This window comes from Schistocerca americana, chromosome 4 (genome assembly GCF_021461395.2).
Source record: "Schistocerca americana isolate TAMUIC-IGC-003095 chromosome 4, iqSchAmer2.1, whole genome shotgun sequence".
In the NCBI taxonomy this organism is placed as follows: Eukaryota; Metazoa; Arthropoda; class Insecta; order Orthoptera; family Acrididae; genus Schistocerca; species Schistocerca americana.
The window spans coordinates 313,313,592-313,385,680 of NC_060122.1; the positions used below are offsets into that span (position 1 = coordinate 313,313,592).

At 41.6% G+C, this 72,089-nt stretch overlaps 1 protein-coding gene across 1 annotated transcript; it reads right to left on the reverse strand.

Annotated features, from left to right (window-relative positions):
- Positions 1-25,354: 25,354 nt before the first annotated feature.
- Positions 25,355-58,652, reverse strand: LOC124614050. The gene is made up of 5 exons (XM_047142883.1): positions 58,580-58,652; positions 55,598-55,717; positions 40,732-41,024; positions 33,662-33,844; positions 25,355-25,729 (listed from the first exon to the last, which is right to left on the reverse strand). Exons 1-5 carry the CDS (start codon positions 58,613-58,615, stop codon positions 25,693-25,695), a joined length of 669 nt encoding a protein of 222 aa, XP_046998839.1. The 5' UTR covers positions 58,616-58,652; the 3' UTR covers positions 25,355-25,692.
- Positions 58,653-72,089: the final 13,437 nt, after the last annotated feature.

Here is a 72,089-nt window from a genome sequence, read left to right on the forward strand (position 1 = left end):
ATACAAAGTTATTTGGTTTACAAATAAATTGAGTAAGGCAGAATCATGGCCAGTTAAAGAAAAGTTTCAGATTAGTTATCTAATGTCCCAGACAGCTATAAAAGTTAAACAGTTTAACAGCAATAGAAATTAAATGCATCATGGCAGTCTTCTAGGCCCATATAAGCAATTCAGTATTAATACAATTAATTAGCAAACACATGCAGGGCAACAAGAACTTAAATGAGCCAAACAGCTCCGATTAGTCAGGTAATCCATTGATGATAAATGAAAGGAGAGACCACACAGATCAATCAGTTGATTGAAGCTTCCCTCAAAACTTAGTTGACACAACTGTTACACACTGTGGCTTAATAAGTTACGGGCTAGAAATCCATTACGAAAGAAATGTATAACTTCATTATTCCTCGGGTTACCACCAATTCCATCGGGCTCAGACACCTCACAGACACTGATCCGATCACAGACCACCGGATCATACACGACCCCCGGAAGCCCATACTAGAACAAACTAATGTCTCGAATGAGAATCCGTGTGGCACTGGCGTAACAAAAGGATTTAGGGAGGTACAATAAAATTTTGCAATTGGAATACTGCAATTATGTAAATAATAAGATATCGGATAGCGAAGACTGGGAAATGTTTGGCGACTTGAGTGAGCTTTAAGATACAGGTGGGAGCCGTACTCGAGGCCAAGCTACTTAAAGGAGTTGCTTAGAATGGTAGGTTCTGTTGCCCATACGTGGTTAGAATACCCAATGCCGCCCCAGACGAGCGGGCTATACAGTCAGCAGGTGTAAGAGAACTACCTAGAGGAAATAACCAAGCTCAAACAGTTGGCCGTTAGAAGACAGCTGCTAGCAAACCAAAACAAATTTCAAGTGCACTTAGCGCACACCAATCCGTCTTCGAATAGTGTTAGATCTCACTCTACATAGCCCCAACATACAGCTGAATTTATTATCCAATTTTAAAATGGCAGTACTTACGACCGCCCAATTTTAAGCTGAATATGGCGATTCCTTTAAATAACATAAAGTACTTAACTTACACCACTGAATAAGTTAACAAATAGTCCAACAATTACCGCAGCAGAACCTTGAATTAGGCGCAAGTTTTTGACAATATTATCGCTTAAGGGCACGAACGCACAGATATTAATAGTAATACACCCAGCCTGCCAAACACTGAAGAATTCGCAAAACAGATCACTATTCATACATTATCCATTCTCAAAATAGAATGATAGGACCCGCTTATCAAGGCGGCAGTTAAAATGGAGTTAAATCAACTGACCTCCAGTAACGTCAAGGTCACTTTTGATAAACAGAAGGTACCTAGCACCTTGCACTGATTACTGAACAATAGATGAGTAGCAGACAGTACAGGAGTTACACTTCCAGTTTTTCTCACCAAACAGTAATTGCAGAATCAGGCCCTGATTTCAGGCCGATTTCTGTCCTCTCGCTGGTAGCTCTGATGCGGTGCTAGTAGTACGTTTCACTGACGAAACTCTCTTGTCAGCAACAAGAATGACAGTTGCAAATAGATAATGAACTATTTAGTTAATTACAAGTTAGTATTAACGTAATATAAGTCTTTATTTTTACTTCTTTATTTGCATACCCCAACTCTTGGACATAAGTATGGAACAAGGCACTCCGTCTTCAGGGCACAAGTGGCCCATCAGGACCATCCGACCGCCGTGTCATCCTCAGTTGAGGATGCGGACAGGAGGGGCGTGTGGTCAGCACACCGCTCTCCCGCTCGTTATGATGGTTTTCTTTGACCGGAGCCGCTACTGTTCGGACGAGTAGCTCCTCAATTGGTATCACGAGGCTGAGTGCACCCCAAAAAATGGCAACCGCGCATGGCCTGGATGGTCACCCATCCAAGTGCCGGCCACGCCCGACAGCGCTGAACTTCGGTGATCTCACGGGAACCGGTGTATCCACTGCGGCAAGGCCGTTGAAGTATGGAATAAACCAGTGTTTTATTTCAACAAACGTCGTGCTGGGTTAGACTTCCTCACCCTTTTCATGATCCTCCTGCTATGTGTCAAAGAGTAATGATGTGTGAAAGAAATAAGAACTAGAAGCGTGTATGTAGCTCCGAAGATAGGTAGTAAGGCAGTACTCAATGCAGACTAAACAGTCTGTTTAGTGCAGAGAAGGCACCGGTAAGCCCTCAGCCAATGAAAGCGAGAGATTCGAGCAAGGGACTGTGGGTCCGGCCAGGAGCCCTGTGGCGTGGCAGCGTGCTGGAGGGGGGACAAGCCGCGGAGGCGCTGCGGCTGCGGTGTGGTAAGATGTGATAACAATGCGATATTCTATTTGATACGTTTCTGGGCGTTGCAGTTACTTTCAGTCTAGGTGTAGCAGTACTGAAAGAGGCAACAATTGTTCTAATTTTGACAGACTAAGCTCTTTTCTAGGTCATAGTCATAACGGCTTTGTACCAGCATGAGCAAGTAGTTCTCGGGGCGTTAAGACGAACAGCAGATAGCAGTTCTGTCATTATAGTATAGATGATTTCAATTCGAGGTATAAATTTTGTGTGGAGAAATTAATATTTAATGGTATTTTCTTTGTGATGTGTATCGTATGTTGGTGCGCTTTTCCACGTGGCACCTTCAGTGTCCAGAGGAATGCATTCTGTGAGCAAATGAGGATAGAAAGTGGTGTAGATTAAAATAGGAATTATGTTTCCGTAAGTCTTATGTACTTATTTTGTGAATTTTTTTACGTGTTGTGTTCGCGCCATGTGTCGTGCAAACAGAGGATGAGCGCAACAGTAGTATCAGTTTTTCGCTTTTGTAGTGTTCTTTAGTGTTAAAACATTAAGATAAATTTTATGAAATGAGTGGGGCGCGTTTTCTGCAAGTTTTCATTGCACGAACACTGACGGTTATTGCTCTCACCACGTGTCATCTGAGCGTGACTCCTGGCTTAGTAGATACATGGGAACTATACTTAATCACTCCAAGAACCCATTAGTGGAATTCTTAGTGTAAACATTTTACGTCTCTCGTAATTTTTGGAAATTTTGTGATAGTTTTGTGTACGAGAGCACCACGTTTACGGTACTGGACGGTCGGGACTAGTGTAGCAGGGGATACAACCCGTCGGCTTTGGACAATGACGTCACAAGTCGCCAATCGAGAAGCGATTCTTCTTAGTGTTGTAGCTCCCTTCAGTGGCTGATAAGTGTTTTTTGGCTTTTAAAAAAAAATCTCACGAGATAAAATAAACAGATCCACTTTATTAAGCAATCAGTAAAAAAAAATAAAACTGAAACATAACAGCAAAAGCGAAAATGGTAAACTGCTCTCTGGCGACTTGTGACGTCGTTGTCCAAAGCCGACGGGTTGAATCCCCTGCTGCACTAGACCCGGACGGTCTGACTAGGTGTTGAATTTTTACTTTGTTTGGATAAACACTCAGTATTTAAGTCCGGTACCGCTTGGCTGCTGCGGTCGCAAGTTCGAATCCTGCCTCGGGCATGGATGTGTGTAATGTCCTTAGGTTAGTTAGGTTTAAGTAGTTCTAAGTCAAGGGGACTGATGACCTCAGCAGTTAAGTCCCATAGTGCTCAGAGCCAATTGAACCATTTAACTATTTAGAATAACGATGGCCTTCAGCCATCCCTGTCGCGTTGAAACCAAAGGTTTTTCTGATGAGAGAAGCATCATTGCTCGCTTCTGCCAACTTGCGCTAGCATCGGCTGAGTAGAGACAGCACAGATCGCAGCAGTTTCTGTAGAAACGCACTTTTAAAAATGGTTCAAATGGCTCTGAGCACTATGGGACCTAACATCTGAGGTCATCAGTCCCCTAGAACTTAGAACTACTTAGACCTAACTAACCTAAGGACATCACACACATCCATGCCCGAGGCAGGATTCGAACCTGCGACCGTAGCGGTCGCGCGGTTTGGACTTAAGCGCCTAGAACCGCTCGGCCACGCTGGCCGGCGAAACACACTTTAATTCGGTTTACGGACTAATAAGTTGGATAACGTGTAATTCTTTTCTTCCGGTCTTTAATTTTGCTTATGGAACTCTCAACTTGCAGCCCACTGCGTAGCCTGCTTGGTTTCTCGCATTTGCGCTTTGCGTATCCGATAGAATAGCGGCGCCTTGAGTAAATTTATGTGTGTGTGAGGGGGGGGGGGGGGGGGGAAGGGGCATGTTTTAAATAAAGTTATCTGTTGGGTTTGAGAGGGAGGGAGCAGAATGGTCATCCCACCAACTTCCGCATAGTGTGCCCCACAGTAAAATGAAATAAGAGACCATTTGACCATTTACCTAGTTCATTTAGATTTGCGTGTAGATTCAAATGTGAGTAGAATCAAATGAAGGAGACTTTTGTTTAAAGAATAAATGTCAAATCTACCAGTCAAAATTATTAAGTGGTAAGCGAAAATGATACCTCCATCTTAACCAAATCCACTCAACAACCAGCAATAAGCAATGAAAGATAGTTACAGCCCCCACAAAAATTTTTCATTGATAATAGTTGACATAGGCAGTATTCTTATCAGGTTCAGACAGTAAAAAAATGGCTCTGAGCACTATGGGACTCAACTACTGAGGTCATTAGTCCCCTAGAACTTAGAATTAGTTAAACCTAACTAACCTAAGGACATCACACACATCCATGCCCGAGGCAGGATTCGAACCTGCGACCGTAGCGGTCTCGCGGTTCCAGACTGCAGCGCCAGAACCGCGCGGCCACTTCGGCCGGCCTTCAGACAACAGTTTTATTCCCAGCTGATGTATGCCTATAGCATGCGGTTACCGCCTCCCTCCCGTATGTTTTGGTTCGATGTTAAAGGATCGTTATCCATTGTGCACATTATTTCCTTTAAAACTTACCAGATTCGTTTGGGGTTTAAATGAATTGCCTTGCAGTATATCATACGAGAGGAACTTGGTTGCACAGTCCCATAAATAAAGAGAATTAGAACCATCTAATGAAGGTACAAGCATTTGCTGCATGTCTAGCAAATTAAAATTTTAGAACCAGTGGCAAGGAGGGGACGATACAGGAGGCAAAAACAAATATATTTCGTGCGACAACCAGGTGTCGGAAACCCACATTGCGTGATCACTGAGCATACGTAGCTAATACACGAATGGAGCAGGTAAAAGTCGTTGTGTCTAACGTTGTTACACCAAATGTTAGTTTGAGATATTTAGTATATTGTGATTCCAAGCTCATAGACACTGAGTCAGTAAACAGCGGATAGTACCAGTGCTTACGTGATAGCTGCAGTATCGACATGGAGTAAGACACATGGGGAAAACTGCGAGATATGTACTCTATCTACAGTGTGGCGGAAAGCCCCTTCACGCTTCTTTCTCTGAGGCTACATGAAAGCCGAGATGTAGTCAGCCCCTACTGACTCGCGGGCGGAATTGGTTTCAAGAATTTTTGCTGCAGCCACACAAGCACAGACACGTAACTCCCTACGGTGCCGATGACGGCTCTGCGCTAAGGATAATAGTGCTCATTTAACATGTATTGTACTAATAGTGATCAGAACAATAAAGTAATGAAAAATATTTAACACCACTCTACTCTCGGTCACACACAGTGACCTCCTACGTACTCAATACCCCAAAAATATACGTTTCCAGCACGTGATTGCTTTACGAAATATATCTTCTTTCGGGCCCTTCATCATCCATATTAGTTTGGGTACTGGGTTTTTGAACAATTTGTATTTTCGCTTGAAAATACAAGTTGTTGCTCCACTCCTTGTACCTCGTTATGAGTGGAAAATCGACGAACTTGTAACGTATTCCGTATTTATAAATGACGACGTGTTGTCCGTAGACAAGGTGTTCGAACATCCCAAAACTCAGTTAGATAATGGTTACCGAATTTCTGATCGACAGCGTGTGTGTGTATATGTATATGTACATGTCTCTCTCTCTCTCTCTCTCTCTCTCTCTCTCTCTCTCTCTCTCTCTGTGTGTGTGTGTGTGTGTGTGTGTGTGTGTGTGTGTGTGTGTGTGTGTGTGTTAGTTGAACAGCTGTTCACAGCTGATCGCACTCTCATTCTTTTATGTAATATTCTCTGATAGATGGTTTTCAGTCCAGAAGACAGTCAGCATAATCCTTCCTAAGGAAGGATCTGAACTTTTTCTTGATTGACGAAGCCTGTAGCTTGAAAAAAACTGTTATTGATGCATTCATGCTTCATCTTCTGTCTCCTATGCTACCCACGTCGTATATACCCTTCTGAAACTGAGCTCATCACGGATGATCTGATAGCAGATAAATCGCTACGTAATTTATGGTTATTCGCTGGTCGGCCATAAGCACCAGTCTTCTAGTCAGTTCTAGAGTTTAGTGGGTTTCCTGTCCCCTCTTTGTCTATAGCTTTACACCCACAATTTTCAGCTATTCTCGAACCACATACACAGAATACTATACGGTAGAACATTCTTATCGAAAATGGAAACCGAATATTTTCAGCATCAATCGTATCCCAACCAGAGAAATTATGGTTAACTTTCTTCATTCTATCTTTTTTGTGATGGATCCATGTTTCCTTTGAAGACACAATCGCATAAACATTTCTCAATTCCGTAATCGGTTTTCACGGGACAGTAAACATCTTCAGGCTGCCAACAGATGAAAAGAAGAAAGAAAAAAATCATTAAAGAAGCTACAAAGCCTCCCGAGTAACTACCTACATAATGATTAAAACGAATAAAATCGTACTGCCGTGTATGTGCGTTCGCCCTCTGTACCGGCAACCGCTCTCACATCTGTGTAATGCGAGTGGCCTACCCGGTGAAGCCACAGGGGCCTCACCTGCAGACGACAGACAGAAGACGGCAAGGGCCACTGGGTCGACAGGAGGCAGCTTGAACCCCACCAGAGGTCACTGGCCCCGCCGACCTGATTAATTCTGTGGCGTCACGTGATACTAAATAGAGCCATGTGTAGATTTATACTATTTTCACTGTATGACGAATGGTTTCATACCCTGTAGGTATATCTTCAGGTCATATTTGAGTAGAGAGTAAAACTACATATATAAAAGCACTAGTAGTCCACATAATCTACTGAACAAAGTAGACAATAAGGCGATGTACTCACAAAACTAATACTTCATGTCCAAAAATTCCCATGTACAAGTGCGCGTCAAAACATGTCACTCCTACGTAAAAGCTCGAATGAAATAGCAGATGGGCATGCCGTCCGAACGACGCATAATCACTGATACATCTCCAAAACACAGACAAGAGACGGGCCCAGTCAGCACATGACACCTATAACGTTATTTGTAGTTCAACTCCAGACAGAACTCAAACTTTCGTCTGTTGTTACAAACTTGTGTAAAATCGGTTATTATCACTGCCTACCACCCACAGTTCTTGTAACAATTTATTGAAAGAAGGAGCTTTTGTTTTATGTGTTCATTGATAAACTTGTTCTACGTTGTTTACCGGGCTGTGTTCTCATTTCACCTCCATCCGTGAGGGATATATCACGTACACTAAAGGTTCATGCTGCAAGCGGCAGGTTGTTGTTGTTGTTGTTGTTGTGGTCTTCAGTCCAGAGACTGGTTTGATGCAGCCCTCCATGCTACTCTATCCTGTGCAAGCTTCTTCATCTCCCAGTACCTACTGCAACCTACATCCTTCTGAATCTGTTTAGTGTATTCATCTCTTGGTCTCCCTCTACGATTTTTACCCTTTACGCTGCCCTCCAATACTAAATTGGTGATCCCTTGATGCCTCAGAAAATGTCCTACCAACCGACACTTTCTTGTAATCAAGTTGTGTCACAAACTTCTCTTCCCCCCAATCCTATTCAATACCTCTTCATTAGTTATATGATCTACCCATCTAATCCTCAGAATTCTTCTGTAGCGCCACATTTCGAAAGCTTCTATTCTCTTTTTGTCCAAACTAGTAATCGTCCATGTTTCACTTCCATACATGGCCACACTCCATAGAAATACTTTCAGAAACGACTTCCCTACACTTACATCTGTACTCGATGTTAACAAATTTCTCTTCTTCAGAAACGCTTTCCTTGCCATTGCCAATCTACATTTTATATCCTCTCTACTTCGACCATCATCAGTTATTTTGCTCCCCAAATAGCAAAACTTCTTTACTACTTTAAGTGTCTCATTTCCTTATCTAATTCCCTCAGCATCACCCAACTTCATTCGACTACATTCCATTATCTTTGTTTTGCTTTTGTTGATGTTCATCTTATATCCTCCTTTCAAGACATTATCCATTCCCTTCAAGTGCTCTTCTAAGTCCTTTGCTGTGTCTGACAGTATTACAATGTCATCGGCGAACCTCAAATTTTTATTTCTTCTCCATGGATTTTAATACCTGCTCCGAATTTTTCTTTTGTTTCCTTCACTGCTTGCTCAATGTACGGATTGAATAACGTAGGGGAGAGGCTACAACCCTGTCTCACTCCCTTCCCAACCACTGCTTCCCTTTCGTATCCCTCGACTCTTATAACTGCCATCTGGCTTCTGTACAAATTGTAAATAGCCTTTCGCTTCCTGTATTTTCCCCTGCCACCTTCAGAATTTGAAAGAGGGTATTCCAGTCAACATTGTCAAAAGCTTTCTCTACGTCTACAAATGCTAGAAACGTAGGTTTGCCTTTCCTAGCTTCTAAGATAAGTCGTAGGGTCAGTATTGCCTTACGTGTTCCAATATTTCTACGGAATCCAAACTGATCTTCCCCGAGGTCGGCTTCTACCAGTTTTTCCATTCGTCGGTAAAGAATTCGCGGTAGTATTTTCATCCGTGACTTATTAAACTGATTGTTCGGTAATTTTCACATCTGTCAGCACCTCATTTCTTTGCGATTGGAATTATTATATTCTTCTTGAAGTCTGAGGGTATTTCGCCTGTCTCATACATCTTGTTCACCAGATAGTAGAGTTTTGTCACGACTGGCTCTTCCAAGGCCGTCAGTAGTTCTAATGGAATGTTGTCTACTCCCGGGGCCTTGTTTCGTATCAGGTCTTTCAGTGCTCTGTCAAACTCTTCACGCAGTATCGTATCTCCCATTTCATCATCATTTACATCCTCTTCCATTTCCATAACGTTGTCCTCAAGTACGTCGCCCTTGTATAGACCCTCTATATACTCCTTCCACCTTTCTGCTTTCCCTTCTTTGCTTAGAACTGGGTTTCCATCTGAGCTCTTGATAGTCATGCAAGTGATTCTCTTTTCTCCAAATGTCTCTTTAATTTTCCCGTAGGCAGTATCTATCTTACGTCCAGTGATTATGCCTCTACATCCTTACAGTTGTCCTGTATCCATTTCTTATGAGCCATTTTGCACTTCCTGTCGATCTCATTTTTGAGACGTTTGTATTCATTTTTGCCTGCTTCATTTACTACATTTTTATATTTTCTCCTTTCATCAATTAAATTCAATATTTCTTCTGTTACCCAAGGATTTCTACTAGTCCTCGTCTTTTTATCTACTTGACCCTCTGCTGCGTTCACTACTTCATCTCTCAAAGCTACCCATTCTTCTTCTATTGTATTTCTTTCTTCCATTCCTGTCAATTGTTCCCTTATGCTCTCCCTGAAACTCTGTACAACCTCTGGTTTAGTCAGTTTATCTAGGTCCCATCTCCTTAAATTCCCACCTTTTTGCAGTTTCTTCAGTTTTAATCTACAGTTCATAACCAATAGGTTGTGGTCAGAGTCCACATCTGCCCCTGGAAATGTCTTACAATTTAAAACCTGGTTCCTAAATCTCTGTATTACCATTATATAATCTATCTGATACCTTTTAGTATCTCCAGGCTTCTTCCATGTCTACAACCTTCTTTTATGATTCTTGAACCAAGTGTTAGCTATGATTAAGTTATGCTCTGTGGAAAATTCTACCAGGCGGCTTCCGCTTTCATTTCTTAGCTCCAATCCATATTCACCTACTACGTTTCCTTCTCTCCCTTTTCCTACTACCGAATTCCTATCACCCATGACTATTAAATTTTCGTCTCCCTTTACTATCTCAATAATTTCTTTTATTTTATCATACATTTCTTCAATTTCTTCGTCATCTGCAGAGCTAGTTGGTATATAAACTTGTACTACTGTCGTCGGCGTAGGTTTCGTGTCTATCTTGGCCACAATAATGCGTTCACTATGCTGTTTGCAGTAGCTTACCCGCACTCCTGTTTTTTTATTCATTATTAAACCGACTCCTGCGTTACCCCTATTTGATTTTGTATTTATAACCCTGTATTCACCTGACCAAAAGTCTTGTTCCTCCATCCAGCGAACTTCACTAATTCCTACTATATATAACTTTAACCTATCCATTTCCCTTTTTAAATTTTCTAACCTACCTCCTCGATTAAGGGATCTGACATTCCACTCTCCGATCCGTAGAACGCCAGTTTTCTTTCTCCTGATAATGGCGTCCTCCTGGTTAGTCCCCGTCCGGAGATCCGGAATATTTTACCCAAGAGGACGCCATCATCATTTAACCGTACGGTAAAGCTGCATGCCCTCGGGAAAAATTGCGGCCGTAGTTTCCCCTTGCTTTCAGCCGTTCGCAGTACCAGCACAGCAAGGCCGTTTTGGTTAGTGTTAGAATGCCAGATCAGTCAATCATCGAGACTGTTGCCCCTGCAACTACTGAAAAGGCTGCTGCCCCTCTTCAGGAACCACGCGTTTGTCTGGCCTCTCAACAGATACCCCTCCGTTGTGGTTGCACCTACCGTACAGCTATCTGTATCGCTTAGGCACGCAAGCCTCCCCACCAATGGCAAGGTCTATGGTTCTTGGGGGGGGGGGGGGGGCGTCAGGTAGAGATCGAAATTTCGTTGGTGTAGTGAAATCTCCTTGTCTATTCATATGTCTCTATATTCACGAAAGGAATATCTTCTTCAGCGGATTATTTAGTTACATTGCTTATTCCTCCCTCGTACGCACAGATAGTGACACAGTTATTAAACGAACAACCCTAGGGCGTCTCAAAACGCGGCGGCAAAACGTTAACAGTTAAATTGGACTTAAAATGCATACCTTAAGATCTATGAGCACTTATTCGATACTATGAAACGAATCTCTTTTACTGCAAGCTCTTTGCTTTCCATATTTTGGGAGGGAAAGGTGTGGACCAAAACAAATAATAAAGGCTGGCACACATCAGCTATAAAACACATACATCAAGACCTATGAGCACTTGTTCAATAGAAGTCTTTTACAGTAGCGAAGATCAACAAGTGGTCATAGCTCTTAAGGTATGCATTTTAGTGCCCATGTATACTGGACATTTGATATGTAAGACAGCAGGACACGTGCTGCTGGCGTAGAAGGACTAATCCCATGTGGAGGATACTCCAAAAGACTTGAAGAGTTTGCACTGGTAGCATTCGTAGAACAATCAAATAACTCGTGGTTTTACAGACAAGCTCAGCAAACAGAACGATCAGAATAAATACTTAAACAGACATTAACGAAAGCAAACAGTTAAGCACAATGTAATTTTACAGGCATGCTCAGCGCTCTGAATGCCAAAACAGACTCAAGTCCAAAGTTTAGACAGAGGGTCAGTTTAAGCAAAATTTTACTTGAGACGGTTAGAGAAACATTATCGTACAGACAGACTCAGAAATCTAAATACAAAAAGAAATTCAATCCAGTGTTTACTGAGAGATTAATTAAAACAGTATTTAATAAAAAATTCCAGTGCAATAATCGAAAATTACATGAACATAAATCCATAACTTCATTCAAAATTTAAAAGGGAGGCATCTTCCTCACCATGGCAAGAACAATATAGGACATGTTTGTCATGTGGCAGTCCCCTTAATTGATCTAGGTGCCAGGCTACTCATAGAATAACTTCAGCAATTTTACACAAATAGGTTGAGTCTGTGATCAAGAAGGGTAGTGGCCAGAAGAGCAGCTCGCGCGGAGGCGGCACACTTTGTCTCGTCGAGATCCAGCTCCGCCGTACAACTCGCAGCTCCCGTGAAGTGTTGCAACAGCCACTAGCTACTCTAAGGTCACCACTCTCGCCCAGTCGCACCCTCGCCTGCGATGCTCCGCCAAGGCTTACTGCTCCTTCACACACGCGGCCGTTCCGCCGGCAGCTTGCGCTGCCCTGTCTGTGTCTCTCGCTGGCTGTCCACCAGCTCTCCTCTGCAGGCAGGAAGGTAGGGCAGAGAGTGTGTTGCTGTGCAGTGATACGGTTGTTCTCATCAGAATCGACAACGATAGTTCAGGCTGAGGATGAAGAAATATAGTAACGATAATAAATTGTGAGAGGATATTGAACGAGTAATTCAGTACGCCAAGGGAGATGAAAATCTAATAGTCATGGGAGACTGGAATGCATTTGTAAGGGAAGGAATACAACAAAGTGTTACGAAAGAATATAGGCGTGGCACGAGGAATGAGAGACGAGAAGGATTAAATTTCAGCTACTAATAACGAATACTCTGTTCAAGAACCACAAGAGGAGGAGGTATATTTGGAAAAGGCTGGGAGATACGGGAAGATTCCAGTTAGAGTACATCACGATCAGGCAGAGATTCCGAAATCAGATACTGATAAGAGAACTGAAGCATTTGAGATGTGCATTTGAGATGGAACATACGGAAAACTCTGACAGGAAGAACGGACGGAATATTAGGACATCTGTTAAGACATCATGGAATCACTATCATGGTACTAGAGGGAGCTCTAGAGGCTAAAACTGTAGAGGAAGACAGAGATTGGAACATATACAGCAAATAATTGAGGACGTAGGTTGCAAACGCTACTCTGAGATGAAGAGGTTGGGACAGGATAGGAATTCTTGGTGGGCAGCATCAAACCAATCAGAAGACTGATGACTCAAAAAAAAAAAAAATTAGAGACGTATTGGGCCATCAGTTGTGCTACTACCTACGTACGCCTGTGTCGGTGAACGTAAACTACATAGACACATTACTGAATGCGCCATAACAGCCGAATCTTGTCTTCTGGTATTCTGTGCAGAATCTCTAGTGCATTTTCGATCGTATCAGCAGTGTGATTTTAATTTTTCAAGTGTAGAAAGAAGCTTGACCGATTATATTCGCTTTAATGTGTTCTTTATATCTCATGTAAAAATTTCTTCCTGTTTGGCCGACGTGAAAGCTATTACAGCTGCGCTTCAGTGTGGAACCGCGCGACCGCTACGGTCGCCGGTTCGAATCCTGCCTCGGGCATGTCTGTGTGTGATGTCCTTAGGTTAGTTAGGTTTAAGTAGTTCTAATTTCTAGGGGACTGATGACCTCAGATGATAAGTCCCATAGTGCTCAGAGCCAATTTTTTTTATTGCAGCTGCCACATGTGATTCTATATATGCCTGGTTTATCACATTTCGAAGTTCTAGTAAAGGCGGAACATAACTTTATGAAAACTGATATTGGTTCGAAAGGCTAGCTGAAGATCTGTGGCTTTAAAAAGTGCATTAATTCTGTTGGAGATTTAACCAAGGTAGACTGCTGGTATGTATTTTATTTTCTATGTCGATGATGTTTCTGGAGTTAGGCATATCTCGCTGTGTATTGTGTTCTGCTTTGGTGTTTTACGTTTGTAGTATAATTATGTGACTTTGTTGGGGTCAAAATCATTTCCATTGGCTATATAACGAAGTGTGTTAAGTTATTTTTGAATTGCTGGCTTGTCTAATGGCAGATTACTTAATCTATTAATCACTGCATGGAAAAATGCTAGTTTATGAGCCATTGGATGACAGGAATAGCCACTTCTATAGGTATCTAATGAGTGGCGATTATAATTTTTGCCAATTGTGAGGTCTAGACACTTAATGATATTTTCTTTCTCAATTTCCATAGTGAATTTTATTTTAGGGTGCATTTGGTTGAGTTTTTGGTGGACATTTTCGATATCTACTTGACTGCATTCTACCAACATGAGGGTAGCATCTACATACCTAAAATATTTTACAGTGAACACATAGTGTGTTGTGGGGCGATCACTCTGTTGTAGAAATAATTCAAAAGCCAAGATCGCTTAAATACTGTTCACTGGATGACCGGATTCAACACACTAAAGGTACCATCATAGGATCTGAATGTAGCTTAACATTTATAAACGTTATATCCAAATGGTTTATAAATGTTAAGCTACATTCAGATCCGATGATGGCACCTGTAGTGCCTTGAAACCGGCCATCCAGTGAACAGTATGTAAGTGATCTTGGCTTTTGAATTATTTATACCTAAAACAGTATACAATATAGTTGATAGTATGCCAGTCTGAGTTAAAGAATTTCTTTTCCAGAGAATTTAGAAAACTATCGACTAATGTGACTGCTGTACTATTACCTGTGGCTACTCCAACTGCTTGGGTGTAAATTTTGTTGATATTTTCAAAATAATTTTGTGATAGTGCTAATTTTAAGTGTTCTAGCCATTGATATCGTCCTATATTATAACAGGCTATATTTTATTATTTAGATAGTTTCCTGTACTGGCGCATTGATATATAAATTACTGATATCGAATGAAATAAATTTACCATTATGCGGTATTTGTATGTCTTATCTCTCTCTTCCCAGAGTACGCAAATTTTTGATTGTGTACGTTTTGTTGAAAGTATAATGTTTTGTTATTAGTGTGTTTAGTTTTTCGCTTATCAAATTTGATGGGCTATTTATGCAATTAATTACGGGCCGAATCGCAACAGTCGGTTTATGTGTCTTCGGTTGGGCTCGTAATTTTGGTGTAGTTGGATTCATTACCATGTTGGTTCTTTTTTCATGTTCAGTGAGAATGGTATTACAGCTTTTAATGGCTTTCTCTATTTTAGCTGCATATCTGTTGGTAGAGTTGTGTGGCAATTCTGTGATACTGTTAGATTTAAAGAATAACACGTCCTTATCTGTATAGTCGTTTTTGTTAAATATGACCACACTATTCCCTTTATCAGCTTTTAATGCTATAGCGTCACTTAATAGCAGTTTATGGTTTATGCAGTTCAGAATTTTCTTTTCTGTCTTGGAGTGGTATTTGTATGCATTCTGTTTGCTTAACGTGATATATAAAGATCACATTAGAGAGAGCGAATATAATCAGTCGAGCTTCTTTCTGCAATTGAAAAATCAAAATCACACTGCTGATACGATCGAAAATGCGTATACAGATTCTGCACAGAATAAGAAAAGATTTTGCAGTGAATAATCTCGAAGAATTTTCAATCTGGTTGTACAAGAGAAAATACTCACAAGAAATATGAAACTAACATACAGAATTTAGAGACAAGTACTACCTGAGAAACTTCATGAAATATTTAGAGCACGAAAATGAGTAAATCGGAAGTCACTTATGCAACAACCAAAGACTATTGTAGCAAATTTTAGATAGTAAAATAATATCGCTGTCCATCAACACAATCTTTGTAAATGTGTGGGGTCGTAAGAATGGGACTGTCAAACTGCTGTCACGTAATTAACATCTTGTTTTCAACATCTTGACATCATTTACCATCTTATTAACGCAGTGATAGTTATAAAATAGGCCACTAACGACGTAATATGGACGTTAGATCAATCTAGACGTGAGTACAACACAGCTACTTTAATATAAATGACATTGGATTCTATGCCTGTTCTCACCAAAATTTTACTTGCAGGTACGTGAAAATGGCTATAAAGCCGAAACAGTCTGTCGTAAATAAAGATTACTTATTATAAGAACTATCTGGTGCATTCACTCTAATAATCATAGGGTTCAGATTTTGTTGCAACAATGTCAAAAGCTTTTTCGCAATCTATGAATCAAAGTGCCAAATCAATTCGTATTCATTGCTCTGTTTTATAATTTCGTTACCAACTCGCGAGTGGTGCATTGAACTGTACCCGCTACTGAAGTTAAAATGTTCTCTGTTTAATGAAAATTCATTGTTTCTATATAAATATGATTTGTGCGGATACGGTCTGTGTACTACGTAGCGGTGGATGGTAGGCTTATAGGTATCTCTGCCTTGTTTGTCACGTCTGTTAATTATTATGACATATTTTCAACTTGGAGAGCTGTCTTCCTCCACAGATATTTTGTAAATACACTGCAGGCTAACGAAATTGTAACGCCATTAACGGCAGCAAGTAATGGAAGTGTGTGTATACAGTATAACAGGAAGAATACATTATTCAATCTGTAACTAATTCAAGACTATACAAAGTGTGAAATTTAGAAAATGTGAAATTTAGAAAACACATCTGGCCGTCTGGAGGCAATAATGACTCTAACCAGTCTTGGCATAGACTCAGATTACAAAATTCCAAGCATCTCCATTAAGAATTTATTTTATATATATATATATATATATATATATATATATATATATATATATATATCACCTAAAACTGCACGGCCACTCCGGCCGCCAATGTCAAAGTTGTATGGTATGTATTGGAGGTTTACATTTTATTGCTGTTGACATTTCTTTTTACTATAACGATCACTGTTAGAATGTTGTAATTTCTACCATACATAAAAACAAATTTTGTTTATTTATCAGGTCATCAAGTGGTGGGATAATCCCAAAACATGTCATGACAAGAAACGGTAATGAAATACACAAATTATCAGTGTGAGAAACTTGACAGCATTTTAAATTCTATTTAATAATTATTGGTATTACAAAACACGTAATTAACATTTCCCTGCATTATTAGTGTATTGAAAACAATGAGCTCACTGCATGATGCCATTATCAGGCTGTCTTACAGGAGTGCCACACTGTAAGATTACAGTAGACTTGCAAATACCGGAGGGAAATAAAAAAATCTGTCTAGTATCGTCTCTAAAGACATGTATGTACCTACACAAAACATTGAGAAGTTACACCAATTTCCCACACTTTTGCTGCTACCATCACTGTGATACGAATTGGAGAAGTCAGCTCATTATTTAAAACAAAAAATGCCAGTAGGAATCCTTTGGTTGCACTTGCCCCTGCCAGTGTTGCCACCACAGGGGCTGCCGCACCACTCACACCAGTATGTGTTACTGTGATCACAATGGCTGCCACTTCACATGTGAGAGGCCTCCTTCGCCAGTAGCCATACTTCAAATAACAGAATTAACGTCCCTCTCCACGCATGCATGTCACTGTTTGCCGATCCATTACCGCACTCTTCTGAGATGAAGATGTGCAAAGAGGACATCGTATGTAGAGAGTCATAACTTCTAAGAGCTTTGTAACTGTAATACTCACAGAAATGAGGTCTTATAACATTCCATCACTCTTATTCTCCGTACCAAAACCTTGACAGGGGCCATTTTTACGTCAGCTGTACTATATTTATATGAATAGTAACAGAGACACCAGTATCATTGCAGTAGTGCGGCACTCTAGGCACGGGCTGTTGTGCCTTAGAACACTGTCACATAGAATTCATGTTTCCTCAACCCACCTTACGAGCAGTACATGTTAAACAAATTTCCCCACTATAGAACTTCAACGCATACTGCGCTTTGGTGACGTTCTTTAAAAAAACACATGACACTCCTGCTACTGCTATCACTAAACATCGGTCCCTGTTCTGTTCACAATTGCGTGTTGAAAAATTGTGTCAGTAAAGCCAATTATTAGTTATAAATTCTCGATACAGATGTATGTGGGAGTAATTAGGAGTAATATATGCCCCCCAAAATACGTCCTCCAATTTTTGCAACGGTTGAGCACTCCCTGATCCATAATGCTTCTCTTGTAGCTCCTACCAGTGGAGTTTGTTTAACTGCTTGCACCGACTAAACGATGCGTTGACAATACGCATCACTCTTCGTTGGACGTTTCATTAATATAACGTGATAAGAGTCCTAGAGTGACGAGAAATTTCAAAAATGAGTCGAGTAAATGTTTCGTAAACCACCTCTTTTGTGGGTAAGATTCTCCTCACATTGGTATTTCTTTCTTCCTACTATTTGCTTTGTGTAGTCATTCCAATTTAGATCGCACTGGCTGGTTACTATGATTTTACAATTTTTACCGTTTCTGATGATTCATCATCAACAGTGTAATAGATCAGTCGTAGGTCTCTTCGCCTATTTATATGCTGCATGTTAGATTTAACTAAGTTCAGCTTCAACTCATTTTCAACGCCGTCAAATGTTTGCAGGTCTTCCAGTAAATCGCTACAGCCTACAGGTATTGCATCCGTCCCACGGTTAGCAGCATCGACTGCAAACAGTCTAAATTCAGACATTTATTCCACAAGCCACTGAGCAGTGCGTGGAGGGGTAGAGTGTTATCAATTTTCGGTTCTATTCCAAATTTTTAGTATTCGAGGAAGAAATGATTCTGTATAAACTTCTGTAAGTACCACGATCTCTGTTATCTTATTCTCATGACTGTTATACAATGGGGACTGATGGAGATTCCGACACTATCCTTTGAATCATGTATACTGATACGGCTGCTTTGCAGGTCAGTCACAACCAAACACGATATCTGATTTTACCAGTAGTAGAGTTTTGTGACCCACTTCTTTCATAATTGTGTTACGTTTCCATAAAATGTAATAACAGTGGGAACACTAACAGTTCAGGTTGCCTCTTTCACTACGACATTTGGGTAACAAGATGTACACTGTCCAGTCTACAAGCTATTCTTTGATGCGATTAGGCTGTAATAGCCCTCCCGATACTGCCATTTAAACAAACGGTGTGATAAACTAAATTCATGAAGACTGTACTTTTAATGGAACATTTGTTAATGGTGAAAATATAGGGAAAATGCATTAATAGTTCTCTAGAGCAGCGACCAGAGAGACCTTTCTGGGGCACCTTTAATTATACACTGGACCACTGTTTTCCCATTAGGAGTTCACATTCTTAAATTGCAGTAGTACTATTCGACATATTCTCCAGTTTCAATTCTCCCCTCAACCTCCGGTTTACTTTTGTGTACGCATAACATGGTAACTACACTTGAAGTAGATAGTTTTAATAGGTAATGATTTAAATCTATTTGACCCATCGGTCCTTTTTTCTAAGACCTGTGGAATAACGTTGTTTATGGGAACCACTCATAATTTGGTAATGTCTGCATTTGATTGTACTGAGGAGAAAATGTCATAAAGCGATACATGTTGCAAATCCCAAACCTATTTGAGACGTTTTGGTGTTCGTGACCTGTGATTAGAGATCTGTAATGATACATTTGTGTTATGACAATCATTCTGTGTCTGATTTAAACACACACTACTACACTTGACTCACTTAGGGAGTAAATAGGATTGTATACTTATTAAAGTATTAGCCTTGGTTGCTATTCAGTGTGATATGTCACTCTGAAGTAAACGTCATGTTTCACCCAAGCAAATGTCAGTGTTAGGATAACCACATCGTGCTATTATGTGGTGCTGGGAACATGAACGGTGGAAACACACTCGAGGATGAACTGAGAGGTGATTCACCTAAAATTTTTTCTTCTGCACCTAAGAGATTACTACCTGTTCCAGCTGCCACCTTATCCTGAAATGTGTTTGGTGGTGCAGTTATTCAGAAGTTTCAGGTCCCGACGTACCGTCTGGAGTCTTGGTGTCACAGATCAATGCTCTGGACAATGTTGTTATTGTTGTTGTGGTCTTCAGTCCTGAGACTGGTTTGATGCAGCTCTCCATGCTACACCATCCTGTACAAGCTTCATTATCTCTGAGTAACTACAGTAACCAACATCCTTCTGAATCTGCTTAGAGTATTCATCTCTTGGTCTCCCTCTACGATTTTTACCCTCCACGCTGCCCTCCAATACTAAATTGGTGATCCCTTGATGCCTCAGAACATAAGCTACCAACCGATCCCTTCTTCTTGCCAAGTTGTGACACAAACTCCTCTTCTCCCCAATTCTATTCAATACCTCCTCATTAGTTATGTGATCTACCCATCTAATCTTCAGCATTCTTCTGTAGCACCACATTTCGAAAGCTTCTATTGTCTTTTTGTCCAAACTAGTAATCGTCCATGTTTCACTTCCGTACATGGCTACACTCCATACAAATACTTTCAGAAACGACTTCCTTACACTTAAATCTATACTCGATGTTAACAAATTTCTCTTCTTCAGAAACGCTTTCCTTGCCATTGCCAGTCTACATTTTATATCCTCTCTACTTCGCCCATCATCAGTTATTTTGCTGCCCAAATTACAAAACTCATTTACTACTTTAAGTGTCTCATTTCCTAATCTAATTCCCTCAGCATCACCCGACTTAATTCGACTACATTCCATTATCCTCGTTTTGCTTTTGTTGATGTTCATCTTATATCCTCCTTCAAGGCACTGTCCATTCCGTTCAACTGCTCTTCCAAGTCCTTTGCTGTCTCTGACAGAATTACAATGTCATCGGCGAACCCCAAAGTTGTTATTTATTTTCCATGGATTTTTATACTTATTCCGAATTTTTCTTTTGTTTCCATTACTGCTTGCTCAATATACAGATTGAATAACATCAGGGAGAGGCTACAACCCTGTCTCACTCCCTTCCCAACCACTGCTTCCCTTTCGTGCCAGTCGGCTCTTATACCTGCCATCTGGTTTCTGTACAAATTATAAATAGCCTTTCGCTCCCTGTATTTTACCCCTGCCAACATTAGAATTTGAAACAGAGTATTCCAGTCAATATTGTCAAAAGCTTTTTCTAAGTCTACAAATGCTAGGAATGTAGGTTTGCCTTTCCTTAATCTTTCTTCTAAGATAAATCGTATGGTCAGTATTGCCACACGTGTACCAATATTTCTACGGAATCCAAACTGATCTTCCCCGAGGTCGGCTTCTACCAGTTTTTCCATTCGTCTGTAAAGAATTCGCGTTAGTATTTTGCAGCTGTGACTTATTCAACTCATAGTTCGGTAATTTTCACATCTGTCAACACCTGCTTTCTTTGGGATTGGAATTATTATATTCTTCTTGAAGTCTGAGGGTATTTCGCCTGTCTCATACATCTTGCTCACCAGGTGGTAGAGTTTTGTCATGACTGGCTCTCCCAAGGCCGTCAGTAGTTCTAATGGAATGTGGTCTACTCCCGGAGCCTTGTTTCGACTCAGGTCTTTCAGTTCTCTGTCAAATTCTTCACGCAGTATCATATCTCCCATTTCATCTTTCTCTACATCCTCTTCCATTTCCGTTACATTGTCCTCAAGCACATCGCCCTTGTATAGCCCCTCTATATACTCCTTCCATCTTTCTGCTATCCCTTCTTTGCTTAGACTAGGGTTTCCATCTGAGCTCTTGATATTGATGCAAGTGGTTCTCTTTTCTCCAAAGGTGTCTTTATTTTTCTTGTAGGCAGTACCTATCTAACTCCTAGTGAGATACGCCTCTACATCCTTACATTTGTCCTCTAGCCATCCCTGCTTAGCCATTCTGCACTTCCTGTCGATCCTCTAGCCATCCCTGCTTAGCCATTCTGCACTGCCTGTCGATCTCATTTTTGAGACGTTTGTATTCCTTTTTGCCTGCTTCATTTACTGCAATTTTATACTTTCTTCTTTCATCAATTAAATTCAATATTTCCTCTGTTACCCACGGATTTCTGCTAGCCCTCGAATTTTACCTACTTGATCCTCTGCTGCCTTCACTATTTCATTCCTCAAAGCTACCCATTCTTCTTCTACTGTATTTCTTTCCCCCATTCTTGGCAATCGTTCCCTAATGCTCTCCCTGAAGCTCTCTACGACCTTTGGTTCTTTCAGTTTATCCAGGTCCCATCTCGTCAAAATTTCCACCTTTGAGCAGTTTCTTCAGTTTTAATCTACAGTTCATAACCAACAGATTGTGGTCAGAGTCCACATCTGCCCCTGGAAATGTCTTACAATTCAAAACCTGGTTCCTAAATCTCTGTCTTACCATTATATAATCTATCTGATAACTTCTAGTGTCTCCAGGATTCTTCCATGTATACAACCTTATTTTATGATTCGGAACCAAGTGTTAGCTATGATTAAATTATGCTCGGTGCAAAATTCTACCAGGCGGCTTCCTCTTTCATTTCTTAGCCCCTATCCATATTAACCTACTACGTTTCCTTCTCTCCCTTTTCCTACTATCGAATTCCAGTCACCCATGACTATTAAATTTTCGTCTCCCTTCACTACCTGAATAATTTCTTTTATCTCGTCATACATTTCATCAATTTCTTCATCATCTGCAGAGCTAGTTGGCATATAAACCTGTACTACTGTGTTAGGCGTGGGCTTCGTATCTATCTTGGCCACAATAATACATTCACTATGCTGTTTGTCGTAGCTTACCCGAATTCCTATTTTTTATTCATTATGAAACCTACTCGTGCAATACCCCTATTTGATTTTGTATTTATAACCCTGTATTCACCTCACCAAATGTGTTGTTCCTCCTGCCACCGAACTTCACTAATTCCCACTATATCTAACTTCAACCTATCCATTTCCCTTTTTAAATTTTCTAACCTACTTGCCCGAATAAGGGATCTGACATTCCACCCTCCGATCCGTAGAACGCCAGTTTTCTCTCTCCTGATAACGACGTCCTCTTGAGTAGTTCTCGCCAGGAGATCAGAATGGGGGGCTATTTTACCTCCGAAATATTTTACCCAAGAGGACGCCATCATCATTTAATCATACAGTAAAGCTGCATGCTTCTATATTTTAGAAAGTCTTTCTCAAGGATGAAGTAATCCATTCCCCACTTTATTACTCAGAGCATTGCCTATTTGCCACTGATTCCTTTGCTTATAAAACAAGTAAAGTGCACATTTTTTAAGGAAAGAGGGCGATGCTATTATCGTAAAAAATATTATGCATATGGCACTGTAATGTACTGTCCATACAACATACAGTTAAGCAGTTGGGATTTGCAATGGATGTATTATACTACTGCATACTCCTAAGGTTTTCGAAACAATATTTTACCACCAGTAGGTTTGATTGCCACAATTTCAATGTAACATAGATATGTATGGAGTAAATTACCACAATACTTTTCGCTTACCTGTAACAGAGAATACTATCGGAAATGCTAAGAGAATCTGCTATAAAAATCGATTTTGATAAAAATATATAGCGAAGTTTTTAGCATTGTATACTTATTAAATGGTAGATATGTTTTTCACATGGGCTTCACCTTGACAAACATAAAATTTGTTATTCGAAAAAGTGTGCAGCACCACCAACGATTTGTAAGTAGTAGCTTAGTACCATACTATTTAGCCGGGAGTAGGAGTTCACAACATTTAGTAAGGTCGATAAGACATCAATTTACATATCTCTTTCCTGTGCATGGTGCTGACTCAACATCGCAAACTACCTACTTAGGAATGAAATTGTATGACATATATTTATTTAAGCACTCTTTTCAGTAAATTTTTGATGTGAGGTCACATATCACGTAGGCATCTGTATATAACAAATTAACTACAAGTCAAGGTTCTGCCAGCCAAACGTTATCAGTTTGTTACCCTAGCATGATGATTACTACTATGTACAGATGGCATTCATACAGAATAAATAAGAACTAAAGTGATATTAGAGTGTAGGCAATTGTTTTTAGCACTTAAACAATGGTGGGACAGCCCGCATCTCGTGGTCGTGCGGTAGCGTCCTCGCTTCCCACGCCCGGGTTCCCGGGTTCGATTCCCGGCGGGGTCAGGGATTTTCTCTGCCTCGTGATGGCTGGGTGTTGTGTGCTGTCCTTAGGTTAGTTAGGTTTAAGTAGTTCTAAGTTCTAGGGGACATATGACCACAGCAGTTGAGTCCCATAGTGCTCAGAGCCAGCCAATGGTGGGACAAGTTCGTCGTGTGTTTTCTAGAAGTTATAATAGTCAATAATTGTTAATCATCTTTTAATATAGTAGCCTTAGTGATGTACCGTCTCAGTAATACACTCTAGGGCGCTGATGACTGCGCAGTTGAGCGCCCCACAAACCAAACATCATCAGTAATCTACTCTGGAAGTTGTGAAATATTAACAGTCTTGTATTTATTTGTGTCTTTGGAGGATGGTCTAGAAAAGTGAGTATTTGCAATGCTGGAAGAAAGTAGCACCAAAACTGTAACTGCCCCGAAGCTGTAAGTGTGAATGTAAGGTGGCCATGTGTTGCAGAAATTGCCATTGGGCAGCCATGGCATAGTTAAATTATAGCAATTCAGCTGACTGGAGACCACACTCCTGCTTTCGCATATACACTGTACTGTCAAATTGTATGACTTCTATTTTGGCTTAAAAACCATAGTATTTCAGCTCAACTTGACAATTATGCAACACCCAATTGGCGTAGAGGAGTGGGGGCTGAAGGAGGGAGGGGAAGGAAGAGGTGGAAACTTAAAAGGGGTTAGATGATCCTCCAAGATAAATAAACAATAAGAGCAGTGGAGCAAAGTTAATTTACATTAGGATCATAAATTATACTTGCATAATCATAAGTTAAGAACATATATACACGGTTTGATTATGTAAGGAGCAAAGCCATGTGAATTCGTGTTCATAGTGGGCCACAGCGAAATGAGTGGTTTGTTTACAATAGAGTCCTGAATTAGACATACATAAAGATAAGGGTGATGCAAATTTTTTTTTCATTAGGAGGCGACCCCATGTGGCTGTGGGTCTATTTACGTAAGGAGAACAATGGCCCCTTTGTCCCAGGGTGGGGTGTGGGTAACCGTGAAAGTGACAGGTGGTGTTTCTTTACATAAGTCTCACAAAGAAGAGTTACGTTCTCTTCTTCCTCCCCTACTACTGAGATTATGTATAAAGTTGTGTTTGGCTCTGCTGAAACCATCAGGTCCTTATTTGAGTGACACTTGTGCAGTGACACCAATGTGAGGAGTGATACAGTGTGAGCAGCAATATCATGCGAGCGGCAATAGTCTCTATTGGCCAGACTCTATCCACTGGTAAGTTCCAACATGTGATGCTGATAGGAATTTCTCCATCTTAAGCGAGGCATGGCGCGATTTTCTCCAAATTAACCAACATTACAATATGTTTCCCGTATAACAAACCCACTCTCTAATCTTTCATTGTATGTAGAATATAGGTGACGTTACTACTATGTTGTGCGGATGCGCTGAAATGCTAACCGTTTCTCTATCCAAGGACATAGCACACCTCACGCTGTCTCGGCTTGTATTGACTACCGCCTTTATAGTGAACAAATATTAATGGCCAGAAGTGTTATATCGGAATGATCTGTTGTATTTGCTTGCATTCAGCATCAGCTGTTACTGTTTAAATATCATTGTTGCTGAAATTAAATTTCCAAATTGCTCAACTACTTTTTGTGGTAGTGTAGTAGTCTTCTGCTTGTACAGATGTAATCAGTTTCTAGCAGGAGAAAATAAAGAACAACGCAATAGAGTTGATTTCTTAAATTTTATGGCAACGTTGATACAAACAGCCAAGGCAACCACAAGATTAATTAAACACCTGTATAATCTAGACATTAAATATTACACTCTCACGAAATTAGTAAGTCCAGCCATGGACAGGTACCAAAAATGTAATACATGCGACACTCATCCAGACAAAAGTGTTTCATGTGACTGAAGTCATTCTCCCAGCGCATATGGGATGTGAGACAAATCAACACTGCAGACGGTGCGAATCCACACGATCGGCGTACTTCATCACGTCAGCGTGCTGAGTGCTTGGAATCGGAGTCGTGGTTGCTTGCCGATGGCTGCACTACCGTTTACGGTAGCATGTACTTCAGAGAGGAGTCAACACATCTGCAAAAGAAAAGTTTTAATGACGCTATAGGAAATTTAGAGATCTGTATATTGGAGAATACACATGGAGAACAGCGCTCAGGTATAACTCTACACAAGCGCCAGCTTCAACTACTGTATTACCTTCTCACACAGCACAAAGTTCAATTGCATACTATATACATCGACGCGACAGTCATAACACCACTAACGTTTCAAAAGCTCAATTACATACTACCTACATCGACGCCAGAGTCATAACACCCCTAACGTTTCAAATGCGATTCAGTATATCTAAGCTGCGTTTTCTCAAATAGAGGCAAATATTCTTTTTTCACTGCGACAATGTATTTCTTACATTATTCAATCGCTCGTGAAAGGAGTTTAGTTATGCAGTATATCTCGGTATACAATATGAACAGAAAAAAGAAAGATCATGATATAGTTATCCTAAATATAACGTGAAAGTTGCTGGTACAGAACTGTTTTGTGTCTACAGCAGTGTCAAGTTCACTATTAGAAGCATAGCGTAATGCAGCATAAAAACAAAAAAAAAAAAACAAAAAAACCTTTAGACAAAGAAGTTTGTGTCTAGAAATGATAACAGAAGGGGCAATGAACGCACATAATAGATAGGAGCAATAAAATTAAGTTACATTCTCGAATTGTAAAGAATGCTTCTACAAGGCACTTAATACAATAACTTAACGACTCATAATTATAATAATTATTTCCATTGTACACTAGTGAAGATACCTAAAATAATTAGGCGACACATTCGTTCTCAAGAAACAAAAATAAAATTGTTGCATCGGAAGAATAGGTAATTTTTAATTGTAATCTCAAGACAAAACTACAGCTGCTTCTACGTCCTTGTAGAGAAGCACCGTTGCATTAACGACGCAGTAAAGCATTCACCTAATCGTCTGCTATAATTTTCCTAGAATCTCGTATGTCACTTTGAATTAATGATAAAATTTTATGCCTGTTCTGACTTAGCCATGGAGCATGGCGTGGAACATGAAATGTAAGATTGGATGAACGGAAGCGGTAAATAGGCCGTAGCATAAACACAATTAAAATACGAATCAAGTCACCGATGTAATTATGAAAAAACTTCTTGTTATTAGAAGCTACAAGAAAACTGGTTATTTTACGTAAACAATTTTATATTCCATCTCGATTCTACAAATTAGTGCATAAAGGAAGTCGGATACGGATGACGTAATCACTCCGTTAGCGTTAACGGGACACAGGTCGCTAATCTTGGTTTTTAGCTGTTCGAATCATTAAAGCTGGAACACGTCCGCAGATGAAAAGAAATGGAAACCCTTATCGACTGTGGTTTGTCAGCGCAGTCAGCCCCGTGTTCACGTTAACTGGTGACAGAAAACCGTGGGAATTATAAATCTCTATAACCTCATACGGCTTTGAACCCTGTACTGAGTACCACATGTACACTTGGTGATAGATTGCCTAGCACGAAGGCCTGATTTGATCGCTCGTGTGTGCTATAGAAGTCTTATTACTGAAAACGAAAGTGTGTTGCTGTGCCCGTTGCTGTGATAGTTTTCATTCCGAAGAAGCCCTGTTGATGCAGCTTCCCACGCTACTGTTACCCTGCGCGCGTCCTGTCATCTCTGCGTAAGTACTGAATTGATTTACTGTACTGTGCCCTCCGTGTCAGAGCTGGTTAATCTCTTCACACAACATACATTGGTCAAAACAACTGGATGATCAGTCGAGATAGGAACACTACATAAATTTGGGGCTGACATGTGAGAATGTGCTTAGAAAAAAGCCGTGGAAATCAGTTATAATGGGAGTGAAATAACGAATAATCAACACATAGATAAGAGAATATTAATTTAGACAATCAAAGATGAAGGGCGAATAAGAGCCAAAGAAATAAACAGAAGAATAAACTGGCTTTGCTTGATTTTGGCAAACAGTTTCAATTCTGAGATCCCTGTGTGCTGATATGGAAATTTTACAGTCAATACATACTATCAGTTTTGGCTTGTATAAGGAAACACGATAGTTATTCAGCGAGAAAAAGGCAGATATTTGATCAGATTTGCTAGAAGAGGTAGAAAACAAATAAATGTGTGACAAAGCAGACTCAAGTAGAAAACATATTTGTGTCTGTATTGAAAATGGAGGAACGCAGGACATATAATCAAGCGAATGGTTGGTTGACGGACCAAGGGAGGTCTCTGATGGACTTTTGTCATTCAGAATGTCACATATTACATTATAAACCGATCCATGTCTGATTCGAGCATCAAAGCGTCCACTTCTCTTGTGATTCCCGGTTTTTCACGGAGAGGTGGTAATCCGCACTTGTTTGACTGCAATGGGAGCCTATTTATCGCCTAAGCCCGGCATCGTACAATGGTACAACTCTGCTGTACAGTGGAACAAACTCAGACTTGTATTGTTGCTGCGCTGTTTCCCTTCAGATGTAGAAAGCGGAATGCTGCACTATGCTACACCTTACAAAGGGGGTGAGCCGTACTGTTTTCGCCCATCTGGCGGTAATGTGACGTTGGGATTTCTTTGTCCGTAAAGGAACCATTTAAAAATAATAAAGTAGTTCTATTTTTTTAGATGTGATAGAATTGTATGACGACTACTCGTAGTACAAAAGTAACGAAGCAGTCGGGTGAGAGGTTCCAAGCGACCTTTCTCGTAAATGAATCTCGCTTCTTCATCGTGCTGTCTGGTACCCCATAACACATTACACGCTCGTTCAAATTATGAGACGATCGCTTACTTAAACTTAAAACCCTTTCACACTTTTCTTGGGCTCGTTACACAGCTTTTTGTTCTGCTGAGAGGTGGATGGGACTCTTCCTGTATGCTTTCACTATATGGTGACTTTGCAACAGTTCTCTCATGACGTGACCTCAGCTTATACCGTTCGCCGCCTCCAATATGTACGCAAAGAGAAGGAGCGCCTATACCGTTCTGTGCAGGTAGTCGAAAACAGAGACTATACGTAAGATTATATCTCTCCACCACTTTATTTCGATCCAGTGAAGTGATTGAAAACCTGAGGGGTAAAGTATAATTTTCTGAAGCGTATAAATGAAAAGCCTCAGTTTTGTATAAATCATCAATCTAAATAATTTTTTGAAGATCATTACAGTTATCTCTATTTCGTAAGACCCCGATACAGAATACATAAGTTACAAATAATTACATTATTTCAAATACTGGGATTAACGCATAATATGGTAGTAGTTACAGCTTGTGAAACGAGTGTATGAACATCTTCCACACCTTGTCCACCCAGTACGCATGTTCTTTGTATCATGCATCATTGACAGTAAAATTAAGACATATAGATCACATATTCTTAAATATCTCATGAAACTGTCTTCTCCATGCTATAGATACTCTCCGCAATAGATTACAAGTTGCTTCATTACTCACTGTGCAACAATAAACGAACTAATTGTCAACACAACAGTAACTATGCAATGGCCACTACATTGTTGCAGACCTTCCACTATATTATTATTATTAATGTTAGTGACACAAAACATTCGAAACCTGACGTCTTCCATTTTCTGACAGTTCAGAAGTAAGGAATCCAGAAATCAAGTGATTTATCAACAGTACGCCTACGTACATACATTTTAATGTGGTTGATTTTAAGTGAGGAAGCAGGGAGTGAGTGAAGTAAGTGCCGCTAGGTAGAGGAATGGTGCAGAGGAAGCTTGTTTTGTAATAAGTGCATATGCCGATAGTTAGCTTCCATTTCTGATAATTTGTTAGTAGCACTCGTTATGTCCTGGGAATTGCTTCATCATTCTCACTGACTCATTAGATTAACACCTACACAAACTAAATATCATTTATCTTTTAAAAATGAAAATGCTCAAAGAAAATTCTTTTAGATTCTTGAGTTAGGTGGATGAAGGGAGGGGGGCGGGGAGGGATGATCCTAGTTAATATCTGATGGTACTCAGGAGCCTCAGAAAGATAGGGTGCCACTGATCTAGAGCCTATGTTAACCTAATTTGTCAACAGAAGTGCTTGAAGGATGAAGCAAATAAAAAAGAAAACACACATACAAGAAGAGACAGGAGGGAAGAATAACAGGAAACATAATAGCAATTATTATAATATCAGAAAAGAATTTTAATTTGTTTGAAGATTTGTTCCTCGCATAGCCCAAGGTCAGAGTAGTAATTTATATCAGTGGCAGTCAGAGACGCTCATGGTACGCAGTTTTTACAAAGTCACAGTTCATATGTCAGTTACTTCTCGTTACATATTATGAAAAATATTAACTCAATGTCGTCTGTCATGACGGTAAGATAGGAAGGAAGACATTTTGTTCGCAGCAACCCACCAGTGTACTATACAAGAGTTACAAGATTTGCAATTAAAAGTGCGAGAATATTTAAAACTTACTCTTCTTATTACGTAGCTAAAGGTGCCCATACTTAAATATGTGGAAATTTCGCATTGAGGGGGATGGCAAAATATCTAGCGAGTTGATTGTTGTGCGCATAGAGCCTTCAATATTTGTACGATTTGTTTTCCACAGACTAATTAAAAAATAAATAACGATGCTAACAGTCAGTCCAATAAATTCGGTACCGCTCTGCACCTTACGGATATACGTAGCCAGTCACAATACGATGACAGACAAAATTAAAAATAATTCAACAGTAATATCAAATACTACTGAAATAACAACTAAACTACGATATCACTCAGTAGAGGATGTTTAATAACTGTACAAGTGACCTCTGTCAGCAGAGGAGCACTGCATGACATGTGAAGCACCAGAAGACTTCGTCAGGTGTCAACGTAACTTTGTGATGGTTACACGTCATCGGAGGGAATGTAACTGATCAACGTTGCAATTCTGTGTGAGAGGTCACCACAAGCCATTAGTGTAGTTCATCTTTAGCGCTGTAGTCAGACCTGGTAACTTTTATAAAGGGCACGAACAGCGTCAGAAACTGAGGGATGGCCATGAACGAAACGGAGATGCAACCTACTCGGATGAGACAGCGTTATCATAACCCGAGAGAGTTCAAAGGGCCCTCATTGTGGGTCTCCGGTTGGCCGGCCGGTTCGATCATGCAGTATGGAGATTTTTGTGACATTCTGATGTGACAGTGACCCGACATTGGACTGCATAGGAACGTGGGGGCAGGGATACTCACCTGCAAGATCCCGGTCGACAACATGCGACCACCACCAGGGAAGATCGCCGTATTGTGCACAGACTGCATCGCAACCATTTCACATCTGTGCCTGTCGTCAGAGAACAAATAATGGACTACCTAATGTTCTAATGTGTGTGAAATCTTATGGGACTTAACTGCTAAGGTCATCAGTCCCTAAGCTTACACACTACTTAACCTAAATTAACCTAAGGACAAACACATACACCCATGCCCGAGGGAGGACTCGAACCTCCGCCGGGACCAGCCGCACAGTCCATGACTGCAGCGCCTAGACCGCACGGCTAATCCCTCGCGGCATGGACTACCTGCTAAACTATTTCTCAGGTGCCAAACTGATCAGAGATTAGCAGCAGCCATACGAGGGAATTAGCGCCCCATGCGTCCGCTGCCGTTGGCACTACAACTCAAACGGCTGCGTATGTAGTGGTGCAGAGGAGGCGAGCATAGATTGCTGATGAACAACGTCACATAGTGTTCAGCGATATACCGCGGTTTCACAGTACCCCGGAGGTCCACCGTCGGCGAGCATGGCGACGATCTCAAGAGAGATCTTACTCTTCGAAAGAGAGCTACACCTGTGGGAAGCCATTCGGTATGACTTCAGAACACGGCTGGTGGTAACTGAGGGAACTCTGACGGCACAGTAGTACGACATGCATATCCTGCATCCTCTTGTGTTTACCTATCAAATGACAGTATCTCGGTGCCACTTTTCAACAGGACAATGAATGTCCACACTAAGCATGCGTTTATATGAAGTTGCTGCGTGATGTTGAGGTATTCCCATGGTCAACATTATTCCCAGGTTCGTCCTCCACACAGCATTTGAGGGAAGAATTCGACGTCGGTGCCAGTGCCAGTACACACGATATCAAGACTGTTGGCCAGCTTGCTCTGGGAGAGGATACAACGCCTTTACGGCACCTTGCTCCAACGGACCAATGAATAAACGCAGGCCAGAGGGAATTCGACGGCAGTTTGCGTGATACTGTCAAGTTCTTTATAGCCCTGATTCGATTTTGAAATCACCGAAATAACATCACATAACCTATCAACCTATAAGGTTTAATTTGGTTTTCTACTCCCCTTCTGGGTGCTTTTTTCCACACAGTGTACACTGGTGTAACAAAAATCATGGGATAGCGATATGCCCGTATACAGACGGTGGTAGCATCACGTACACAAGGTATAAAAGAACAGTGCACTGGCAGAACTATTTGTACTCAGGTGATTCACTTGATAGAGTTTCCGACGTGATTGTGGCCGCACGACATGAGTTAACAGACTTTGAATGAGGAATTGTAGTTGGAGTTAGAGGTAAGGAATGTTCCAATTCGAAAATCGTTTGTAAATTCAATATTCCGAGATCCACAACATCAAGAGCGGGCCGAGAATAACAAATTTCAGGCATCACTTCTCACCACGAACAGCGTAGTGACCGACGGCCTTCATTTAACACCTAGAGCAGCAGCGTTTGTGTGGAGTAGGCACTGCTAAGAGACAAGGCAGGACGCACAACGAACATATTCGTTAGGACAGTGCGGCCAAGTTTGGCGTTTATGGCCGATATGCGAGTGCCTTTGCTAACAGCGAGACATCGTCTGCATCTCCTTTACTGGGTTAGTGACACTATCGGTTGGACCCTAGACGACTGGAAAACCGTGGTCTGGTCAGGTGAGTGCAAAGTTCAGTTGGTAAGAGCTGATGGTAGGGTCCGAGTGTGGCGTAGACCCCGCGTAGCCATGGACCCTGGTGTCTGTGTCTCCATAATGATGTGGGCTGTGTTTTCATGGATTGGAATGGATCTTCTGGCCCAAATGAACTGATCACAGACTGCGAACAGTTATGCTCAGCTACTTGGAAACCATTTGCAGCCATTCGTGGTCTTCGTGTTCCCAAACAACGATGGAATTTTTATGGACGGCAGTGCGCCATGTCACGGGATCACAGTTGTCTGCGATTAATTTGAAGAACATTCTGGACAGTTCGGGTAATGATTTGTCCACCCGTCGAACATTTATGGGACATAATCGAGAGGTCAGTTCGTGCACAATACTCTGCACCGGCAACACATTTGCAATTATGGACGGCTATATTGTAGAGACAGTAAGGCTGAATTTTCTTGAAGGGGACTTCCAACGACTTGCTGAGTCCATGCCACGTCGAGCTGCTGCGCTACACCGAGCGTATTAGGAAGTACCCCATGACTTTTATCACCTCAGTGTAAATTGAGCAGTAACGACCATAACCAGTATTACGAAGAAAACTTTCCGGATGATTTTAATTCCTTTGGAACCTTACGCGTGACTTTCGTAAATGATTTTGGGGTGGCTCCCCAATGAACTGGTTGATCCCCGCCTCTAAAACCCTCTCTACCGACAAATGGACTGTGGCCGAACGGTTCTAGGCGCTTCAGCCCGGAACCGCACTGCTGCTACTGTCGCAGATTCGAATCCTGCCTTCGGCGTATATGTGTGTGGTGTCCTTATATTAGTTGGGTTTAAGTAGTTCTAAGTCTAGGGAACTGATGACCTCAGATGTTAAGTCCCATAGTGCATAGAGCCATTTTTGACAAATGGAAGAAGATCGATTGTAACATTGCCCCGAAATTTGCCAATGAGTGACCGAATGTTTACATTGCAGATTTTATGGACTTCGACAGTACACAGAAATTATGTTTAACGCCAAACTGAATACCAAGGGTCTACGTTTCGGTCTCTTCATTGCTATGGATACTTACGCAGCAGTGGTAACGTTGAAGGTCTGACTGCCAGGACACCTGTACATTTCCGGAGACATGCCATCTCCCTTCTGTATGCAGATGTAGTAGATGGCTGGGTTCTCTGGGACAATGCCCACCTGTCCCAGCTGCGTACAAGGCGTGATGGGGCCTTCGGTGCAGACTCGATCGGATGTCGTCAGGCTGTCAACATAAAGCAGGATTTAGTTTTAAAGAATTGCCGACCGCATCACATCAGAAGCATAGGTCAGGGGCTGTGACATTGCAGTTTCTTTTAGGTATGGCGAATATTGAAACAAACGCACCATTACACCACAAAAAAATTACACCTGGAAAGGATTTCATGCTATTCATTTAGGAATCACATCGTTGTTATCTGATCAAACTGCTTACCACACATTCTACTGAAGTGGTCCAAAAATGGTTATAACCGCTCAGCTGAATCAACTCCTAAAGCGAGCTTCTTCGTTTGATTGAAAGTCTAAGTTTTTTTCTGTACTGTCGTTGTGAATTTTTGGCGAACTGTCTTCCTCCACCGACGTACTGCTATTAATTTTGTAAGTTCGTTTTGTTTTATAATTCTACCATCTGTCATAATTTTCACTGATATACCATCATCTTCTGACATTATACCTTATTTATATCAAGCGAGATAGCACAGTATTAAAGACAATGGAACTGCGTTCGAAAGAATTGGTGTTCAGTGCCACGCCAGCCTTCCATTTATGGATTTTCCATGGTCTCTCTAAATTGGTTTAAGCCAATGGTACGAGGGTTCCCCCCCATCTTATTCCATACCGACGATCTGCACCATCTCTAACCTCGTCGTCCACGAAACGTTAAACCACAATCTTCCTATCTCTCCCCTTTCTTCATATCTAGATTGGCTATGCTTAAATCATGTAGCATACCTACACCAATGCTATTATTTGCATTATTAAGTAAACATAATATCTGTTGTTTATTGAAAATGCGCTGATATGTCTAGCGTTTTAAATTATGTAATCGTGCCGACCTACTTTGATGTGTACATGACAACAAGAGCGATTCAGATCAATAGATTATGACAATATACACTCCTGGAAATTGAAATAAGAACACCGTGAATTCATTGTCCCAGGAAGGGGAAACTTTATTGACACATTCCTGGGGTCAGATACATCACATGATCACACTGACAGAACCACAGGCACATAGACACAGGCAACAGAGCATGCACAATGTTGGCACTAGTACAGTGTATATCCACCTTTCGCAGCAATGCAGGCTGCTATTCTCCCATGGAGACGATCGTAGAGATGCTGGATATAGTCCTGTGGAACGGCTTGCCATGCCATTTCCACCTGGCGCCTCAGTTGGACCAGCGTTCGTGCTGGACGTGCAGACCGCGTGAGACGACGCTTCATCCAGTCCCAAACATGCTCAATGGGGGACAGATCCGGAGATCTTGCTGGCCAGGGTAGTTGACTTACACCTTCTAGAGCACGTTGGGTGGCACGGGATACATGCGGACGTGCATTGTCCTGTTGGAACAGCAAGTTCCCTTGCCGGTCTAGGAATGGTAGAACGATGGGTTCGATGACGGTTTGGATGTACCGTGCACTATTCAGTGTCCCCTCGACGATCACCAGTGGTGTACGGCCAGTGTAGGAGATCGCTCCCCACATCATGATGCCGGGTGTTGGCCCTGTGTGCCTCGGTCGTATGCAGTCCTGATTGTGGCGCTCACCTGCACGGCGCCAAACACGCATACGACCATCATTGGCACCAAGGCAGAAGCGACTCTCATCGCTGAAGACGACACGTCTCCATTCGTCCCTCCATTCACGCCTGTCGCGACACCACTGGAGGCGGGCTGCACGATGTTGGGGCGTGAGCGGAAGACGGCCTAACGGTGTGCGGGACCGTAGCCCAGCTTCATGGAGACGGTTGCGAATGGTCCTCGCCGATACCCCAGGAGCAACGGTGTCCCTAATTTGCTGGGAAGTGGCGGTGCGGTCCCCTACGGCACTGCGTAGGATCCTACGGTCTTGGCGTGCATCCGTGCGTCGCTGCGGTCCGGTCCCAGGTCGACGGGCACGTGCACCTTCCGCCGACCACTGACGATAACATCGATGTACTGTGGAGACCTCACGCCCCACGTATTGAGCAATTCGGCGGTACGTCCACCCGGCCTCCCGCATGCCCACTATACGCCCTCGCTCAAAGTCCGTCAACTGCACATACGGTTCACGTCCACGCTGTCGCGGCATGCTACCAGTGCTAAAGACTGCTTATGGAGCTCCGTATGTCACGGCAAACTGGCTGACACTGACGGCGGCGGTGCACAAATGCTGCGCAGCTAGCGCCATTCGACGGCCAACACCGCGGTTCCTGGTGTGTCCGCTGTGCCGTGCGTGTGATCATTGCTTGTACAGCCCTCTCGCAGTGTCCGGAGCAAGTATGGTGGGTCTGACACACCGGTGTCAATGTGTTCTTTTTTCCATTTCCAGGAGTGTATAATTCCTGACTGTTCGCACATTGAATAAAGTAATAATTTTTATTGCTACGTAGATGGCTCGTCAGTGAGATGAAGTTGGTAATCAGTAAAGAAATTTTAGCGATTCTGACATAGGATTTTTATCCGCACACTTTAACATAACAAATCACCGTCTTCCAGTATGACAGTGTTAAATAACAACGTGTTGTTTAGTTGTTTTAGCGCCCTCTATAGCCGTAACCTCGTAGTTTCTTTTCCCATAGCCCTGTGCTGTAAGTCAGTAAGCCACCTTCAACGATCTCGGTGCTGATGTATGCATTTAACATCAAATATGTTAAGAAGACACTTCATTTTTTTGCATAGGCAGTGGTTAAATTAATGAAATACCTTTCTTAATGTTTGGATTATCTACAGTTTCGATTGCTCTGCATGTAGCAGAAGGGGGGCAGGTCACAGTTGATTGACCATATGCGTAATTAACAAATATGAAGCAAATTTCGACATGAAGTACATTTCAGATATGGTGCATACATGTACCTTACTTCAAATGCAGATTATACTTAATACCTTTAAACACTTTATAGAGACGAGAACATTTCGAAAGTAATGTCAGATTAGGTATATAAAACTTTTCGAGCAATGAAAAGTGGAATACCGCCAAGGACTGCAAAAGGAACTTCCAAAGTCATTTATAGAATGTATGCGACAGAAAACATCTCACCAAAACTGGAGCAATGTTATAACTGATTGAACAGTCCACGAGTGTGCTGCCGGTCCATAGCGTCCAACGGGCATAGTATTTCGGCAACTTGTATGAACGTTCCAATAGTTATGCAAAGATCGAAAACTTGCAAAGGATAGACTAAGTTCGAGAACTGCGTCAAACAGTCTGTGTTGGAGATCACAACCGCCACAACGTTTACTTTAATGCTATTGCTTGTATTAGACTTGATCGGACTATGTCAGTGTCGTAGTAACAGGAAATGACACATGATGGTACATGGGCCCTAACGTTTCGCCTTACATCCTGGTTAGTATATGTAATATGGAAAGGTGTCATTAGAAATGTGCAGTAGCAACTTCGATCCATGTACAGTGGAGACTTTTATCCAGCAGTGGGAGTGAAATGTCTGGTCGTAATGATGAATAATATTGCCATACGACGACTAACCGAAAAACAGGGAATAATCGCCAATGACTAGAGAAGAGCTATATCTTCAGATTATGCGTACAAGGTAAATGGAAATAAGTGGTGCCTTGTCAGAAGACACCCAACACAGGCCACTGAAAGAGGAACGCTTTTTCGTAAATATTATCTCTGATATGGCCTTTATGTCAACAAAAAAATTAATATCATTTGATGAAATGAAAGAAATCGTTGATTCCATCTAGTCGCAACACACAATACAACAATACACAACACACCACCAAGTGTGGTTTCAAGAAGAACTGAAATAAGAGATCCGTCTTCACGAAATGTGACAGGAGCCTTTCAAGTGAAATAGTCTACCGAGTCAGCTACCCAGCCACAATATACTGGGTAACTCAAAAGTTTAAACGTGCCACTGATTCCATTCCATTGACGTACACGTCACCAAGAGTATATGAATTCTATTCAGTTCTGTGTGAGCTGACGCAAAAAATATATTAATGATCCCCACTAAAAGAACCGCTTGCTCGCTTAGGAGAGCTGCGGGTGGTTTAGAACTAGTACCAGTTGCAGTATCACTCTCCAGTAAAGTGGTAAATGTGTGCAGTCTCTTGTATGGAAACACCCCAGCGAGATGGGCCAACGTGGGGAAGTGGGCAGCGCACAAATACCTGCTTTGAATTAGTTTACATCCGAACGAACTGTTATAGTGTCCTGATTCCAACTACTACAGTTTCTCTGACCAATAAAATTTCTTTTTAGCACATTCTTATTAAATGTGAATGGAAATTAGGGCCCCTTGCAAAAACAGCAGCAACCAATAATTTACATATTCATATAGTTCATTAAACACAATAAGATTCTGGGGAGCAGTGACACAGCTGTCTTCTCCGCGAGTGTTGCCGAATCTGAGCCTACCCCTTGACATGGCTTCTGTACATGGCCAGTTCATTCTACTGCAATAGTAGCAGCGTTGTCGCACTTGAAAAGAATGAGAGGAATGTTCTCTGTTCCGTAAAGAGCTCAAACGCATGGTATTACACATCCTTCTAAAACTTGCATGTATTTCGATATTGAGAAATGTTACGCCACCAGTTGTCAAATGGGTGATATTTTTACGACAAGATGTTTCGGGATTACCTTATCCCGTTATCAAATTCTTTGGTGGATGGAAATGGCTGCCTTCAGTTTGCAGCTGTACTTTGAGTGTATAACACGCCAACAAGACGTCTTCTAGGAAGAGTTTTGTATTCTACAATGCATATTTGCTGCTGGACTTTTACTTTTGAAGAAGCCTAACGGTACAGACGCTTTTGGGTATGTTATACTGCATGACGATATAAACATTTTCGTATGGTTGAAAGTACATGTAGTATCGCGTTTCATTGGTTGGTTTCTGCAGTATCGCAACTTATCGATACTGCCGGAGCCGCGAGCGGCGCTTTTTACATCGCCACTAATGAAGAAACTTCAGTCCGTCGACCAATGAAAAGAGCCAGGACGGTGTTGTAAGCGGCGGGCACCTGGGCTCCAGTCTGCTAGTTCAATATTACTTCTAGTCGAGTCGCTAGTTGGTGCCGAACTTTTCAACTACCGACATAACATTTAGTGCACATAGGTGCACTCCCGATTCGAGCCTCTGCTTATAGCTAACCGCGGCTGCCACAAGTTGTCAAAAGAGTAGCATTTCTTCAACCACAAGTTGAGTACAATATTTTTAATGAAAGTGAACACGTGTCAACTAATCTTATCCTTGTCTGTCCAGATTACTGCGAAAAGAGACCCTCTGGCTATCTTCCACCCACTTATCATTAACAATGAGGGCCTAACACTTGGCTCCTCGGGAGATAACGGTTACCGACTCTCAACATAACCGTCTCTTTATTTTGCAGTACTTGATAATAAGATAATGTGTCACAATTATCACACATTTGACAACTGCTGGCGTAACATTCCCAATTCCGTTTCGTGTGACGGTTGTACGATGGCTTCACAACATATGCAGTGACTGCGAGAGGTGTGTGTATCTGCGAAGATGAGCGGGTATTAAGTGTTGATCGCGAGGAGAGGAGATGGGGAGTCGTAGCGGGTTTGTCGTGGCAGTGAGCCTGTACAGAAAGGACGGAGAACTTGGTGCTCTTGAGGATTGTTTTATTGATGTGATGGAAGATACTATTATGCCAAACGGAAAATTTAACACAGACATCCAAATAACGAATTTCTTGCGATTTTTAAAAACTTTTTTATGGTCAGTGTTAATGGATTTGAAAGAATGAATTTTCACGTTGTGTTACATTTTCCTATTTATCCTGTGTTGATATTTCGTTATTGTAATTTGTAATGAAATATTTTCTTACAGCTTGCTAAGCCTTCAGTGGTGGACTTTTATGAATGAAATAGAGTCAAGAAATTTTTATGAGATGGCTTTCTTTTTTAATACAGATTCTTGACAAGTATTTTTGTCTATTGAGTAACTCGGATTATCCTACGTCAGTATGAAGCTCCCATTACCTGATGAACACTCCTTTTTATGACGGATAAATTTTACAAGAAACAAGTTTGCAGTGCATGTGTTTAAGAGATCGTATTGCACTAGCTCGATTCTCTGTAGTTAGCAGCAAATCAGAACTTGAGACACACCTTTTCTTCTTGCTTCTCAAGAGCAGTAGCACAGGGCTTTCACTTGCGGCACAGATAAACCACATACAGCAAATATCAAATTTCAATCTCACAGGGTCGATTGACAGCGTTGAAAACAATTACTATCACTAATGTCTAAAATCTCTTAAAAAATAAAAAAACAGTTGAATTTACTTTTGCAACAGTTTACATTCATAAAGAGACTATACATGCAGGAAGAGACAACTCAAAAGTAGAGGTTACAAGTGCACATTCACATAATCTTATCTCTCTTATTTGCTAAGATAACTTACAATTGCACTTCTCCGACTTTGGAAGCCTTTTCTGAAGGAATTAGTCTGGAGTGTAGCCTTGTAAGGAAATAACGTCAACGATAAGGAATTCAAATAAGAGGAGACTAGTGGGTTTTGAAATGTGAGGCTAGAGAAGTGTGCCACAGATTCGATGGGTACATTACGTAACTATAGAGGAAGTACTGAACTGAATTGAGATAACAAATGCAGTTTATAACTTGCCTAAAAGAAGGGAACAGGCGATTGGACACCCACTGAGGCATTTGTTAATCGCCAGTCTAGGGATAAAAACTTCTGTATGAGACCATCTACAACAAGCCTTTAGTAGCTATGCGGAGACCAGAAGGCTTGCAGAGAAAAGAAGAGTACTCTGAAGATTTTTATAAAACCCATATCCGGACTAAAGACCACAAAAACGAATACAGAAGGTATTCCTCACAACGAAATGAGCCTTGCGAATTATTCTGGGATGGAGAGGTATTCTTGGAGCAGTAAAATATATACTCACCTGCAGTCTGCTTGCAGAGGATTGTACGCTGTAGTTCCGGAGCACGATTCGGGTTGAGAACCTGCGTTGACCTCGGTGCAGATGTGGTACGTCTGGCAGTCGTACGGGTCAGGGAAGGATCCGATGCCGTGGCACGTGAAGTCCTCGCCGGGCAGGGATGAGTGGCACTCAGAGTCCGCTGACGCGACGCAAGCAGCCTGCTCTGCGCTGCACTTCTGATCCGCGCTGGAGTCGCATACTGCCACCACCGTGGCGTAGAAGCCGCCTGAACCATCCCCCAAACACACCAGCACCTGCACAAACACAGCAACGTGCTTTGAAGAGATGTGGAAAAATTAGAAAGTAACACATGTTTTTTTTTTTTATTTTTATTCAAACACAAATTCCTGCACCTGCGCAACGAAACCACTTTTAGAACCCAGAGGAAATACAGACGTTGGCTATTAGTGACTGTTGATGAAAATAAATGGGCAAAGTTGAAAATTTGTGCCGGACTGGTATCGGAACACAGGTCTCCTGGTTAATACGTAGATGCGCTGACCACAGCGTCATTGAGACACAGCTCTCATTTGAACCGCACTGGCTACCGTTAGCACGCCTCTCGACAGGCCCAAACTCTCAACTTATCCACACTCTACTAATGTAGCACCCCTTGCACATTATTCTCATTACCTGCAGTATTTCGCCGATTCTCGCAAGAGCCTCGCGTCCATCCGCACAGATATCGCGCGCGCGCCCACACACACACACACACATATATATATATATATATATATATATATATATATATATATATATATATATATATATATATATACAGGGTGGTCCATTGATCGTGACCGGGCCAAATATCTCACGAAATAAGCGTCAAACGAAAAAACTACAAAGGACAAAACTTGTCTAACTTGAAGGGAGAAACCAGATGTCGCTATGGCTGGCCCGCTAGATGGCGCCGCCATACGTCAAACGAATATCAACTGCGTTTTTTTTTTAAATCGGAACCCCCATTTTTATCACATATTCGTGTAGTACGTAAATAAATACGAATGTTTTAGTTGGACCACTTTTTTCGCTTTGTGACAGATGGCGCTGTAATTGTCACAAACATATGGCTCACAATTTTAGACGAACAGTTGGTAACAGGTAGATTTTTTAAATTAAAATACAGAACGTAGGTACGTTTGAACATTTTATTTCGGTTGTTCCAATGTGATACATGTACCTTTGTGAACTCATCATTTCTGAGAACGCATGCTTTTACAGCGTGATTACCTGTAAATACCACATTAGTGCAATACGAGGTGCGGCTAGAAAAAAACCGGACTGATGCTGGAAATAACATTTATTTACAATTATTTACAATTTCATGTTATCTCCTTCAACGTACTCTCCTCCTCGGTCTCTACACCGTTCCATACGAATTTTCCACTTTTCATAGCAATGCTGCAGATCATTTTCGGTAAGTCCATACATTACTTCCGTCGCTTTTTCTTTTACTGCTTCAATAGTCTCAAATCTAGTTCCTTTCAAAGCTGACTTGACTTTAGGGAAAAGAAAAAAGTAACAGGGGGCCAAATCAGGTGAGTAGGGTGGATGATCTAAGATGGGAATGTTGTGTTTTGCCAAAAACGTCTTCACTGACAACGCACTGTGAGCTGGGGCATTGTCTTGGTGAAGGATCCATGACTTTTTTCTCCACAAATCGTTCCGTTTTCTCCGTACTCGCTCACGTAGGGTAGCCAGGACGCTAATGTAGTAATGCTGATTCACTGTTTGTCCCTCTGGTAGCCAATCAATGTGCACAATCCCTTTGATGTCAAAAAAAAACAATCATCATTGCCTTGAATTTCGATTTTGACATTCGTGCTTTTTTTTGTCGTGGAGAACCAGGAGTTTTCCAATGCATCGATTGGCGTTTAGTTTCGGGATCGTAAGTAAAAAACCACGATTCATCGCAAGTAATAACATTTTGTAAGAAGGTGGGATCACTTTCAATGTTTTCCAGGATGTCAGAACAAATCATTCTTCGGCGTTCCTTCTGTTCAATTGTGAGACACTTTGGAACCATTTTTGAACACACTTTGTTCATGTTGAAACTTTCTTGAAGAATCTGCCTAACACTTTCCTTGTCAACTCCTGTTAACTCAGACACTGCTCTGATTGTTAAACGGCGATCTTGTCGAACAAGTTTACCGATTTTTTCAATGTTTGCATCAGTTTTTGCTGACAATGGTCTGCCAGTGCGAGTGTCATCACTGGTGTCTTCGCGGCCATCTTTAAATCGTTTAAACCACTCAAACACTTGTGTTCGCGATAAACAATCATCGCCGTACACTTGTTGTAACATTACAAACGTTTCACTTGCAGATTTTCCTAGTTTGAAACAAAATTTGATGTTAACACGCTGTTCTTTCTGTGCACTCAACATTTTCCGACGCACAGACAAAACGTCAACTACTTAAAACAGACGCCACGGGCACACTGAGTGCAGGAGGCAGATGAAACTCGAGCAGTAGGCGGAGCGAGAGTCACGTGACAGGCCACGTGACTTTCAGCCTTATTGCATTCGTTTTATTGTTTCACCAGTACTAGTCCGGTTTTTTTCTAGCCACACCTCGTAAATGCTCAAAATGATGTCCGACCTCAATGCATTTGGCAATACGTGTAACGACATTCCTCTCAACAGCGAGTAGTTCGCCTTCCGTAATGTTCGCATATGCATTGACAGTACGCTGACGCATGTTGTCAGGCGTTATCGGTGGATCACGATGGCAAATATCCTTCAACTTTCCCCACAGAAAAAAATCCGGTGACGTCAGATCCGGCGAACGTGCTGGCCATGGTATGGTGCTTCGACGACCAATTCACCCGTCATGAAATATGCTATTCAATACCGCCTCAACCGCACGCGAGCAATGTGCCGGACATCCATCATGTTGTAAGTACATCGTCATTCTGTCAAACAGTGAAACATCTTGTAGTATTTACTATTAAAAACAGTCTCGATGCCGGCCGCGGTGGTCTTGCGGTTCTAGGCGCTGCAGTCCGGAACCGCGGGACTGCTACGGTCGCAGGTTCGAATCCTGCCTCGAGCATGGATGTATGTGATGTCCTTAGGTTAGTTAGGTTTACGTAGTTCTACGTTGTAGGGGACTGATGACCTAAGATGTTAAGACCCATAGTGCTCAGAGCCATTTGAGCAGTCTTGATCACGATTTATTTATCAAGGTGACCGGTTTCGACCACTGCTGTGGCCATCTTCAGACCATTGAGTAGGAACCTCTTTCCGTTGGAGAATCTTGTAGTAACATCGGTAGAACATTACGTAGGAAATCAGCATAAATTGCGCCATTTAGATTGCCATCGAGAAAATGGGGGCCAATTATCCTTCCTCCCATAATGCCGCACCATATATTAACCCGCCAATTTCGCTGACGTTGCATTTGTAGTAGCCATTGTGAATTTTCCGTTGCCAAATAGTGCATATTATGCCGGTTTACGTTATTGCTGATGGTGAATGACGCTTCGTCACTAAATAGAGCGCGTGCAAAATATCTGTCATAGTCCCGTAATTTCTCTTGTGCCCAGTGGCAGAACTGTACACGACGTTCAAAATCGTCGCCATGCAATTCCTGGTGCATAGAAATATGGTACGCGTGCAATCGATGTTGATGTAGCATTTTCAACACCGACATTTTTGAGATTCCCGATTCTCGCACAGTTTTTCTGCTACTGATGTGCGGATTAGTCGCGACAGCAGCTAAAACACCTTCTTGGGCATCATCATTTGTTGCAGGTGGTCGTTGACGTTTCACATGTGGCTGAACACTTCCTGTTTTCTTAAATAACGTAACTATCCGGCGAACGGTCCGGACAAATGGTTCAAATGGCTCTGAGCACTATGGGACTTAACTTCTGAGGTCATCAGCCCCCTTGATCCTACAACTACTTAAACCTGACTAGCCTAAGGACATCACACACATCCATGCCCGAGGCAGGATTCGAACCTGCGACCGCAGCGGTCGCGCGTTTCCAGACTGTAGCGCCTAGAACCGCTCGGCCACTCCGGCCGGCACGTTCCGGACACTTGGGTGATGTCGTCCAGGATACCGAGCAGCATACATAGCACACGCCCGCTGGGCATTTTGATCACAATAGCCATACATCAACACGATATCGACCTTTTCCGCAATTAGTAAACTGTCCATTTTAACACGGGTAATGTATCACGAAGCAAATACCGTCCGCACTGGCGGAATGTTACGTGACACCACGTACTTTTACGTTTGTGACTATTACAGCGCCATTTATCACAAAGCGAAAGAAGTGGTCCAACTAAAACATTCATATTTCATTACGTACTACACGAATATGTAATAAAAATGGGGTTTCCTATTTAAATAAATGCAGTTGATATCCGTTTGACCTATGGCAGCGCCATCTAGCGGGCCAACCATAGCGCCATCTGGTTTCCCCCTTCAGGCTAGACGAGTTTCGTTTTTTTGTAGTTTTTTCGTTTGATGCTTATTTCATGAGATATTTGGCCCGGTTACTATCAATGGACCACCCTGTATGTATGATCAAAAGTATCTGGACACCTGTCTGGAAATGACTTACAAGTTTGTGGCTCCCTCCATCGGTAATGCTGGAATTCAATATGGTGTTGGCCCACCCTAAGCCTTAGCTTCTACTCTCGCAGACATATACGTTCAATCTGGTGCTGGGAGGTTTCTTGGGGAATGGCGGCCCATTCTTCACGGAGTGCTGCACTGAGGAGAGGTATCGATGTCACTTGGTGAGACCCGGCACGAAGTCGGCGTTCCAAAATATTCTTTAGATATTCTATAGGATTCAGGTCAGGACTCTGTGCAGGCCAGTCCATTACAGGGATGGTATTGTCGTGTAAGCAGTCCGCCAAAGACGGTGCATTATGAACAGGTGCTCGATCGTGATGACAGATGCAGTCGCCATCCTAGAACTGCTCTTCAACGGTGGAAAGCGAGAGGGTGGTTAAAAACATCAATGTAGGCCTGGGCTGTGATAGTGCCACGCAAAAGAGCAAGGGGTGCAAGCCCCCTCCATGAAAAACACCGCCACACCATAACACCTCAGCCTTCCGAATTTTACTGTTGGCACTACACACGCTGGCAAATGACGTTCACAGGCCATTCGCCATACCCACACTTTGCCATCGGATCGCCACAGTGTGTACCGTGGTTCGCCAATCCACACAACGTTTTTCCACTGTTCAATCGTCCAATGTTTTCGCTTCTTACATCAAGCGAGGAGTCGTTTCGCATTTACTGACGTGATGTGTGGCTTATGAGGAGCCTCTCGACCATGAAATCCACGTTTTCTCACCTACCGTCTAGCTGTCATAGTACTTGCTGTGGATCCTGATGCAGTTTGGAATTACTGTGTGGTGATCTGGATAGATGTCTGTCTATTACACATTATGACCCTCTTCAACTGTCGGCGGCTCAAACGGTTCAAATGGCTCTGAGCACTATGGGACTCAATATCTATGGTCGTCAGTCCCCTAGAACTTAGAACTACATAAACCTAACTAACCTAAGGACATCACAACTGTCGGCGGTCTCTCAGTCAACAGACGAGGTCGGCCTTCGCGCTTTTGTGCTGTACGTGTCCCTTCACGTTTCCAATTCACTATCACAGCGGAAACGGTGGACTTCTGGATGTTTAGGAGCGTGGAAATCTCGAGTACAGACGTATGACACACGTGACACCCAATAACCTGACCGTTCGAAGTCCGTGAGTTCCGCGGAGCGCCGCTTTCTGCTCTCTCACGATGTCTAATGAGTACTGAGGTCGCTGATATGGAGTAACTGGCAGTAGCTGGCAGCACAATGCACCTAATATGAAAAAAAGTATGTCTTTGGAGGTGTCCGGATGCTTTTGATCACATAGTGTATGTGTATGTGTACGTGTGTCTGTGATGCATGCCAGACTCGAACCCTTACGGGAATGAGCGAAATGCAGCAGATAGTTAGGTTAATGTGAAAGGGGCACTACATTAGTAGTGTCTGAAGAAGCTGAAAATTTAGGTCTATTGGGAGGGCTGCTGGAGCTGCCCAAGCAGTTGTGATGGCCAGTCTGTCTGGATGGCGCAGTGATAAGCGCATCTGCCTACTTAGTAGGAGACTTGGTTTCTTATCCCCGTCCAGTACAAGTTTTCTGATTTTCCCGTTGATTTACATCAACGCCCGTTCGAAACCAATGTCTATACTTCCTTCATGCCTTAATTCACATTGGCTCTGGATCAAAATAATGTTCTTTCTTTGGGACATGTCTGAAGGACCAGACACCACATATATATGAAACTGCTCTTATTTCTTTTTGTAACGGGAAAGGAGGGTGCTGGTTGTTGCCGCATTTGAAATGTTCGTTCAGAAATATCGATACTGGTTTTAAGCAGTTGCCGTGAAGACTTTCATGCGCTTTCTCGGCTGATACCTTGAAGTGCAAAGTGTCCATAATTAAAGTTTCAGTTACAAAACGCTGTAGAAAGAGAACCATTGCTCAGAATAACGTCAAATTTGAACAGCATATTGTTGACGCAGAGGGAAACGTTATGGAAAAACTGCGAAAATTTGACCAATAGACGGCGCTGTAAGCGTCAGAACATCCATACTAACAGTTGAGCGCAGCGTGGCTGTTTTCGGTTTCCGTTAGCGACGCCCATCATGACTGTCTCCATGAAAGATCGCGCGCTGCTGTTACAGCTCTTTTACAAGAACGGTGACTGTGCGCTAGTAGCCATGCAGAGGTTCCAGACACTCAAGGGATTGAGAAAAGGTATTGATTTGATGTCTGCAAAGAGTCTGGAGAAAATTGTTACAAAATTCGAAAAGACAACTTCGTTTTGAAATGCAATGTGATAGAGGGAGGAAAGCAGTTCATTCAACGTTTCTCGAAGCATTGCAGGAAGGGTCGAGCGGTAATGTGCAAACATGCAGTTCACGGGGAATGCCTCGAACGTTGGACATCTCTTTGAGCATTATGTACAAAATCCTATGCAATATCTTACACCGCTGTCCATACAAAGTTAATCACATTCAGGAATGGCTTTCTGCTTGATGCTCGCGTGGAAGTGAACGATGAATGGCCATGTAAAGTTATATGGACGGAGGAAGCCCATTTCTGTCTCGAGGGACACATCATTATCCGTGACTGCAGAATGTGAACAACGGAAAATTTGTAATGATTATAATGATTATAAAGAATCCGCCTCGATTGCAAATAGAAACAGGATGTTGACCTAGGTATCGGCGTGGATAACCACGCCTCCTTCGGGACACACTAAAACTACAAACTACACTACTGGCCATTAAAATTGCTACACCACGGAGATGACGTGCGAAATTTAACCTAAAGGAAGAAGATGCTGTGATATGCAAATGATAAGCTTTTCAGAGCATTCACACAAGGTTGGCGCCGGTGGCGACACCTACAATATGCTGACATGAGGAAAGTTTCCAACCAATTTCTCATACAGAAACAGCAGTTGACCGGCGTTGCCTGGTGAAACGTTGTTGTGATGCCTCGTGTAAGGAGGAGAAATGCGTACCATCCCGTTTCCGACTTTGATAAAGGTCTGATTGTAGCCTATCAACATTGCGGTTTATCGTATTGCGACATTGCTGCTCGCATTGGTCGAGATCCAATGACTGTTAGCAGAATATGGAATCGATGGGTTCAGGAGGGTAATGCGGAACGCCGTGCTGGATCCCAAAGGTTTCGTATCACTAGCAGTCGAGATGACAGGCATCTTATCCACATGGCTGTAACGGATCGTGCAGCCACGTCTCGATCCCTGAGTCAACAGATGGCGACGATTACAAGACAACAACCACCTGCACGAACAGTTCGACGACGTTTGCAGCAGCCTGCACTATCAGCTTGGAGACCACGGCTGCGGTTACCATTGACGCTGCATCACAGACAGGAGCGCCTGCGATGGTGTACTCAACGACGAACCTGGGTGCACGAATCGCAAAACGTCCTTTTTTCGGATGAATCCAGGTTCTGTTTACAGCATCATGATGGTCGCATCCGTGTTTTGCGACACGCGGTGAGCGCACATTGGAAGCGTGTATTCGTCATCGCCATACTGGTGTGTCACCCGACGTGATGGTATGGGGTGCCATTGGTTACACGTCTCGGTCACCTCTTGTTCGCATTGACGGCACTTTGAACAGTGCACGCTACATTTCAGACGTGTTACGACCCGTGGCTCTACCCTTCATTCGATCCCTGCGAAACACTACATTTCAACAGGATAATGCACGACTGTACTGGCCTTTCTGGATACAGAAAATGTTCGACTGCTGCCCTGGCCAGCACGTTCTCCAGATCTCTCACCAGTTGAAAACGTCTGGTCAATGGTGGCAGAGCAACTGGCTCGTGACAATATGCTAGACATTACTCTTGATGAACTGTGGTATCGTGTTGAAGCTGCATGGGCAGCTGTACCTGTACACGCCATCCAAGCTCTGTTTGAAAAATGGCTCTGAGCACTATGGGACTTAACATCTATGGTCATCAGTCCCCTAGAACTTAGAACTACTTAAACCTAACTAACCTAAGGACATCACACAACACCCAGCCATCACGAGGCAGAGAAAATCCCTGACCCCGCCGGGAATCGAACCCGGGAACCCGGGCGCGGGAAGCGAGAACGCTACCGCACGACCACGAGCTGCGGGCTAAGCTCTGTTTGACTCAATGCTCAGACGTATCAAGGCCGTTATTACGGCCAGAGGTGATTGTTTTGGGTACCGATTTCTCAGGATCTATGCACCCAAACTGCGTGAAAATGTTATTCATATGTCAGTTCTAGTATAATATATTTATCCAATGAATACCCGTTTATCATCTGCATTTCTGTATCTAAAGAGGCATGGTCGAACATTAATACAGGAGGCCCAAAAGGGCAAAAGACTCGCATAAAATTAAAAATAAACTTTACGTGTGTGCCACGTCAATAGCTGTACTTGGCTCAAACGTCAGAAGCGTGCTTCCTCAGTCCAGCCAACGTTCGGTGGGCCGCCGGCTCTCAGGGAAACTAGTACGCACATCATCCGGTACCACTCCATTCTGCAAACGTGAATGTGTGGTGCGAGTTGACGAATTCATTTGTCGTAGGGGCAAATTTTTCTAAGAGATGAGTCCTGCGGGTCCTGCTACCCATACCCATACGAGCACTGGTAAGCACTGGGAGAGTCTTTTGCGCACAAAAGTCATTCCAGCTCTTCAACAACGAAGATGTTTGGGTAGGATCATTTTTATGCAGTCCGTCCCCCGTAGCTAAGTGGTCAGCGTCACAGAATCTCAATCCTAAACGCTGGATCGGAGATATTCTCCTCTCAGTTACTGGGTGTTGTTTTGTCCGAATCATCATCATTTCATTCCCATCGACGTGTAAGTCAACGAAGTGGTGTCAAATCGAAAGGCTTGTACTCGGCGAACGCTCTGTCCGACAGGAGGCCATAGTCACATGACATTTATTTGTTTTTATGCAAGATGACGCTCCTCTGCACGTTGCATAGCCAGTGAAGCGGCTGCCGCAGAGGCATTTCGCAAATCCTAGAATTATTAGCTGTCACTTCCCTACAGCCTGGCCGCCCATACCACCAGATCCTGTGACGTTTGGTTGCGGGGCTATCCGAAGAATGTTATGTTCAGTGTTTCAATTACGAACGTAGCTCAATTAAAGGTAAGTGGGACTCTTGCACAACGCGTGATCCCCGAGAAACTGCGACCTGTTGTGAAACATGCTGGTTTTCGATTTCAACTTCTGGTTGAAAACGGTGGATAGCATACTGAACATGTATTGTGCCTGTCACACGACAGTTAGAAACCGATGTGATTTGGTTTTTAGGCGTGATTTGGCTCCAGGACAATAAAAAACCGATTTTTCTCATCATATAGGGTGGGATCTTTCCATGATGGATGGGCTTACCTAACTAACAGTGCCACAACTGTTGACTGCCGGACCTGTGCAGTCATCCATGTTGAGCAGTGTGGATGAAGTACTGTGCAACTCAAACCATAGCCGTCGTATTGCGATTCATTTGTAATTTGTAGCTGACGTTAAGACGCTTACAGCGCCACCTACTGGTAAAATTTTATTTAAATCTTTTTTTGTGTATGTGCGTTTTCCATGACTTCAATGGCATGGTATTCAAATTTGACGTCATTCTGAGCGGAGGTTCTCTTTGTACAGCGTTTTGAAGCTGACACTTTAATTACGGTCACCCTGAACGTGTGTATCACGACTTCCCAGAGAAACAATCATGTCGTACTGAAAACAGCTTTTGGTTTCGACTACAGAACAAAAGTTTTGCTGGAAGTCCCTTACACATCCTCCACACAGTTCCATTTCCACATTTTAGGAGTCCTGGAGATAGATATTCGTGGCCAGAAAGAGGTGCCCTCCTGGATGGTTCTGCAGGCAACTGCAATATTTTCCCATTGAAGGTTTTGACAGTCTTGTCTCCAACTGGAATAAGTTTATTAACCGTTATGGCGGTTACTTTTGTAATAATAAACAGTTTACTTACTTTTATTCCGTCCGTCTCGTTTTCATTTGACTACCCCCTACAGAATGATGTTATCTACTTTGGACGTAACTTTGACCACATACCGAATTTGTTTATGTATCGACGAGGACTGTGCAAGGGATCTAAAAGGAGAGGACGACCATTCGCAGCAGTGTAACACGATGTAAGAACAACTGATGTATAAATACTCTGGCCAGCAGGCAACGGGGAAAGGTCACTGACGATTGAAGCGTATATTTCAGATCGGAGGTGTCATGTGGTGCTTTGTAGGGGTTTTTTGTACCACGATGGGCCCACTTATTCAGATTACAGTGAAAAAAACCAGAATATTTATTTCAACATTCTCAGTGACGAAGCGTTGGCCTTTCTTGCCTGCGATGAATCAGCTGTGGGCACTCCCACGTTCAAATACGGCAACGCCCGTGTTCAAAGGTCTGCATGCGTGCGTTCCCCACCCGACGAACACTCAGGTCCCACCTCTGGGGGCCCGGGAAGTCAGCAGGTTTTAATCCCAGAGAAAATATTTGGGACTATTTGGTGCAAAACATGTAAAGCAGCAGTCAACTTCCCCGTGATCTGGTAGCTCTACGATATCCATTCATCAATGAGTGTCTTCATTTACATATGGCATATCTGAAAGCCCGGTGACGTAGAATATGTACAAGAACCAAGAGGGAACAATGAGACTGGATGAAACAAGAACGAAATGCTCCGATTAAAAAGGGTCTAAGACAGAGATGCATTCTTTCGGTGCTACTGTTGATCCTATATATCGAGGAAGCAATGACGGAGACAAAAGAAAATTTCAAGAATGGGATTAAAATTCAAGATGAAAGGATATGAATGATAAGATCCGTTGGAGACATTGTTCTCCTCAGTGAAAGTGAAGAAGTATTACAGGCTCTGTTTAACAAAACAAACAGTCTAATCACTGCGGAATTTGGATTGAGACTAAAGCGGAAAAAGACAAGCTAGTGGGACGTAGCGAGAAATGAGAACAGCGAGAAACTGAACATCACACTTGGTAGTCACTAAGTAGGTGAAGTTAAGGAATTCTGCTATATTGGAAGCAAACAAAGACGGTCGAACCAAGGACGATATAAAAAGCAGAGAGGTACCAGAAATGATGATATTCTTAAGCAGGAGGAGTCTACTGATGTTAAACATAGGCCTTAATGTCAGGAAGATATTTCTCAGAATGTGTGTTTGGAGCACAACATTGTATGGTAGTGAATCATGGACAGTGAGAAAAACGGAACGGAAGAGAATCGAAGCATTTGAGATGTGGTGGTACAGAAGAATGTTGAAAATTAGGTAGGCAGATGAGATAAGAAATGTAATGTAATGAATCGCAAAGAAAGGAATATATGGTAAACACTGATTAGAAGAAGGGACACCATGATAGGACATGTGCTAGGGAAGCAGGGAGTAACCTCCAAGGTGCTAGAGGAAGCTGTAGCCACTGGCCCCAAATGGGGTTGTGTAAGCTATCTAGTGTGCCAGTACAATTACTTTTACGTTCATAAGTTCTCAATTCCTTTTTTATTCGTTGGTCTTCTGGTTTCATTGTAAATATTTACACAATTTACCCGATGTGTCTATATATATTTGTCGATAGCAGTGCTACTGATCACCGTAACTCTTCTTATAAATTACATGAAGGAGAATTAGATTATATGAAATGACGATGGACTTGAGTATAACTGTATAATAGATTTGCCATGAACTTTTAAAATAAAATGCCCTCTTAACGTTACAGTAGGTACGTATGTCATTCCGTTTAGAAGTGAGAAACTTTAATAAGGCATATAATTATTTATAATTAACAACGGATCTCACTGTATCGAGACTATTTCAGTGAGCTTCACGTCAATTACTTCTATAGCACAAGCTTCAAAATGCTAATCGCTACATTGGAGGGTGTATTTGGTATAAATGGTAACTCCAGCTTCCACTTCGCTTTTCAGAGTAGTCGTGGTCCCTTGATAACTATAAATTCTAACATAAATTTCTTTCTGAATGTGGGCAAAACGAAACGAAATAAAACTGCACAACCATGCTTGATAAATGGGGAAACGCATTGCAGCCATATTTCCACACACCGCTACTAAGAGCCATGCTATTAGTGCATGCAGGGTAGGCTCAGTTCGACAGCTGTAATCAGCGCACAAATGCTTATCTTGCAGAACATAGCAACAGCTTGCTAGTCTACTAACTAGCGTATAAATGGGTTATGTCATTACATCTACTAACTTGAATAATAAAAATGGCCAGAAGCAATAGTGTCAAATGGTTCAAATGTCTCTGAGCACTATGGGACTCAACTTCTGAGGTCATTAGTCCCCTAGAACTTAGAACTAGTTAAACCTAACTAACCTAAGGACATCACAAACATCCATGCCCGAGGCAGGATTCGAACCTGCGACCGTAACGGTCTTGCGGTTCCAGACTGCGGCGCCTTTAACCGCACGGCCACTTCGGCCGGCGCAATAGTGTCGTTGCATAAACAACTGAGGTGGCCACACGTAACTGGTGGAGCACACACTGCAGCAGACGACAGGCAACTGGGCCAGTCGCCACATTAAAGCACAGGGATAGACTCGCCCTGCCCTGAGGTCGACAATGTGACTCTGCACAAGGGCCATTTCGCGTGAGTCTTACCCATCGCCATACCTGAACCGTGCTGCGGCTCGCGCTGGTGCCGTTGCTAGGTTGGTATCGTTTAGTTGGTATAGTTATGGATGTCGTCTTCTTCTTCTTGTGTTCATTGGCGCCACACCGTTTGCAAGCATTGTCTGTCTGCTAGTGGCAGCAACGGTGGTTATCGGTATCCAGTAACGGTGGTACTATCTTTGGGACACCGTTGTGGCGTTTCCGTGTCGTGTGAGTTGGCAGTTCGGTTGGGGACGGACGAGCAGCCAGATCCGAGCTGCACGTGAACACGCCGGGACCACTGGCGGCATGCATGCATAGCCAGATGGAAGGCCTGTAGTCGTGAGGGGTACAACCTCGCTGTCAACCGAACGCAGGAAGTTTAAGTTGAGTGGACCTTAATTCAAGTAGTGAAACCTCCACCATTGTGAGATCTCGCCATTTGCTTGTGTGTTGCTGCTCCCAGTGTCGCCGAGGTGAAGAGCAGTAAGTGGAGCGTTTGGGGAAGGCGAACTTAATTAGCCCTCCTCCACTTCTTATTATTAATCGTCACATTCTATACGTTATTATTTGTGAAGTTTGACCAGTGCTATTTTTCCTGCCTAATGACCACTAACGCCCCAGTTACCTGCCCTGGAGCTTAGTGCATGTTACGGCAGTGTACTTTTCCTCGCCTTGCCACTGCTGTAGGCATGTAGGTCGACAGCTTCCTTGATTTGTAGGCCAGGTGGTGTGTTTTATTTTTTCTTCCTACTCTGGTAGTAGTGGTTCCTTTCTGCTTCCGGATGCTCTGCACACCGGAGTCTGAAGACATAGTGCTGACTGCCGGTTCCGGCTTGGGTGTGTTATTCCATCGTTTGATTGGTGATCGGACGTTAGGTAGATTTGGCAAATGATTACTAGTCATGCGTTTAAACTGACACTTCTCTGAGTTACCGTCTCGTGAAGTGAATGCAACTCTTCGTTTCCTGTCTTATCGCTTGCGAAATTTGGGGGACTTTTCCGGGTTGATCCTTGGAGCAACGTCTGCGCACCCCCTCCCCCCTCCTTGGTTTGATTAGATTTCATGATTTTTTTAAATTAATAAATTTAATTTCAAGTTTGAAGATAGTTAAGTGGTTCTTAAGGGATTGCTAGTAAGACCTTCAGCCGTGAAAATTTTTTAAATTATTACTGTTGGGGCCTTCAGCCGAAAAATAGTTGAATTTGTTGATATTAAGCTTTCAGCCGTGAGTGTTACTTGTCTGAAAATTTCAGTTTGACAACTGCATTCTAGCAGTGAGATTTTGATGATTGTTCTTTTAAAAATATTTTAATAACTGTAATTGCAGGTTGAAGTAGTTTAACTTGTTCTTAAGATAACTATTCAGGCCTTCGACTATGAAACAGTTTTAAATTATCACTATTGGGGCCTTCAGCCTAGAAATAGTTTTGAATTCGTTGTTATTAAGGCCTTCAGCCGTGAACTCTTCTTGATTTATTGTCACCTTTGTTGTTCTTTGCAAATAAAGTGTACGTGATTGAAAAATAAACTAACCAACAGCAGTTGATTACGGCCCCGTCCACAATAGTAACCCAATCCTGCCTTCCTTGGTACCAGGTCTCAGCACCATCGGAAACAGCAAACTCACCTGTGAACAGTCGTCACTGCAGATAATCTCGCTAGCCGCTGTGCAGACTGCCCGTTGATCGTGTCTGAGCCACCACGACACCTTGCCGAGAACCGAGCTGGCGTGGGTGGCACACAGCAGCTGCAACAGAGAATGGTATGTTTCATAACAGCCCGCAGCAATTTCAGTGTGATTCATGGTTCGTCACTGATATGATACTCAATGTGTTGTTCCCGTAAATTGTTACTACCATTAATTAGGATAAAAATGTAACCTATCTTGTATATGGGCTACTGTTCATGCTGTATTTGACGAGCAATGTACAAAGTATAAATACGTTCTTATTTTTGACACTCTGAAGTTTCTTTGCGATGCAAACAGAAAATACTGAATACTTTGAAACAACGTAGTAGACAGATATAATTATTGATCGTATTCCCGAGTTTGAATGTAAATTTTCAGATCGACAAATCCAAGACCTTTATGAACATAATAGTTATATTTTTATCATTTTTCCGGTTGTTGCCTCGTCTAGAGGAGCTTCTCCTTATGTTTTTAGGTTGTTTTAGTTCCTTTCACCAACGAGTAAAATGTGGAACTTTTTATTATTACCCTGACACTCTGTTAGATTTTCAGTGGCCCCGGTATATGTTGCCAACATAACATTCATATCACATGATAATGCTGACAGTTGGATATTTAATTTGTGCGGCACACGTCGTGACCTTTGCGTCGTAATTAAGACATTACTCGGAACTCAATTATTAGTTAATGTATTCTTAATTTACAGTGAAAGCCAATATTCATTATGATTCACTGAATCAGAATATAAAAGGGACTTTCACTTTGTGGCAGTTGGACAGGCAAGTGAACCAAATTTATAAGATATTGCCTGAATAAGGTTAAGATCAGAATGGTAGTTCTAGACACACAATCAAATAATACTTATAATCGTTGCACTAAAATGGAATGGAACATCATTGTTATGCATACCAAACAATAGCACTTGATATCTGGAATATGACATTGGGCTAATATTTTGTGTAATCAAGGTGTTATGAAAGAAATGAATGGTTTAGTATTGATTTTTCATTAATTTGTATTAATTAACATACTATCTTGTGTGAGGTAATTCGTTTCCTGCTCCAACTGGCAAGGGAACCTCCCCATCGCACCCCCCTCAGATTTAGTTATAAGTTGCCACGGTGGATAGACCCTGAAAAACTGAACACAGATCAATCGAGAAAACAGGAAGCAGTTGTATGAACTATGAAAAAATAAGCAAAATATACAAACTGAGTAGTCCATGGGCAAGATGAGCAGTTTTAAGCATAGATTGACCTCATAAGCGCCGTGGTCCCGTGGTTAGCGTGAGCAGCTGCTGAACGAGAGGTTCTTGGTTCAAGTCTTCCTTCGAGCAAAAATTTTAATTTTTTATTTTCAGACAATTATCAAAGTTCAGGCACTCACACATAACCAACTTCGCTCGCCAAAATTCCAGGACATGTTCAGATTTGCTTGGACATATGCAGGATTTGACGGTCTACACACGGAAAAATTTGAAAACGTTAAAAACATATGTTTCGACACAGCACAGGGAAAAGTGTGCGACTGTGAGACTTTTGGATTCATTTGTTGCAGTTTATGTGACAAACTCTTATGTTTTCATCACTTTTTTGGTAGTGATTATCACATCCACAAGAAAACCTAAATCGGGCAAGGTAGAAGATTCTTTTTACCCATTCGCCAAGTGTACAAGTTAGGTGGGTCGACAACATATTCCTGTCATGTGACGCACATGCCGTTACCAGTGTCGTATAGAATATATCAGACGTGTTTTCCAGTGGAGGAATCGGTTGACCTATCACCTTGCGATCAAATGTTTTCGGTTCCCATTGGAGAGGCACGTCCTTTCGTCTACTAATCGCACGGTTTTGCGGTGCGGTCGCAAAACACTGACACTAAACTTATTACAGTGAACAGAGACGTCAATGAACGAATGGACAGATCATAACTTTGCAAAAATAAAGAAAAATTTTTCGCTCGAAGGGAGACTTGAACCAAGGACCTCTCGTTCCGTAGCTGCTAAAGCTAACGACGGGACCACGGCGCTCCTGATTTAAGATTATCTTTGATGTTGCCTATGATCACGTGGACTACTCAGTTTGTATATTTTGCTTATTTTTTTATAGTTCCACACAACTTCTTCCTGTTTTTTCGATTGATCTGTGTTCAGTTTTTCAAGGCGTATCCACTGTGCCAACTTATAACTAAATCTGAGGGGGGTGCGATGGGGAGGTTCCCTTGTGAGTTATTTCAACAGGCTCTTTCTTTAAAAGTATCTAAAACCAAATGATGCAATTTTTCATACTTTATGGTGGAACTGGGTAAACAAGACTATCTTCCCATAAATGTATTATCTAACTCCTAATAAATATTAGTTCTACCTGTCAATAAATGTGTTAGCAGCAATATATACAACAATTGTTGCTGTGAAAAGCAACAGGAAGTTTTAAGCAATCTTATATTGTAATCATGTTACATTCGAACTAGCTATTCATATGTGAGAAATTATGTTACAGAACCAAAGAAGTTTTCCACAGAAGCAATCCATGAGACAACGACAGAGTACTTACATCACTTCCTAAACGTTGATAGTGGTGTCTGTATGAGAACTGTATCACAAGATTTACATTTTTAATGAAGAAATGGTCTTTTTAGTGCTTAGTGTAGCAAATTATACAGTAACTAAATTATTACTGCAGACATCTATGACGCTAACTGGTGCAGGCCCATCTTACCATTTCATCACATTTTCCTCTATAGCAGTTTAGATGATTCTTATCACGGTTATCTGATAATTTCTGGAACCGTTTCTTCCCTTATGTCAGCGTAACAATGAAACTGTTGTAAATCTAATAGCCCAGTTGTTAACAGAGCTTGCAACGTGACGAGAAATATGAACAGTCATATTTGTCTAATAGTCATATCAATCTCACTTACCAGAAAGGCAATCTTTACACCTGTTGATAGCTCCATGTCAGTCTGAATTATTTCGAATGTATTGGACCAGCTCTTTAAATACTTCGCTCTAAGCTTGGTTTATCAAGAGATCTATGAGATAGTGTTCATATCAGAAAACTCATTGCACAATACTTTATATTTTTGACGACTGTTATCGAAGCAATTAATGCAGTATGAGGAATTATTTACGAATGTCTTCGTACTTTCATAAGCGGAGTTCGATTGTATGGAACTGGTGCATCTAGAGTAGCAATATACACAATTAAGTGGACGGGACACTGCAGTTACATTCAAGGTTTTCTGGGTTTCAAGTGGGACTACTGCACAACAGTCTCCGGAATGTTACCCATCTCGCTGAGAATGTATGTGGGAGTATCATTACTACCATTATTTCAGTCATTCATTACACTGCCTGCTTTACGTTGTTTACCAAACGACAATTACTTCCCTTTCCGTGCAGTATGATTTTTGTCTTCACTATAAAGTATGCTACATTTCCACCGTATCTACATTCGGTAGTTGATAACATGAGACCTGGTGAATGCTCTCAGCCTAATGCTCCTGTATCGCTCCATATCTCAAATCTAAGCAAAAGTTATATTCTCGTTTTTTAATTTCTTTATGTTTTAAATTTTCTTTTGTTATTAATTCTGGCGTGATCGTGCGTGAATAAATGCTATGGAGTGAGGCAACTTATTAAAATATGCAAGTAATTTCTTAAATAAATAATGTTTGTAAAACATTACTTTTATTGGGCGCGCTTGACAATGATTTTCTGACTAAGGTCCGTTTTGATTCTTTTACCTCTTCAAATGAAAACTTCTTTTATCGGACTTCGAAAACATTTGCTCACCGAACAAATAGTTCGTACAGGACTGTTTATGTGTATTTCATGAACACGGAAACTTTCGCTATGTCAAGACGCAGTATGGCTGAGGATGACTTTTAACATAAAATGAAACAAATATTAAGTAATATCCCTATATTCAATTATCACACATAATTTGAATGTGGCGCGTGCAGCCGGTACATTTCAATGGTCGCAGCGACTGCCGCGGTCATGCGCAGTCATGTATTCTCAAGTGCGGCTAACAGCTGTTACTTCATAGTCCACCTTGCAACACGTTGACAATTTGCTAGTAGTTCCGTTTGTGCTTGTGCGGAAATCATCACAGTGACAGAACACTACATGGAGCTTTCAGTAGGAAATATGCTAATGGCTAATTGTGCTATGCAGTTATATCTATAATAGGTAAAATAATCTTAATAATGTTGCATCTTCTTAAACAAATACAGTCCGTTTTGGTTGATTGTCTCATTGGACAAGGTTGGTTGCTTTTAAAATATCTTTGGCTGCAGATTTACGAGTCGTCGTGCAGTATTCATACACACAATTCACTATGAGATCAAAACTATCCGCACAACCCCAAAAACATATGTTTCTCATATTAGGTGCGTGTAGCTCCCAACTACCTCTAGGTACTCCATATCAGCGACCACAGCAGTCATTAGACGTCGTGAGAGAGCAAAATGGGGCGATCCGCGGAACTCACGGACTTTGAATGTGGTCAGGTGATTGGGTGTCACTTGTATCATATGTCTGTACGCGACATTTCCACACTCCTAAACATCCCTAGGTCGACTGTTTCCGATGTGATAGTGAAGTGGAAACGTGAAGGGACACGTACAGCACGAAAGCGTACAGAGCGGCCTCGTCTGTTGACTGACAGAGAGTCGTAATGTGTAACAGGCAGACATCTATCCAGACCATCAGATAGATATTCCAAACTGCATCAGGATCCACTGCAAGCACTATGGCAGGCGATAAGTGAGAAAACTTGGAATTCATGGTAGAGGGGCTGCTCATAAGCCACACGTCACGCCGGTAAATGCTAAACGACTCCTCTCTTGGTGTAAGGAGCGTAATCATTGGACGGTTGAAAAGTGGAGAAACGTTGTGTGGAGTAACGAACCACGGTACACAATGTGGCGATCCGATGCAGGGTGTGGGTATGGCAAATGCCCTGTGAACGTCATCTGCCAGTGTGTGCAGTGCCAACAGTAAAATCCGGAAGAGGTGGTATTATGGTGTGGTCGGGTTTTTCATGGAGGGGGCTTGGAGCTCTTGTTGGTTTGTGTGGGACTATCACAGCACAGGCCTACATTGATGTTTTAAGCACCTTCTGGCTTCCCACTGTTGTTGAGCAATTCGTGGATGTCGACTGCATCTTTCAACACGATCGAGCACCTGTTCATAATGCACAGCCTGTGGTGGAGGGGTTACACGACAATAACATCCGTGTAATGAAGTGGCCTGCACAGAGTCCTGACCTGAATCCTGTAGGACACTTTTGGGATCTTCTGGGACGCCGACTTCGTGCCAGGCCTCACCGATCGACATCGATACCTCTCCACAGTACAGCACTCCGTGAAGAATGAACTGCCGTCCCTCAAGAAACCTCCCAGCACCCGATTGAACGTATGCCTGCGAGAGTGGGAGCTGTCGTAAAGGCAAAGGGTGGGCCAGCACCATATTGAATTCCGGTATTACCGGTAGAGGGCGCCACGAACTTGTAAGTCATTTTCAGCCAGGTGTCCGGACACTTCTGATCATATAGTGTATATACAGCAATAACGGAGAGGTGAACATTGTTTCTAGTATTTTTTTGTTACGCAGACGTTATTGTACATCGATATTATTGTTCTCTCTTTGGAATCAGAAAAGTAACTTAATTCATAATCTTCACACTTATGTACTTATCTTCACTGTTTACCAAGGTTATGTGACATATGGTTGAAGAGCGGTGGATAACGATTCATAATATCTTGTTCCGCACGGCAATATTCTGGCTAATCGATCCACAATTAATGAAGGTGAGAGACCGTCGCATTCCGAGAACATTTCATTCCCTGAAATCTCATCCACAAGACCTCCAGACGTATTGTCTTCAGTGCTTTAGTGCCGTGACAATAGGCCCCGTAATTTAGGTGTTTGTGACTTACGTACAGTACCATCGCGGTAAGCGATTTACGAAAAATGTCATTGCTCTATGGCGTATACTGTTCCATCGTCATTACAGTTTACCTTAAGATGTATTTTTACACAAATGTTTGATCGCGATTTCAGTCATTGCGATGTATGAAAGTATTCCTTCACCCAGCTTTTTTTCCCCTTAAGTCTTGAGTTTTTACCTGTATTTGTTTTATGATTGCGTTACACATAATCATATTACATTTTGCTTTACATTCATTTAAAGATTTTACAGATTTTATAGATTTCTCAACCAAACTTTGTATTAGCAAATTATGTCACCTGAAACTAGAAAGATGAGACACGACGTTTTGATAACATCGGCAAACAAGCTCAAGCGCACATATAGTAGTAGACAAATATCTCATGAAACAAATATTAGTTCAAAACTACAGAGATTTCGCATTGCGGCTGTGTGCCTTTTTTGTATATGGTCTTCGCTTGCCGTGATCGTAATTTCTTCTTCATGACGAGTACCTAAGTTGCTTATAGGTTGAAGTGTTTGGTTGTGATCTCGTGTAGTGTACACGTCTATTAGTCGTGGATTGGCACCAATCGACGGTACAGTTTGTGTTTCATTGTCTCATTAATATTTTGTCCATTGCTCATGCGTAAATATTGTCAAACATTTGTGTTATATAATGCGAAGATCAGGTTTCTTTTTCGTCTTTTCTTGCTGCTGCAGGTTGGTTCTGCTGAAAGTAAAATTCCTGCTATATCTACAGTTCTTACTCAGGAGGTGTATCAGAGAGCACCTAAAGAAGACTGTGAGTCGTGCAGTTGAAATATCGCGCAGGAAAGACGCGAATAACCAGGAGAAACCCTATTAATCAACATGACAATGATGTTCATACATCGAGGTGTCATTTTGAAATAAAATAAATGCAAAGCAGCATATCCACATTTATACCACTCCGCTCACAAGTCCTGTGAAAAACGAATAATTATCATGCCATCGTGTAGTAATACTGAGGGGAATTTTCTGATGATCCGGATACTTTAGCGAGGTGGGGCAGTGGTTAGCACACTAGACTCTCCGCGTACGTCCATCCTGATTTAGGTTTCCCCCGATTTCCGTAAATCGCTTCAGGCAAATACTGCGATGGTTCCTTTTAAAGGGCATGGCCGACTTTCTTCCCTTATTCGATGGGCTCAATGACCGTGTGGTTTGATCCCTCCCTCAAATCAACCGACATTCGGACTCTATAAAAACATCTATTAGCCACATTTTCACACTTTCGTTCAGGTTAGAACAATCTGTCATGAAGATGGTCGCTAATTCCTTAAATTTCTGTGTCCTCAGAATATATCCAAATTCATCGCCCCTCGTACTAATAAGAGTGAAATATTGAATACATGTCGTAAAGTAGATTGTGAATATTATTACCCCAGTCAAACTGTAAATTATAATGTGGGTAAAATTCAGAATTCAGGTACACTCTAGCATTGGTTAGTTTACAACTTTTGAATTCGCTGGAATCCTGAAATCCGTTTCCAGATTTGTTCTCCTTTCAGAGTGCAATGTCAGTATAATGAATCAAGGCATTTACAGTTAAACAGATGTTTTAATGACCCATGTCTTTCTTCATGTTCTCCAACACTGTTTTATTCTCTTCAAGACATCTTGTTTTTCTCGAATGTTTGAGTTGTTATAAATTGGACTCTGTACGATAGTTGGTTCTTACTTAGCATTCATGAAGACTCATTTCACGTTCTCAAAGTAACCCAAGACGTGTGGGGTTGGATACATTCAATAAAGTGATCATAGTCACTTTTAAATCCGTCTTCGAACTGTTCTGCATTTTGTAGACCATTCAGGTTTGGAGCTGATACAGAGACTTCTTTAAGGGTCAATGTGATTACGACATTTCTAGTATGGTCCATCACAATGCCATTCATATTGGGTATTGTTTCCTAAAACAGAAAGGCTGCAGCATTACTTCTAAGTTACGATGTCGACATAGGGCTTCCACACTCCTTCACAAATTTTCCTTCCTGGCAAATAAATCACTCATCATATTTAACTGGAGACCTTATATCAAGTGACGGCATTCCACGATCTCGGCCCTATCAATTGAAAGAATTGTAATTATCTTGCGTTATGGCATTATGCCTCCACTGGATAATCTTTGGCCAGTCTTTGTGAGGTAAATGGTGTTTGTAGGCACTCAACTCTTTTATATTCTGAGCCCACAGTGATGTCATTCATACGATCACACCGTCGCCTGACAGATCGATCCGCCGGGTGCGATTCTCTCTATAAACGGAACAGAAGAACGGCTGTGCTAGCCAAAGAGTACACAGCCAGTCGCAGTACTTATGTCCGCCGCGAGGCCACTTCATGTGTAGCACGAGTGTAGTGCCGTTGTGCCACTCTACAGTGCGCAGCCACGCTCAGTGGTCAGCCAGCGCCGATGTTAGTCAGTCAGCGTCTGCACCTCAGTCATTACTGCCATCAAGTCTTTGTAGCCCAGTTGTAAAGTTCCGTAGTAGTACTACAGTAAAGTCAACAGTACTAAGTTGGCAGATATAAACAATATGTCGACAGCCAAGTTAGTCTTCAAATTCACCGGATGCGACATTCAAGATTACGAGAGATTAATTCGTAAATGAGATACGCTGAGAAAGCTTCCTATACATTTAACCAAACGTACAATAGAAATTGTGGATAAACAATTTGTAGGAATGGCCATTTTAATGGACCTGATATTCTTAAAAACTTCGGTGAACGTCAACCCACATGAACGAATAAAAACGCAAAACAGTAAGGAATACAATAATATTATTAGACATGTGCCATCTCATATACATAGTGTAAGTGAAGGTATCGAAATACAGGATAAAATAATGAACAGTCGACCTCTAGAGTACATTAAATATTATGATGATACCAACGAAATAATAGAATGGCATTATCAACCAGAGAGAATATGGCTTACAGGAATGAAATCATGTCAGTTATTTCAGGACTTCAGAAAAGACGCATTATTGACTAAAAATCATAGAGACGCTTGTTTGAGAACCCCACAAAGGCGCACAAACATTGGGACATAGATGTGTTTTAATATGAGGAAACGATTTATCTTCCAGATTAAAGGCAATATTCACGAGAAAATAGAGGTTTCAAATGTCTTTAAATGGTTATAGATATGTATTACAAATTTGTCAGGGACCTCCTGAAAGAGCAGAGACTAGGAAGAAAGTGGCGCAGGAGTTTAATCAATTTCTGCAGATGGGGGCGAATCAATGAGCAGGTAACCTTCATATCAACCAATGAGGCGAAATTTATAATAGGTATTGTAGTGGGGTGGTACGGAATACACCACTACTCGATATTCACCTACACGAAAGAAAGTATTGTGAAACATTTGAACACACCGACAAAACACAATATGTTGATGTATTTTACTCTTTGAGAATCATATAAGTGACTAAATGCTCTCCCACAATTAATTTGGAAGTATAATGTAACTAATCATCATTTGATAAAAATGAATGCAACTGATACAACATAGCATTTAAGTATATTAGAATACTGGATCCATACAAGCAGAAATTTAATATAGATGATTTAGTACATCGTTCAAAATACTATTCTGTGTTTGAGGAATCTTACGTAACTAATTGATACCCAGAGATATGTACAAGTTCCAAAATGCAACAAACAAACCCAGGAATTTACATCTAAAAGGATGGTAAAGGTGAATAAATTGCTGGAAGTTTTTACACAGGAGGATTACAGAGAAGCAATCATGTCTGTGGGAGAGGGTGCCATAAGGTGATGAAGGAAAAAGACTGTAGTTAAATTGCATGGCCTCCCATCACCACACTACAGTTGCATTAACGCTCATGATTTGGTATATAAAAGGTACACATACCTCAAGGACTGCAGTAGCATAACATGAGTGGCTGGAAGTGCATTGGAAATGGTAGTGGTATTCTCGACAAACTACCATCTGAAATGCATATCCTTAACATGTTACTACTAGGATCTGGAATTTAGTTTGCAAAATTGCTCGTACATAGTGATAATCCCATTAATTGTTGGACGAGGCCTACAAGGAACACTATTTCGCATATACTAGAAATATAGTTCCGACAGTGTGCCACTGTGCTCTCAGACTTTAGCTGATAACTCCTAGCAGATACATTGAGGAAGAAGTATAGTTGTAGGGCACATATGGAACCATTTTCTTTTGCGAAAGATATGTGTTCCAACTTTAAACTGGGGGCTGGGGTGATTTTCCAACAAGTCATTAACACAGTCAAACATTAAAGAAGCAGCATAAAAAAATTTGCAGGATTTTTACAAAATTACCTCTCACCGGCAGTGTAAGTGGCTAAAAATTTTTCGAAGCAGAAAGGAGTAAGTAGGAGAAAAAATCACGTTAAAATGTCTGTCGTTTATCAATGCTTAAGACCTCAGAAGGAATTATCCCATTTGTAATTTCTTTGCTGGTGGGTCTTTCAGAGATTGGCCCTTTAGCCAGAGGGTCAACAGCCACACACCCTAAGTGTTTATGTGGAATACGTTGCCAAAGACAAAGTGGAAAATTAAAGAGTTGGGATTCTAAAATTAGATGCTGCAGGCGGATCTAGAACCTATTATGTCGAATATGTTTGAAAAACGGAAAATGTATACTTGTTTGACTCATTGGGAACTTGTCTCTGCCTGTAGAATTACGATGGAACTCTGGAAACAACCACGTGTTCCACAATTTTCGACACTAATAAGACACCTGTACATAAGTATACGGCCATTTCTCCCTCGTGTTCCTCCCGTTCCTCCTGATGACTGAATAAAATCAAGTAACATGCACATCATTGCATCAGTTTAGGTTTTGATGCGATGTTCTACATGCGAAGTACTTCCACCATTAGATCTCTAGATCTACACAAGGAGGAATCTGAGTGTCACACCGATGGTTTGGATACATTAAAGTACAACAGCATTCCCATTAACACCGACAAAAATAATAAACTATATCTAGGAAGAGGTAAATTTGTGGAAATATCCCCCTACTCCCAACAGTCTCACAAAATATCAACTATTAAAGGTATTTATAGAATAGTGTATGAAAGGGTTTGAGTCAGGTTAAAATGTTAATACATTTAAAACGAGATAACAGACAACAGCAATCACCAAAGAAGTTTCAATAGGACTGCTACTGTACTTCTCAAGGCGTCAAGTGTTGGATATGAAATCCAATAAATTTTATGGATCAGAATAAACAGTGGATGTACTACTACTTAACATGATTTGTATCAGTTCCAATATTACAATTCGTATCTCAATGAGAGATTTTTTACTACTGTGGGTGATGGCTCTTGATCTTCCAACATAACCAAATCCATCAACATGAGGTAGCAAATATGAGGAAGCCAAGGAGGTGGAAACGTGGGTTCTACTATGCCAAGACTGCTTGGTAAAACAGGAAAACACAATTAATTGGCGGGAGTACAAAACAAGAGAGTATTTATTACTTAACTATATTGTAGTCCGTGATCCGTTGGTTAACAATTATGGAAGATGCAACTAGACTAAGCATCTGCAAAATGACACAGTTTACAAGTCACAAATCTTGCAGTGACGAATTAATCTCTCGTAATCTTAATGTCGAATCCCGTGAATTTGAAGACTAACTTGGCTGTTGACATGTTGTTTATATCTTCCAACTTAGTACTGTTTACTTTACTGTAGTGCCACTACGGAACTTTACAACTGGGCTACAATGACTTGAATTCAGCAATGACTGTGCCGCAGACGATGACTGACTAACATCGGCGCACTGTAGACTGGCGCAACTGCGCTACACTCCTGCTACACATGAATTGGCATAGTGGTGCCTCCCGGAGAGCATAAGTACTGCGACTGGCTGTGTACTCTTTGGCTAGCACAGCAGTTCTTCTGTTTCGTTTATCGAAAGAATCGCATCCGGCGGAATGATCTCTCTGGCGGCGGTGTGGTCGTATGACTGACATCAGAATGGGCTCACGATATAAAAGAGTTTAGTGCCTACAAACACCATTTACCTCACAAAGACTGACCAAAGATTTTCCAGTGGAGGCACAATACCATAACACAAGATAATTACAATTCTTTCAATTGATAGGGCCGAAATCGTGGAATGCCGTCACTTGATGTAAGGTCTCCAGTTAAATATGGTGAGTGATTTATTTGCCAGGAATATTTGTCCCACAAAGCTTTTCCTTTACTGAGATTTAAAAATATTCAAGAACGTAGGATAGTTATTGAAGACCTATATTATTTAACAATTACAAGCAAAAGTTTTCTATACCTGGAAGGAAACTTTTTGAAGGAGTATGGAAGCCCTATGTCGACATCGTATCTTAGAAGTAATGCTTCACCCTTTCTGTTTCAGGAAACAATACCCAATCTAAATGGCATTGTGATGGACCATACTAGAAATGTCGTAATCACATTGACCCTTGAAGAAGTCTCTGTATCAGCTCCAAACTTGAATGGTCTACAAAACGCAGAACATTTCGAAAATGGATTTAAAAGTGACTGTCACTTTATTGATTGTATCCCACGCATGGCGTCATGGGTTACTTTGAGAACGTGAAATGAGTCTTCATGAATGCTAAGTAAGAACTAACTATCGTACGAGTCCAATTTATAACAACCCATACATCGATAAGAGCAAGATGATCTCGAAGAGAATAATACTGTGTTGAAGACATTACTAATTCTCCAACAGATGGGAACCATTTAAAATTTCTGTGAGTACTGAATATTGGTGTGCAACTGCCATTACCTTTCTATTCATGGAAACTGTTTTAACATCCAATTCTACAGACAACATGCAGGCAGTCATGGGTCATTAAAACAGCTGTTTAACTGGAAATGCCTTGATTCATTATACTGACACTGCAATCTGAAAGGAGAACAAATCTGGAAACGGATTTCAGGATTCCAGTGAATTCATAACTTGTAAAATTACCAATGCTTAAGTGTACCTGAATTCTGAATTTTACCCACATTATAATTTACAATTTGACTCGGGTAGTAACATTCACAGTCTACTTTATTACATGTATTCAATTTTTCACTCTTCTTACTATGAATGCGATGAATTTGGATATATTCTCAGATCACAGAAATTTAAGGAATTAGCGACCATCATCACGATAGATTGTTCTAACCTGAACGAAAGTGTGAAAATGTGGCTGATAGATGTTTTTATAGAATCCGATTGTTGGTTGATTTCATAGACGGACAAAACAGCACAGGCATGAAACCCAACGAATAAGTGAAGACAGCCGGCTACGCCCTTTAAAATTAACCATCCCAGCATTTGCCTGAAGCGATGTAGGGAAATCACGGGAAACCTAAATCAGGATGGCCGTCCGCGGATTTGAACCATCATCCTCCCAAATGAGAGTCTAGTGTGCTAACCACTGCCCCACCTCGCTAGAGTATCCGGATCATCAGAAAATTCCCCTCAGTATTACTACATGATGGCATGATAATTATTCGTTTTGCACAGGCCTTGTGAGGGGACTAGTATAAATGTAGATATGGTGCTTTGCATCTAATTTATTTCACAATGACACCTCAAGTATGAACATCATTGTTATGTTGATTAATCGGGTTTCTGCCTTTTATTTGCGTTTTTCCTGCACGATAGTTCAACTGCGTGACTCTCAGTCTTCTTCAGGTGCTGTCTGATACATCACCTGAAGAAGACGGCGAGTCATGCAGTTGAACTATCGTGCAGCAAAGACGCGAATAGCAGGCAGAAACCCGATTAATCAACATAGACAACGCCTCGCTGGGAAAGCTTGAAGAATTGCATACGAACATCATTATTGACACACAAGATATCTGCGTTGAATGCGGTCAAATGTTATTTAAGGGTATCGCCTTTGTCACATACACAAATGTTGTATATCTCATTACAAGGTCCTCCATAAAAGTTGCATCAAAAAACAGTTCAATGAATGAAATGTGCCAAGACTCCAAAAACTGCATCATGGTTAATGTGTTTGTATCATGGGGAATGATGTGTTCACCATGCAGTAGCCTACAAAGATATAGAGACATTGCTCAAACTCTTTGACCACATGGACACAATTTTTTATTTGAATGACAGTGAGAGAACACTGTGGATGTACGAGGTTTACAAGAATTCCGTTATTTGGAATCTGGAATCGTACAATTTTATATTTATTCAACAACTCAAGCAAATGTATGAGGAAGAAGAAAATTGTTTTTGTGCGTTTCTGATACCTTACGATTACTTTTAAGCTGGGTAAGAAATGAGATTTTTTCAAAAGGTTCGTGTTTCTTGCTATTCTCTCCATCCTCCTCTACTGACAAGTTCATCAGGTAAGGATTTATGTGAGGTAAGCTTGTAATTTCATCGACAGATGTTGCCTATGCTGCTCATTCACTATAGAACAGATAACATTTTAGACACGTCTTTTATATACCCTTGAAATTGACAATATTTACGCTTCCTAAGGTTCTATACATGCAGCTCAGTATGCAAAATCCTACAAAATTCTAGCACAAACTGAATTACACTTACCATCTGGAAACTGTACTTTCTTCATCACTGTACTCATGCTCAATAAACCACCTGATGTGTGTGTCACCCAGTCTGATGTACAAACACAACACTACAGAGAGACTTGTGTAGTCATTTGACATGCAGTCCTCTCCAGATACCCACCATCTCAAAGCCAGTCAGAGTGTATAGCTACATTCGTGAAATGATATAGACTCACAGGAATGTTCTGGTAGTTAGAGATAAGTGATCAATTGTTGCAATACAATCACATGATGTTGAACAGCACCTCACTGGTGGAATAAGAAATTGTTGCTTCTGACCAGTGTTGCTGTCCACCAGCAGTTATAGTGGAAGCAATGCTCTGATAGCAGTGTCACAGTATTTGACCTGCTGTTAGATATCATCACCTACGTAATATTATTACCTGACACTGTAGTGGGGGATAACATGCAAAGATCATTACCAATATATAAAACCTTTTTAAACTACTGCTTTATAAAAATTGGTGGAAAGTAATTGTTTTCTGGACTTGCTTCGATGTATGAACACGCAGCTTCAAAAAACTGCTGAGAAAACTTGTCAGGAGGACACGCAATTCACTAGAGCTGCACATCTCGATGGTTAAACGCTAAGCTCATGATAAAGAAGGAGGTCTTCACATACATTGAACGGAGGGACTCAGGAATACCACACAGCATAAAGTAACCATATCCGCCATAAATATTTGACACAATGCCACAATAGATGCAGACTATGCATACGTGGTGAACGTTTGGCAGAAATTCGATATACGTAATTTAAGGGAGGATACAAAACTATATGTGGCCACAGGTGTATGTTTTCTTCCAGCTATTTTTGAGATATTGCAGAATATATGCATGGAATCAAATACACTAGACCCTGCCTTCTGTTGCACCATGCCAGGGTTTTTGTGTGACATCACGTTAAAAAAAGGACATTTGAGTATTAAACTATTTATCATTGTCGACACACTGCCTTTTTTCGAATATGGGTTCTTGGGGCATTTTACCACTGTATCCACGGGTATGCCGAGGCAAATATTCCCCAAATGAGGGGATAAGGGTAAGCAGCAACCGATGATTGAGTTATGTTCTGTAACTGTATGTAAACAAATTATAGGCAAGAAATTCAATAATCTCTATCGATCAGAAGGCTCTAATGGCGGTCCAATGAAGAAATCATCGGACTGGGTAAATTCGAAGAGATGACTGCGAATTCTGTGGTATAGGGTATGTCGTGGAGACAGAGCTGACATTTTTTAATTGTATGCATGACATACACAAAGATTTGATGTTATGTCCAGAGCGAATATTTCCGCGCAATGGTTCTCTCCCTAAGCTGATTGAGACGCTGGGGATAAACAAAGATACTAAATTCACAACAGAAACCTCCAGCAACATCTGAGCTTGGGAGAGGGACTTAGTAAAGTCACCCTTGTTATCTCCTTCAATCAGTGATAGTAGCTGAGTCAATATATTGCTGTTAAAACCAAAAGAAGGGTTTCTGCGATTACGATTTTGAAAAGAACTTCTTTAAATTAATGTAAAACGCAAATTTCAGAAAAACCATGGAGAATCCGAGACATCACAACGAAATTTACAGTTAACAGCTCAAATGGGTGTTATGGGACAAGAGTTTATGTCACTAGGACAAATTTAAAATGGTCCAATATCTCTAGTGAGGATTTTGTCACTCTGAAGCTGGCTAAGGTTTCGATAGAGTTCACAAAACCTGTTTATTTAGATCTGCGTATTTTCTATCTATACAAGCTCTGCAACTGCTTGTTTCAAACTCATTTCACACGTCCCAACTTACTTTATAGGGATAGACAACTTCCTCTATTGAGTGAAAGGTTACAATCCATATGAAGTAATAAGGATACCACCTCAATCTGTTTGAC

Coding starts and splice junctions, on each gene's coding strand:
- LOC124614050 (XM_047142883.1), bottom strand. CDS start 58,615: ATGGAGCTATCAACAGGTGTAAAGATTGCCTTTCTG. Junction 33,845..40,731: donor CCTCTGCAAGCAGACTGCAG/GTGAGTATATAT, acceptor TTATGTTGACAG/CCTGACGACATCCGATCGAG. Junction 25,730..33,661: donor TTCAACGTTACCACTGCTGC/GTAAGTATCCAT, acceptor TTTCTTTTGCAG/ATGTGTTGACTCCTCTCTGA.